This window comes from Mixophyes fleayi, chromosome 12, assembly GCF_038048845.1.
Source record: "Mixophyes fleayi isolate aMixFle1 chromosome 12, aMixFle1.hap1, whole genome shotgun sequence".
NCBI classification, from domain to species: Eukaryota; Metazoa; Chordata; class Amphibia; order Anura; family Limnodynastidae; genus Mixophyes; species Mixophyes fleayi.
The window spans coordinates 12,499,558-12,571,646 of record NC_134413.1 but is presented as its reverse complement, the minus strand read 5'-3'; the positions used below and the strand labels follow the sequence as shown (position 1 = coordinate 12,571,646).

Here is a 72,089-nt window from a genome sequence, read left to right as displayed (position 1 = left end):
TAATATTCGCAAATCGCACATTATGCGTTTTTTTATTCTTATTTTTCACCGGATCCCGGCACTGATTTACCCCACTCTCAAATGCATGACCTCATTCATCTTCCCAAGAAGTGGCTATAACCCGAGACTTTGATAGGACGGTAGATCGCGGAAAGGGTCGTTATAGATCATCAGATATTGTGACATCCAAACGGGTAAAAATCTCAGCTTTTAGTTTATCGTAGTCCTTGGCATCAGCAAGGCTTAAATCAAAATATGCCTTTCGCGATTCCCCAGACAGGAAGAAGGGCAATAGGCTTGCCCATTGATATTTTGTAGAGATACTCAGGCTCAGTTCCCCTGAGAACCGAACATACCTGAACTTAGCAGATCTGAGTACCGAGCCGAGCCGGCTCGGTAGTTTCGAGCTTTTTCGGATTTGAAAACGAGGCAAAACGTCATCTTTACGTCGTCAGATCTCGGATCTTGCGATTTTTGGATTCCTTTTTAAGATCCAACATAACGGTGGGCGGGAAGGAGGGCCCAAGGACAATTCTATCTTGCCCCATTTTTTCTTTTCTGCCACTGCTGTGTGCCAATGTGTCCTAGATCATCATCACCATTTATTTATATAGCGCCACTAATTCCGCAGCGCTGTACAGAGAACTCACTCACATCAGTCCCTAACCCATTGGGGCTTACAGTCTAAATTCCCTAACACACACACACACACACACACACACACAGACTAGGGTCAATTTGTTAGCCGCCAATTAACCTACCAGTATGTTTTCGGAGTGTGGGAGGAAACCGGAGCATCCGGAGGAAACCCACGCAAACACGGGGAGAACATAGAAATTCTTCACAGATAAGGCCAATTGAATTCATGATCCCAGTGCTGTAAGGCAGAAGTGCTAACCACTGAGCCACCGTGCTACCCAATACTGTATTTTGCCCTCATAAAGCAAGGGAAACCTCAATTGCCACTTCTACCAGATTAAAATCTTATATCCTCGCAGTCACCACAATCTTGCTGGATTTAAAGAACGCCCTTCCCTGGACAAAAGGAAGCAATAGCTCAAACTCTGACTCATGACATCATAAAAGGCGAAGTAACGTAATCTGTTCCTCTGTATTTTTCCCTCTTCTTATAGGACCTATCCAGGCTCCTGGGCACTGGTTGACCTACTTCTGATGTGCTTTGTCAGCCAGTTATGCGTCATAGCTCATAAAATCCTTTTTACATATTATAAATTTCTTTGTTAGCTTTCTTTGCATTTGCTAAAAACCCTAATAACCTACAAGCAATAGAAATTAATAGTTTCTAGTTGAGCTTCTGTATTTTTTGCTCATTATTGTTTTGTTGTTTCAGAACGTAAACAAGGTGAGAATTAAAGCATCAGAATTTCGGTATCCAAGGAGATTCTACGGAAAAAAAAATCTCTGCAGTGCAGATTGTATGTTGTACATGTAGAGACAGAGAAAATAAAAAGGTATGTTTCATCCTCCTCTGAAATCTAGGGAAGAGTTCAGTTCTACCCGGGGGGGGGGGGGGGGGGGGGGGAAGCAGCCCGGGGGCTTCTAGCATGAGGCCCAAGCACCATTATTTATTGAACACTTGCAAAGTTTGCTTTGAACTCGTAGGGTTTTCTCCCCGAACGTCAGCTCCACAGACCATTGCCTGTGTTGTCTTAAGATCCTCACCTGCAAAATCTGTAGAAATTGGGGCCGTCCGCTGACCCACAATTGCTCCTTTCTCTTAAGGGGAAGATAAGCATTTTCTTTCCGTGCCCGATAGGGAATTCAGTCCCATGCTGACTGGCCTAGGGCTGGTTGGTACTATAATAGGGGGACCCCACACTGCAGGTTTTACTCCTATATTAACACCGTGTCTGGCAGCACAGTGGACTAGTGGTTAGCACTTCTGCCTCACAGCACTGGGGTCATGAGTTCGATTTCCGACCATGGCCTTATCTGTGTGGAGTTTGTATGTTCTCCCCGTGTTTGTGTGGGTTTCCTCCGGGTGCTCTGGTTTCCTCCCACACTTCAAAAACATACTGGTAGGTTAATTGGCTGCTATCAAAAGTGACCCTAGTCTCTCTGTCTGTCTGTCTGTCTGTGTGTGTATATTAGGGAATTTAGACTGAAAGCTCCAATGGGGCAGGGACTGATGTGAGTGAGTTCTCTGTACAGCCCTACGGAATTAGTGGTGTTATATAAATAAATAATGATGATGATAACCTAGTGCCGGCATCTGCATTTTCGGAGGTACCTCATGCTTTTTGTCATCCCAATTTTGATGATACCAGCCTAGACTGACGGTGCTAGAGCTGGGGTGACCTTTTTTGTTTTTTGCCAGCGCATTTTTGTTTTTATAAAATACTGTTTATTGGTGACATAGCAAGAGAAATAATAAGAAAGACAAACCAAAGACAAGAGATGGTGTTGTGGGACTTTTTATAATATATTTTGCTTAAAACATATGATATATCACACACTTTAAGCATGTCGGACTGAAATGCACACAAATTGTGTATGCGTACTGCACAAATACCTTTGTCTCTGCATACTACACAAATTGCATACTTCTCGCTGACATAATTTACGCCTAAACTTTTCTACATAATTTGTGTTCAAGTCTGAATGAGACCTTGGGGTAAATGTATCAAGCTGTGAGTTTCTGGCGGGTTTGAATAGTGAAGATGTTGCCTATAGCAACCAATCAGATTCTAGCTATCACTCCCACCGGTCGGCTACCTCTCTTTCTCATCCCTTCTTCCCTTCTCCCCCTTCCTCGACTCCGTCTCCGTTTCTCCTGTCTCTCCGTCTCATCCATGTGTCTGTCTGTCTTCCCCTCCCTTTAGATTGTTCGCTCCTTTGAGCAGGGCTCTCCTACCTCCTGTTTCCATCACTTTTAACTGCGCTCTCCAGCTACTCAGCTCACCTCCTCTCAGTCCCTCTGCCCTCTGTCTCCTCTCGCTTCTCTCCGCTCCCCTCAGTGACTCTCAACCTGTCATCCGTGCCCACCCTCTTGGGCCATAGTTACCTGCCTGTACTCACTTCTCCCCTCCCTCCCTCTCTTTCATGCTGTGCCTGAGCCCCCAGAGTTATAGTGCTTACTGTTACTTGTACTGTGCTGTTTCACCTTGTACTGTGCCATTGTTTGTCCTTGTACGGCGCTACGGATACTTTGTGGCGCCCTATAAATAAAAATTAATAATAATAATAATAATAATAATGCACTAAATAAATGATAACTAGGATCTGATTGGTTATTATAGGCAATATCTCTACTTTCAAACCCAGCTGAAACTCCCAGCTTCATACATTTATCCCCTTGTGTGTTTCTACGTTTTCACCAGTCAATTTCAGGCAGAAGTCCTATTTCACATATAAGGAGCTATTCCAGCAAATTGTATAATAATTGTCATTAGGCAAAGTCATTCTTACGTGGCTTTACCCTGGAATTCTCAAACCAGTTTTGACATGATTGGAAAAACCAGCAACAACCTGTAAGCATCTACAACATCAGACTGCTTATAGAGACGTACTGATGAGAGGCTGCTGTCAATCTGGTGTAGAACGAACGTGATGGACCTTTATATGGGAAACCAGTTTGTGGCAGCATTTCTGTCTATTTCTCCTTGGGAAAAAAAAAAAATCTGCATGAAATTTTCACAAAACTAAAATGATCAACTCTAAATGAGACACATGATTTTTTGATGAACAAGTATTGCATTTTTCATGAATGAAAAAATGCATTAAAAAACAGAAGATTGAGCAAGCCCCAGGGGACATGTTATGTAATCACAGAGCTGAATGGCTCCTACACTGACACATAGACATGAATGGCGTTCCATAACTCGCCTTATTACACCCAAAGTAGACTAGTTCCAAGATTCCATTTATATGTATAGAACCAACAACAGTTCTAAGGAGTTCCAAACTATCAGGCACAATACAAAGCCCAATACACTCAATTAAATCACTCATAATAATTAGTGTGTCCTATTTATATGAATGCGTCACCTATAATATAATCCATTAACCAGGAAACATTGACTGTTCTTCCAACTAATTTCCATATAGAGGGTTCTCATGGATAGTTGGATGGAAGTCTATTTGGGCAGAGTAAAAAATGAATTTCATTCCTTGCACAGACCCACAGAAAAAAGGAAAATCTAACATCTGTCTGGCTGTACCCTAACATGGATTATTTAGCTGGGAAGTTGGTGGGAAGACCAGAGTAGAGCAGCGTGCTCTGGAAGATACAGGTATAGTGTCAGTGCTGGAGAGATAAGGGAACAGAGATGAAGCTATTCAGCTTGCATTATAATCATCATCATCACCATTTATTTATATAGCGCCACTAATTCCGCAGCGCTGTACAGAGAACTCACTCACATCAGTCCCTGCCCCATTGGAGCTTACAGTCTAAATTTCCTAACATACACACTCAGACAGAGACAGAGAGACTAAGGACAATTTTGATAGCAGCCAATAAACCTACCAGTATGTTTTTGGAGTGTGAGAGGAAACCGGAGCACTCGGAGGAAACCCACGCAAACACGGAGAGAACATACAAACTCCACACAGATAAGGCCATGGTCGGGAATTGAACTCATGACCCCAGTGCTGTGAGGCAGAAGTGCTAACCACTTCGCCAACCGTGCTAAGAAGTTGCACCAGTTGCAAAATAGTAGAAATAGTTGTATTTTCAATGATAAATATGTCTAAATTATTTTACTTATTTTCTGCCTTTGCTAAATGTCCCGAACTCAGCATTGTGATTAAATTGGTAGAAATTCTGTGTTTTGTGGAGAAGGCACTATGCCTCTCCATTGGTCACTCAGGAACTGCCAAACAAAGTGAGCGAGTGCTGGATAAGAAAGAGGTTTGTTTTATATTCATTTGTGACCTGTTTTGCTTAAACCCCACAATCTAGTTGCACCATAAGAGGCAAGCCATGCCGATCTGGTCCCGTGCAAACTTCCAGACAAAGAGATGGATGCTGAAGGCTTCATGCACTGTGTAGCCTGCCAGGGCTTGTTTGCAAGGAAATATCTGTGGCGACACATGAAGAGATGTAAGCTAAACCGAAGGGGTAACAAGCTCACACCTGGCAAGATCAGAGTCCAGTCACTGTGCGCCTTTGCTCAGCCTGTTCCACCTGACATTAGTGATGGCTTTTGGAAGCTCTTGAGTGACATGACCCAGGATGAAGTCTTACTCGCAGTCAAAAATGACTGATGCATCATGCAGATGGGACAGCATCTGTTCAACCGGGTCGTATCAGATGTTGGCAGGCACGAGTACATCCGTCAGAAGCTTAGAGAAATGGGCAGGATACTGCTACAGACAAGAAGGCCTACCCCTTTGAAGAGGATGGAAGACTTTCCCGCCCCATTGAACTTTCTGCACGTAGTAGACGCTGTGAAGCTGGTAGCTGGCTATAACGAGGAGACAGGTACATTTAAGGTGCTCTCGCTGGTACTCATGATCGGACGCGGCCTGCAGCGAGCATTGTGGAGTGCTGAGCCACTATGGAGGGCTGCACTGCTGCGTTTGAAAACACACGGAATTTCAGGAAGCTATATGAGGTGAGATGGAACGAGTTGATCTCATCGGCTGCCTTGAAAACTCTTAAGGAGTCCAAGTGGAACATGTCTCAGCTCTTACCTTTCACGGAAGATGTGAAAAAGATGCACTTGTACCTCGATGAGAAGCAGCAAGCCTACCGAATGGGGCTATCTACTTGCAAAAGTCTCCCTGGCACAGGTGATCTTGTTCAGTCGAAGAAGGGAAGGTGACGTTTCAAAAATGTTGCTGACGACCTTCTCCTCAAGAGATACCTCGGATCTCCACCAAGATGTGTCCCTAGCGCTTTCCGAGGCTGAGAGGAAGCTCTGATGGCACTTCAATCGCATTAAAATCTGAGGAAAACGAGGAAGAAAAGTGTCTGTCCTGCTGACACCAGCCATGCGAGCTGCAATGGAACTTCTTGCAGAAAAGCGTGACAAATGTGGAGTGGATAGATGCACTTTGACCCGGACAATGTGGTAAATGTGGAAAACGTGGTGTCTGATGTATGCTTTTGATTTTTACCTCGGTCATTTACATATCTGTTTCTTTTCAGAAGCGGTCCAGCTACAGAGCGACATGTCGGATGATGAGCAATCCCCCGTGACAGAGGGAGAAGTGACAAAGCCTTTAGTCGACAGTTCCACATCAGAAGAGAGGCGGTGTATGGACCTGGCAACACGGGACCAGTGCCCAGCCATGGCCTCCACAGGTAGGTGTAGCACACAGTTCTGCTAGGCAGAAAATATTTGCCTTCTCTGAGCCATAATGGACCACTCCACTTCCATTCAGGGTGCAAAGAAGTGCGGAGGAAATCCTGGGCCAGAGAGGAGGTCCAGGCTGTGGAGGAACACCTGATGAGGTTTATACAGACAGGCCGGGTGCCTGGTAAGAGAGACTGTGTGGCCTCATGGCTGAACCATCCATACTGAAAGATCGGAACCGGTCGGGGGTGAAATTCTACATAAAGAACCTCATAACAGCTTTAAAGTGGGATCAAACTTGTTGAAATGATGTGTAGTGGTTGAACAGGGCAGTAGCCTCCATGTCTAGATGTCGGTGTAAGCGGACATGCGGATGTCCTCAGACGGCCAAAATACACAAAACTTTCCCTACCATTGTTATTATTTATGAAGAAATGTATTCTGGAATGTGGATGTCCTCAGACAGTCAAAATACAGAACACTTTTCCCATCTTGCAGTCGGTGTCAGGACTTTATCCAAAGTCAAAGTGTAAATCTCATGTGGTAACTCTGATGACAAACCGCTCCTACTAAAAACATGTGTGTGTGTGTATGCGTGTGTGTGTGTATGCGTGTGTGTGTGTATGCATGCGTGTGTGCATGCATGTGTGTGTGCGTATGCGTGTGTGTTTGTATGCATGTGTGTGTATGCATGCATGCGTGTGTGCATGTGCGTGTGTGTGTGTGTATGCATGCAGGGCCGTCTTTCCCATTGGACACAATGGGCAGGTGCCCGGGGGCCCTGCAGCCCTGGGGGGCCCTTCGGAGGCAGCAAAAAAAAAAAAACCTGGAAAAAAAAAAGACAATACTTACCTTGCGGTCAGCTGGCGATCCGGCTCCCTCCATGGTCTACTCCTCCGTACGGCACTCGCAGTGCATGTCGGGTGTGACGTCATCACGCCCGCCCGACATCCATTGCGGAGCGCGACGGAGGAGGAGACCATGGAGGGAGCCGGATCGCCAGCTGACCGCAAGGTAAGTATTGATTTATTTTTTTTGCCAGGCTTTTTTTTTTTTTTTTGCTGCCTCCAACAGGCCCCCCTGGGCTGCAGGACCCATATATATATAATCATTTTTTTATATATATATATATATATATATATATATATATATGTATATATAGGGGCCCCGGAGCACTGCTGTGCCCGGGAGCCCAAGATGTTGTTAAGAGGGCCCTGTATGCATGCGTATGTGTATGCATGCGTGTGTGTGTGTGCATGCATGTGTGTGTATGCGTGTGTGTGTGCATGCATGTGTGTGTCTGCGTGTGTGTGTGTGTGTGTGTGTGTGTGTGTGTGTGAATGACTTTAGCAGTTTGTGTTCCCAGAACAAATGGCTTTGATGGTATAATTCTAAATGTGGCCTCCTAGAGTTAGAATAATATTTTTTACATAATTGATCAGTACAACCCGCGGGATTTTATCTGTTCAGCAGAATGAATCATTTTCCTACCCACGTTTTACATCCATTATTGTTGAGGCTGAAAGATCAGCCACCTACAGCAGAATAGGATATGAATCCCGCAGGATGGATGGCTCCATTGCAATTAATTCACATGTGTTGTTCATGCTTGTATTGTATCAACCTCAGGCATGCAGCCTACAGCCAAACTAATATCAATGCAAGCCCGTGTCAACTTCTAAACGACCCTACTGGAGACCCCAATTATAATGTGCTGCTTTATTGATTCATTTGCAATATAAATATATCCACATATTGCAGACAGCCCAGTGGCTATATTATTATGAAACCATAAAACACTTGTTTGACATTAGCAAACATCTCTCTCTGTTTTACTTACCTAGAAGAGATGAAAATATAGAAGACATTTCTTTAAATAATATATCTTATATCTCAATAAGAAAGGGTCTACGTTATAAAATGCACCGAAAATGTACGTTGCTTTAGAAAATATAAAGACTGTCTTGAAAGCTTTAAAACGTGTTTTCTTTAAAACCTCTTAGCTCTGGTGTCTCATCCTATAGAACAGATTGTCAGCCTGTAATATACCAGATACCCTGACACAACAAGTCTCATGAAAGGCTGGCAGTGACTGCTGATGCTTGTAGTGCCTCACCTGCTAGAAAGCTTTCGGTTGACTATCTCTGTTGCAGTCTTTTGTTGTAAAACACAGCAGCCCTCTCTGTATGGTGCTGTCCACAAGGCTGGTACTGAAATTTTAGACAGATCATTGTATCTAAAGCTGGGTGCACACTACAGAAAATTACCGCAGATGCGATTTCTGTAATGATTTTACCAACAACTGAAAGTCCTGCTGGTCGTCAGTGCGTACACACTTCCACATTTGCCAGACATCGTTCCATCGTTGAGATTTTTAGTCCATTTATAAAATCAAATCAAACGATACGATGCGCTTTGGTAGGACAAATCATGATCATTGGAGCGTACACACTAATGCAATATCAGACCTGACAGTCGTTTATCGTGTGATTGACACGATACTTAGTTGAAAAACATGTAGTGTGTACCTAGCATTACCGACAGTCACCGGGTTCAAACCATCAGGTCTCAGACCTGTTATCGGTGCATGTTTGTGGGTATAGGTCAGGGAACACAAGGGTCTTAATATTAGGTCAGTCAATGTGATATATCTCCCTATACTGTAATAATTCCACCTATATTTATACCACAAAATCCACTTACTATAGAATGTGTTTTTTCCTGCAGCCTGAAGAAAGGTTTGTTTAAATGTAATATCAAAATTGATCCCTTTTGAATTAATTATTTAAAGTATTTTTATGCATTCACACACACACACACACACACACACACACACACACACACATACACACACACACACACACACACACATATATATATATAGTAGCAAATATGGCTCATTGCCACGGTTCCCCTATAAGGGATCTGATAAAAGCACGGGACCACGCAGGTTAAGTGTTTAAACATTTAACCCGACATTGCCGCTTTAAATTAAAAAGTGATACAGGACGCGATGACGGGAAAATCTACTGATGGACACCTGACTATTCGGAATAACTTTGAGTCACCATCCTGCTGAGATCGGAGATCTACAGCGTCGGTTTGGAGGTAAGTCTGCTTATATTACAATCGTTTTTTTCCCATATTCGGAATTTAAGTGTAGTACTCCTCGGTGTCGGAATGGTGGTAATCGTGAAAACGATTACCACCGTATAGAGTGATCCTCTTTCCTGATGACAATTTTAGGACATGCATTCCAATAAATCGTACAATAATCTACCATAGAACGCAGTCCGTGATATTAGAAGCCAATCAGTAGATGGGGAATGATTTTAGCACATACCAACCATCAGGGGAGGGCTGGCAAGCGTTAGCGCAGGGGACAAGACTCGACTCAGCAGCCTATAAGGAACATTTTAAAGGAAAAAAAAGGCATGTGACCCAATGAACGAGCCCAAGGTAGCCCACTATGGGACTGTCCTGGTGGGGGGATGCACCCCTGCCCCACCAGCCCAGCCTGCCTCTGCCAACCATAATTAGACTGCATGAGGCCCAACAATTGAGCCTCTTATGTACGTCTAGTTGCTATCCAATAGTGATTGTCCACTTCCAGTGATGTGGTTCCAAAGCACAATGTGATTTAATAGCAAAAAGTAACAGAGTAACAAGTCTAAATAAAATAAGTACAGCCGTTACTCAGTCGTTACTTAGCAGGCGCCCTGGATCCAGCATACTGTCATTCAATCCTGAAGTCTGGGTCAAAGTGACTGAATACTGGTCCCAAAGCTTCTGCTTATATACAGTTAGTGATACAGTGAAAACAATACAGATGATGTGGCTTGCTTCCATAGGTTCAGGCTTAAGGAAGGTCCAGTGTAATGCAGGTCATTGGCCAGTTCAAACGATGCCCTCCAAAGATGGGGGTCAGCTCTCCAGAAGATGAATACTAATCTTCCCGCCAAGAACTAGTTCAACCTGGCCTATTAGCATTACACAGACAATATCATTCTAATAATTTATTCCCTATAATCCATATCTAGCATTTGCAAGGTGCAATCCTTTCGGCGATTGAACCGGACGTCTGCGGATAAATAGGGGATTAAAATGATACCAAACATAATATGTTTCCTGTGACCTGATCTTCAGATCTCACTAACGTGTATATAACATTATATTTCACCATAAACTCTGCTACATTTCCTTACAAGTAACTATGTGTTGCAACTACTTTTAATATGAACTAATTACAAGTGTATGTGTTCGTGTAAATGTGTGTATGTGTTTGCACGTGTTGCGGTTAATTACGCTCCTCCACGTCGTAGCGTGCTATTCGCATAATTTCAGACACAGACAATTGGATTGTTAGATATTAATTTGAAATGACCATATCCAAATTAACTGATTTCGACAAGCCACAGGGAGCTTTGGTGCCCAGTTTAATTTTGGGGACAATAGATTTCTATCATATTTCTGAAACAGTAAAACAACATGACAAATATTATGTTTTGTTTATCGCTCTAGATATTATACCTGATTAATTATAAGTTTTGTATGATACCTGCATCTTGTGAAATAGAAACTAAACTCTGATTACCGAACACAGATTGGATTTTTTTCTTCCTAGTAAACAGTATTGCCTGTTGCAAATTAACTCAGATGGGAAAATTAAATGATCTAGCGAGAGAATGTACATGGGAATAATTTGTTCATTGAAATGCAGTAAATGTACCCATTAGTGCCTTCAGAAAGCTATCAATACTAGGAATCCTGGTAGTAGGCATGGTGTTTTCTTAGTAAAACCAGATTTTAGCTAATGACTTGATTGTGGGGGAGTGAAGAAGTGAACATCGTATTGGTTTTTATATTACAGTCACTTTGCAGCTGGCATAGGCAAACCGAGGGGGAGTTTCCTAGTGCTTGGAAACCCCCCTCCAAGCCTGGGGCACTGTATAATTGAGATGGCTGGACCCTGCTCCCACTTCACACAACTCTGCTTTGAAAAGGGAGAGCTGCGTGCACCTAACAGTAGTGCACACAGCATTGCCCATGTATATTATGTGGATAGGAATTGCCTGTGTATATGATGGGGATAGGAAGAGTTGGAGAGCAGCCCAGCACTGTGTGAATTTATAGCCACGCCCCCATGCATGCTGGTCACGCCCACTGGTGGCGTGGTGTGGAAACCCCCCTCTACAAATCCTGCGTTTGCCCCTGGCTGGATAGTGAATTCTGGTGAGTTTATGGGGATGAAACAGCTGATGGTGGCCTATCAGATTCAAGCGGTGACGTACAGTATGGATTTCGTTCCCCAATTTATCAAAAGTTTGTTTATTGTAAATAAGTACCCAAATATTACATATAGAACTTTATGCAAAGGATTAAAGGAGATATCCATTTATTTTTCTTCAGGTAATGATAATAAAATGAATTATTAGCACTGTTATTCATTTCAGTGTTGATTTATGCCTGAAAAAAATAACGTAAACTGATTTGCGTCTCTGTAGCGCTAAGTTTCATAACCACTGACGTTAAAATACTGGTCAGAGGTTGGGACCCATTGTTCTCAGTGTCAGGATACACACTTGTGTTTTTATCTGTGTTTGGACTCAATGTGTTCCGTCACGTTGCAGTTTCCAAATCTTCCTTGTTCCATCCTCTTCGTTTAAATTAAATGCATTGAGGTCCATTTAGTCATCTGCGATAGTCTCCTACATGCAAGTAACAAATGTATGTCAGATGCATTTGCAATTGACTTACAGTTTCACTGACATCACAACCTGCATTTATAAATGCAAATAAAATGGTATTGGTTATAAGTAGAGATGCTCAGGTTCGGTTCCCAGAGAATCAAACACACTCGAACTTAGCAGATCCGAGTACCTAGCCGAGCAGGCTCGTTACTTTCATGCGCCCTCGGAATTGCAAAACGAGGCAAAACATCATTGTTACGTCGTCAGATCTCGGGAGCTTTGGATTCTATAAGCACCGCCCTCCACGGCGATCCAGCGCTATTTTCACAGAAGGACACAGAAGGGGTAGCACAGTTCTTGGCAGTCTCTAGTGCAGTTGGGCAGCGTCATAGGTAGAATAGAAAGAGGAGGGGTAGCAGTGTCCTTCAAAGTCTACAGTGACATTCGGAGAGCTCCATTGCTCCATTGCTAAATGTCATTGCTGAAATAAAAATAATAGGTCTGGCAGGCTTGGTCTTCTAAATCTGCAGTCTTTGTTTGAAAGTGTATGGAAATAATATTGTGACCGGTGAGGTGGTCAAAATTGACTGCAAATTACTTGAAATTAGTATGATTGAGGTTAATAATAATTAGGATGTGCACCGGCTACTTTTGGTGTCTCGTGTTTTGTGTTTTGGATTCGGATTTGCTTGAGGTTTTGGGTTCGGATTTGTTTCGCAAAACACCTGACGAAAGGTTTTGGTTCGGATTTAAGGTTTTGGATTCGGATTTATTTTGAAAAAAACATAAAAAGTGTTAAAAACAAGTCTTTTGGTTTATTTTCACTCCTACGCTATTATTTACCTCAATAACATTCAATAACAATCATTTCCACTAATTCCCAGTCTATTCTGCAGAATCAGTGAACTTTGTAATATTGCAGTACCAATGGACTTATACTGCAGGATTGTTTTTGGATTTTTTTTTTTTTATTTCTTTTTTTTATAACTTTTTTTAAAATTTTTCGTGCTGTGCTGTGCTGTGCTGTGCTCTTCTATGGGCATTGTTATTTCCCCAGCACAGCACAGCACAGAACTGAACAGCACAGCACAGCACGAGATATAGCAGGACAGAGGACCACCTAACACACCCTCCCTCTACCCTGATCAATGCCCGAGTGAAGATGGTGGCGACTAGCGGGGAATTTATAGGATCCGAGTATCGCGAGATCCGACAGCGGGATTATGACTCAGAGCCTCGGTTTCAATTTTGCAATTGGCGGGAATACCCGGATCTGTCTCGGATCCGGCTCGGATCGGCAACGTTCGGGTGGGCTCGGATTTCAGATATCCGAGCCTGCTCATCTCTAATAATAATGTGGGGGGAAAAAAAGCAAAAATATGTGATTTTAGAAAAAAAAAATGGATTTTAGAAAAAATCGGGATCCAAAACCAAAACCAAAACATCCAAGGGCGGTTATGCCAAAACCAAAACCAAATCATGAAGTTAATCCAAAACCAAAACCAGAACACGGGGGTCAGTGAACATCTCTATTTATAAGGCCTAAGGGATAAGTGTTTAGCAGAGAGCTAGAACGTTTCTGCAACTAACTGCAGTCCTGGCAGTTTCCCATGGAAGGAGGTTTAAGAGCCCAGAACAATATCTTTGCAAATACACCTGATGCACGCCTGCAGACATCTCCAGGACACACATAGGTAGGCTTAAATCGACTTTAGTATATGCCTATTTTTTCCAGCAGAAGTCAACAGATAAGCCTTAAAATTATTTGCAAGCCTTCTTATTATCATTTTGGGAGTTTGTTTTTTTTCTGTAAAAATGTGTTGAATTCTCCTTTTAGTTTTAGAATACAATATTAGCATGTCAATACATTTATTTTTATGAAAGCTATGGTCACGTTCCATACAGCACCCTACGGTCTTGTCTTCTTACAATATGCAATGTACAGAACGAATCGCTCATTGTCTCAAAAAGAATTCAGGTTAACTTGAGCCATTTTACTCTAATATCGAGCAGGACTGCAGCTTAGCAAATGGTTTTCAGAACAAAACTCTTTGGGATAACTGTGGCTACATCTAGATTTCGATTTTTTTTGGCTGAGATGTGCAAATGAATTACACACCCCTTAGCTTAATTATAGTGTTGTCTGCCCTGGGGCACCTTCAGTGGCTGGCTTTCAAATGTTAGCTCTTGGGGGGCGATACACAACTCAGCAGCCTATTCAGAGCATTTTAAAGGAAAATAAATGCAGATAGTCCAGTAACTATTTGTGTTGGTTCCTTACAATATTATTTACATCCGGGAGCCGAAGCAGACAGGGGCACCCACTATTCGGGTTTGTGGGGCAATTATTTAAAAGAAAAATACTACTATAATGCAGTACAGTTCTGGGCACCCTATAAAAAAGATAATTTGGAACTAGAAAGGGTTCAGAGAAGGGCGGGCGAAAAAATTGATAAAGGGTATGGAGTGATTAAGTTATGAGGAAAGGTTAGCCAGTTTAGGCATGTTTACTTTAGAAAAGAGGCGTCTAAGAGGAGATATGATTACTATGTACAAATACATTAAAGGGTCAATACAGAGAACTTTCATGGGAACTTTTTACCCCAAGGACTTTACACAGGACATGTGGTCACCCCCTAAGGTTAGAGGATAGGAAGATTCACAACCAGCAAAGGAAGGGGTTCTTTACAGTAAGGGCAGTCAAGATATGGAATTCACTACCAGGGAAGGTTGTGATGGCAGATTCAATAGATATGTTTAAGATAGGGTTAGACAAATTTTTTGCAGAAAAGTGTATCCAGGGATACGACCGTTAATTAAAATAAAGGATAGTAGTGGATATAGGGTAAAAAATAGGACTGCAATATTGAGTCTGGGGGGATTTTCACAATTGAAACAGATTGGCGGTTGCTTACTCTGGATCAATTTCAAATATAAGTGCAGGATCGCAGGAGATCCAAAATAGGTTGAACTTGATGGACTGGTGTCTTTTTCAAACTCGTCAACTATGTTACTATGTTACTATGTATTTATGAAGTGAAACTGGATCTAGCTGTACTGATAAACCCACAGGCATATTTTTTATGAACCATTTCCCAGTGTGTCCGTCCTGTTTTAGTCCACCTGACATGAAGCCTTTTTAAGGTATAGAATCATTTGTCTAGTGGCCCTTGGTATATGTCCAATCTGACCCTGATTGAGCTTATTACAGTAACATTACTAAAAAGCCTAGACTAGGTCAGCTGACTCTGAGTATATGTGTGATAACTCATGTTGACACTTTCTGCGCATTGTAATTTCATGAATCATTTTTATTTTGAAGTCACCGACCACTACAAAGCTGTAGGTGCGTTGTACGCAATGTCTTTTTCGTTCATTCTAAAAATAGCTAAAACAACACCAAAAAAATGAAAACTGTCATTTTAAAAGTCATTTTAAAAGTAAAGCTAAAACATGTACTACCATCACTCAGTATCCCATGCGCTGAATTTCTGGAGACTTGTCATTTTAAAACTCAGTGTGAGATGCATTTCTTCATGAAGATTGTGAATATATTATATTAAATGATACCAGTTCTACAATCTGTCTTAACGTGTTTCTATTGGCTAGTGGAAATAGCCATTTGTGGGACGAGGCAATAATCAGCCAATCAATTTGCTAGGAGCTGATGTCACAATGACACTTAGTGAATTGATAGGCTAAATTCTTCGAACTGTGAATGGGCAACAAGTACACTTTAAAATGAGTGGTACTGAATGATACTATGCACCACAAGTTGCCAAAAAAGGCTTCACAGTATTATTAGCTGACCTTGGCCGGGCACATTCCCCTACTGCTGACCTCCTGGACAATTTATTTAAATAATACAAATAAACTGGGGGTATCCAGTCCCTTTAAAGTCTGTATAGTGTACTGCTAAAAAATCCAGATTAGCTCTTGGGCCAAGACAGTTGACTAGGGAGATTGGAAGACTTCATAGTTATATGGCAGCCTGCAGTGAGCAACTGAATTATTTAAATCAAAGGAAAGACAGCACAGTCCACCCTCCTCTACATCCTATGTAATTCATGTTTTCATTCCTTTTAGATCACCAAACCACAAATGGCACGTTTATAAATATTTCAATCCCCTTTTGCTGTGAGTAAAATTTGTTGGCAGTCAAATGGTTTATTCATCTCAGTGCAGAAAGAATGTGACAACAAGTGTATATTTCACCTGCAGTTAACTGATTGTTAACTCGGTTGCCGCGGCAACAGAGTTGCAGGGTTGGAGCCGTTTATAAACAATGTGGTAAAATAACGATGTGTTACATAACTGATTTACCTGTTAAAGCCCACACACTTTCCTTTAAGCAGTGTGCACCTTGCAAATTATTCTCCTTGGTCTAAGCTTTCATTTTATTCTGCACACTATTCACATGGTATTATTATTATTATTATTATTATTAATAATAATCTTTATTTATAGGGCGACACATGAGGTCCGCAGCGCTGTACAGAGGGCAAACAACAAGACAGTACATGGTATAAAAGTACAATACAGTAAACAAATAACACTACAACTCTCAACACAGCCTGGGGAAAAAATATAGGTAATAAGAGCAGGAGGGAAGAGGGACCTGCTCACTAGAGCTTACTATTTTGTAGAGAGGGGTTTCCATGCCACACCGCCAGTGGGCGTGACCAAAATGCTTTGGGGCGTGGCCGCTCTCCAACTCTTCCTATCACCATATTATACATGGGCAATGCTGCCTGCACTACTGTTAGGAGCACGCAGCTCTCCCTTTTCGAGCAGAGCCGTGTGAAGCGGGACATACCTCCCAACTGTCCCTACAGTCAGGACACAGTCCTGACTGAGTGTGTCAGAACAGATGACAGACAGTCCTGCTCTCTCTCCTACCTGTTCTTGTTGTTTTCAATACTTGTTGGGGAGAGATGGCTGTGAACAGTACAGGCAGAAACGATCTGCACACAATCTGCAATCTGGTCCCGGGGCAGGGTCTACCTGGTGATACTGCATTCTGCCCCTGCTTTGATATGAAGAAATGCAGATACGGGGACATTTTCGTGCACCTGCGCAGTGGGGAAATGAGTATATTCACGCCACTAAATTTGACAGACGCCTAACTCAAAAATGAGGCCCAATCTATACATGGGTCCATCAACATACAATTACCCAATTTTACATCAACCTACAAAAAAAAGATAATTGATTTGTCCTAAGTAGAACTATCAGCCCACCACAGGAAACCATACAGTAAAAGAAACTGCAGGGAATTCACTTAATTTCAAATTTGCAAAATGACTCATCTGAGTATGGGAATGCAGGTGTAAGAAGCTTGATCAAAGGACTGCTTATTTGCACGGCTAGGGGTATATATACTAAAGCTTCTATAAAGGAAAAGTGGAGGTGTTGCCAATAGCAACCAATCAGATGCTAGCTATCATTTATCTAGTACACTCTACATAAATGACAGCTAGAATGTGATTGGTTGCTATGGGCAACACCTCCACTTTTCCTTTTAGAAGTTTTAGTAAATCTACAGCTTAGTGGTAGATTTACTAAAGCTTCTAAAAAAGAAAAGTGGAGGTGTTGCCCATAGCAACCCATCAGTTTTATCTACTACATTCTAGAACATGATAGCTAGAATCTGATTGGTTGCTATGGGCAACACCATCACCGTTACTTTTTAGAAGCTGTAGTCAATCTACTCCTTGGACTTAATAAAGGTTTCATTACTGTACAAAAAGATTGTATTTTAGCACTACCTGAGGTAAGAATTTCACCAATACTGTAAGGGCGCTTTTTGCAGCAGAAACTGGTCTATTCATTCAGAACAAGTTGTCAAGTTGTAACTGACCTCGGTTTTATTCTTAACACAGTACTTTGGAGACTAAGGGGTATATTTACTAAACTGCGGGTTTGAAAAAGTGGAGATGTTGCCTATAGCAGCCAATCGGATTCCAGTTGTCATTTATTTAGTACATTCTACAAAATGACAGCTAGAATCTGATTGGTTGCTATAGGCAACATCTCCACTTTTTCAAACCCGTAGCTTAGTAAATATACCCCTAATCGTAATTTGGAGACTAAATTTTACCCAGCAACAAGATATACTAAGATAAAAACACTCTAAAACCACGCTGATCAATAAAGACATCTAACTGACATTATTATAACATGAAAGGAATTGTTTTTTTTTTTACTATTTCTAGGAATGATGATGGTATATTGTTTGTTTTTTCATGGCAAATACAGAAAGAGTTTCTAAGTCGACTATAATTTAGCACATGTTGCAATCAGTCGGCACATCATGGGTCTGATTCATTAAGGAAAGGAAAGCAAAAAAAAGGAGTAACTTTGCACCTGGGCAAAACCATGTTGCATTGGAGGGGGAGGTAAATTTAAAATGCGGGGACAGATTTATAGTTGGGATAGGGCATGTCCTAGATCAACTTTAAATTTCAGTGTAAAAATAATATTTGTGTGCTACATGAAAAAATAGCTTATCTTATGTGCAAAATAATAAACTGATTAGCACCCCTTGCATTGTAACATGGTTTGTCTAGGAGCAAATGTACTCCTTTTTTTCTTTCTTACTTGCCTTAATGAATCAGGCCCTTTGTATTTATTTTCTCAACATTTCCTGTACTTAATAACCGTACAACTGGAATCGTGAGCATTCAGCGAAGTCCAAAACCAACATCCGCCACCAACTTCCAAACGCAGGCTGCGTCCACTTGAAACTTCCCTGTCAGTAGCAATGCTAATTCATTCCGTCCCTAAGGAGCTTTTGTTGCCATAGAAACACAGTTAACCATCACATCACTTTTGAAATGAAACTCAATTCAAACGCAGGCTGCATAATATTCTGTCACAGACCACGAATCTGTGCCAGGGCTCTGGCAACTGGAAAAGCTTTCTACAGGGAAGACTTAAAACAATGCATCTGTTTCCTCCCACAGGCTAGGGAGCTTGACTGTGGATTATTGCAAATGTGATTGCACGGAGACGAAGTTGGCGAGGGAAGGGTTAATCATGGATGGTACGGCTGCCACTTAACCAAGAGGTTTAGCCTACCCAACCAACGTAAGCAAAACACAGTGTGCTTGGTCAGTGGTGGACCGTAGGCTTGTGTGGATGGTACAAGAGAAATAGCTTTGGATGAAACTGGTCCTCACACCAACCACTTGTACCCTCCCATCCAACGCAGCGAAGATACTGGGAGAATGAGCTCCGTTGAGATCTCTCTGGATAAGACTCTGTAGACGGATCTTACTCAACACCAAAAAAAAAATTAAAAACATGGACCTCACTTTCATGGCAGCCCAGGTAAGATGTCTTTAATTAAATGTCAAGTATATTTGGTATTTCCAGTTAATCTCCTTATCAAGTGTTTTTCATTGTTGTTGTATATTATATATCTTGCAACAAATTGATTTGGCTAAGGTGTGCAATAGGTGAACAAAAACTGCTTTAAGATATGTTGAATGTGCTTCATGATGTCATCCTTTATAATTGTTACTTGGCGATCTCATCACTTCTTAAGGAACACTTGTGCATCATAAGTGCTTATAGGCGATAGTGTTATCTGTAGACCCTCCTCAATCCCATTTTAGTTTCATGCTTTAGATTTCGAACATTAAATCTAAGAAATAACTACTTCTTCCCTCCATCTTTACCAAAAACGTCAGATTAGAGGCTGCTCCCAGCTTCCTGTGTGTTCTTTTATAATAGAGTTGCAGTTTTGAATGGACTGGCTAAAAACTTGAACACCGTCATTATAAAACGACTAGATTTAGTGTCTGTGTTTATAAATACAGAATCCTTTGTGCCCTGAAGGCTCTATAGCAGGGGCAGGCAGACTGTGGCTATCCAGCTGTTGTGGAACTACAAATCTCATCATGTCCGGCTCTCCACACCACATGCAAATTCAGCTGTATTGTACTAGCACATGATGTATGGCTGAAACAATTTGTATGTCATGCATCTCTTCTCGCGGAATAAAATGAGGTCAGTTTAATATCCGAGACATATTTTATTCAAAAGTTATTGATCAGTCATTTCAAAACTTGTATTCTAGCATTTTTCATGAAGTCGCCCTTCCATTGTAGTTTACAAATGAGCAGTGAATTGTATTTTAAACATCCGCGCCCTTTTGGCCGTCTTGCGCGGAGCAACGTGTACGCCCACGTTGTGCTTTTGGGAAGTGCCTCTGTGGGCGCCCATTAGCGGGTTTGTGGGCCCAGTTGCAATTATATATGCTGGAAAATGTATAAACATCACTCCAGAGTCCTGTCTACTATCAATTTATGGCTTAAATAAGTTGTAAGAGTAAGATGACATCTGCGCTGTCTGAATTTCATGTCGTATTTATAATTTTTTAATGTTTTTATACCATTGATAATTTTGCTCCTATGAAAGCGCTTGCACAGATAATTTGCACATGAACGGTAGAACGGGCGACGCCCAATTCTAAGCACATCCAGAACTGGTAAAGATCAGGCGGTATATTTACTAAACTGCGGGTTTGAAAAGTGGAGATGTTGCCTATAGCAACCAATCAGATTCTAGCTGTCACTTATTTAGTACATTCAACAAATTGTGACCACACACGAAACCAGGGATCTTTTGCACCTTGCGCAGTTTCCTGGCATCCCGAATCGCTAAGTCATGCTCTTCCGGTGTAATGGATACACCCACACACGAGTAGGCGAGTGACTTCACAAAACAGCGTTTGGACTGGGTGACTTCATAAATGACTCTTTATGGCTAATATTTCATTTCAGCTTCACTGAGCATGGAATAGAGTTGTTTACATTGCCTTGGGAGTACAACATACATTACAACATACATTAAGTCTGCCTACTGGATTCACTTAAATCCACGGTGCCGTTATGTGTCATGCTAATTGAAAATCAATTCTGTTAAAAGCCAAAGCGGAAAAAACCACAGGAAATTAGGCAGTAAAATCAAATCTGCATAATTAATCATCACCACACAGGCGTAAAAAAGTTTTACTGACAAAATTTGGAGCACATCAATTACATTTTTTTATAAATAAATAAAACACCTCGCCCCGCATATATTGATGAAATGCCTTGTCCTCCTTACGGACTAAGGGCCTGATTTTCAGTTAGGAGCAAAGCAAGGAAAAGGAGTAACTTTGCACCTTGGCAAAGCCATGTTGCATTAGAGGGGAGAAGTAAATATAAAATGTAGGGACAGATTTATAGTTGGGATAGGGCATGTCATAGATTAATGTCAGTGTAAATATAATGCTATCAAGTATTTGTGTGCTACATGAAGAAACAGCCAGTATTTCCCTTGCATGCAAAAAAATAAATTCAATTTCTATCCCTTGTATTGTAACATGGTTTGTCCAGGTGCAAAGTTGCTCCTTTTCTTTGCTTTGCTCCTTACTCAAAATCGGGCACTAAGGCCTAGATTTACTAAACTGCGGGTTTGAAAAAGTGGGGATGTTGCCTATAGCAACCAATCAGATTCTAGCTATCATTTTGTAGAAGGTACTAAATAAATGAAAGCTAGAATCTGATTGGTTGCTATAGGCAACATCCCCACTTTTTCAAACCCGCAGCTTAGTAAATCTAGCCCCTGGTCACAGAGACACGTAGAGTGTTGGATACAAGTAAAAATGTGAATAATTTGTTGCACTGAGCACGCACACAACTTGGTCCGTATTTTGAGTTGCATGCATCTTGTAGCAACTTCTGTGGAGAGGCTTGTGACGTATATGCTCACATACAGTACGGGCGTGTGATTTTGACTTTCCCGTGTCCTGGAGATATGCCTTTTAGGAGGGTGTATCTTTGCACGCCCCATAGGCATGGTGCATTCTTCCAGGTTGATGATGACAGCAGAACCTTTCCATCAGCCACATCTATACGTTAGATTTAAAGCATACTTGCCAGCTCTCCCTGAATGTCAGGGAGACTCCCTGAAATAGGGGTGATCTCCCTCACTCCCTGAAGAGTCTGGCATTCTCCCTGATGCTGAGCCAGTACAAGACGTGGTTGGCTTCGCCATCTGTGGCATAATGACACAGTTCAGAAATTGTGTCCTATGTCCATGTATTGATGCCTAAGGAGGTGGCCATTTTCATGGAGACAAGATTTAATCAAAGACTGACAGGTAAGACAACATGACTTCAGTAATCGAGACAGAAATGTAAAAGACACTTCAGTCTCTAGAGACTCATTAGCTGCTTTTCTTTAATGCACAGTTGCCTACTTTCCTGGAATGTCCGGGAGACTCCCTCATTTCTGGGAGACCTCCCGGTTCTCGCCCTCGCAATAGATAAGTGGTCGGGGCGGGGATTAATGACGCAAATGTCGCGTCATCTTAGCCCCACCCCCTGCTGTAACTGCCATTCTTCTCATTTAAGTAAACCATTTATATTCAAATAGAGGAAGAAATTACTATATACAATATATTCATATTCACATATTTTCAGTAATATATCACATTACATGAGAGATGAGGGTTTTATACCTGTATTATTGATGATCTTACGGAAGGTGTCACAATTGTTTGTTTGATAATATAATTGATGATGTCATCGGGGACGTTGTGTGATGTCAGTGGCCATTGATGTTACAATATTTGAAGTGTACTATGCAATGACATCATCAGAAAATCTTTGTTGGGGCCAGATTGTTGTGGGCAAATATTTCTGTGTTAATTTGGTCAGAACTTTAACTGCGCTTTAAACGAAATTATTTTTTTAATTTGTAATTTTCTTAAGTTTTTATTTCTCAAATGAAAGGATGGAGAAAAAAATATAACAGTATCCAATTTTTCACATTCAAACCACATAAAATATAAATTTAAATATAAGTCATGTGGCTCTGGAGTAGAATGCCGGTTAATGACACCCACTGTCCCTGTGTAATCTTAAAAGGTGTCAAAAAAGATATGTTCCCTGTACACCTCAGGCAAACAATTTTACCCCTCTCTTATGTGTTAAAGTAAAGTCTGGGCTGACTATCACGGTTCATTGGACAGAGAGTCTGTGGCTTCCGATTGGTCCACTGGGTCACAGCTCTAACAAACCAGTCATGTTTAGTTGGCTAACAGTATTACTCTGCTCAATACGCCGGGACCAGTTGCACTGGTCCTACCCAGGGATGCCAAGAGGAGGTTTGGGCTCTGGTACAGTCATTTCTGGAGGTCGCTTCCACAGCTGCCGAAGGGGGTGTGGCCACACCAGGTTGGTAGCTCCTCCCACTACACAGACAGACACGGGCCCAGGTACTGCGTACCTGCCCTTCCTTCATCTCGGTGTCCCTTGCCCTTCCAGGACAAAAATACAAAGAAACAGCAGAATCAAACAATTGAATGAAAATTGAAATTGTTTTTTGCAAAAAATAGAAAAAAAATAAAAAAAATAAAAAACCAAAAAATAGATATCATCTACAAATTACTTTTAGTTATGCTTAACTATAAATTTACATTACACACAATTCTGATTATAATGCTATTTTTTATAAGTCCTGTTTTTAAGCAGAACATTTAAAATAATATATATATATATATATATATATATATATTCAAAGTCATATTCATCTGGAAACCCAGCCGGCCTTGAGCTATCTTCTGTGGTTTTCCTGGTCTCTTTTATGAACGTACAGGTCTTAGTGTTTGCCTTCGAGCATGAATTAATGCTTTGAGTGTCTCCAGTAAGGTCTTGCTGAAAAGCATAAACATGGCATTGATCTAATAGTAATGCCACCACTGTTTTCATGAATAGAAACGTATTGATATTGTGGCTCTAGGGCTGCAAATCATAAATAAGCAGAAACATGAAAATTCCAACCTTCTGCTCTATAACCAACATAGAGAACAAGTCAACGGACGAGCGTGTCAAGGACTTGTAAAAAACAACAAAAAGAAACCATTGCTCATAATAAGGACATGCCCAGTTTAATAAACATGGTAGGAAAATAATGATAATCTTGCTTAAATAATTAGCTTATTACGATAAGAGTAATGAGCTGGGCCAGGTATAAGTACAAGGTCAGATCATATTAAAAAGATGACGTTATAACAACATAGGCTATCGCTTCTCAGCCTTTGATGAAGCATAGTACCGGGATGGGGGAGGGGGGATAGGCAACTTCTCTGATGCTCGATGGTCTACCACGGCCTCTGACCTAAAGACGGCCAGCAGGGCTTTGAATCATGTGCTCCCAGATCGGTGACTCTGGGGTGCCTAAAAAACACATGGGAGTGGCGACCAAACGTGGCTTAGTAAGACACGTTATACTTTACCTTACTTCTTGTCCTTGCTTCATTTACTGAATTATTATTTTATTATTATTATTAATTTTTATTTATAGGGCGCCACAAGGTGTCCGTGGTGCCGTACAGGGACAAAACGAATTACAATACAAGGTGAGACAGCACAGTACAGTAAACAGTAAGCACAGTAGCTCAGTAAGCTCAATGCACAGCTAGAGAGGGCGGGGAAAGGGGGAGGGAGGATCGGCAAACAACTGAGCCCAAGAAGGAGGGCGCGGAAGACAGGGAGACCCCCAGAGGGGACAGGGGGAGGAGGGTCCTCGAGGAGGAGGGCAAAGTAGCTGGAGAGCAGAGTTAGAAGTGGTGGAAACAGGAGGAGAGATGGCCCTGCTCAGAGGAGCGTACAATCTAAGGGAAGGGGTGGACAGACAGAGAGACGCAGGGGAGAGAGGGAGAATAGGGGGACAGGGGCGGGGAAGGGGAAGGGGAAAGAAGGAGGAGAGGCAGCAGAAAAGGTAGAAAGTTAAGTGGGAGACTGGAAGGCTTTAAGAAAAAGGTGGGTTTTTAAAGCCCGTTTAAAACTGGACAGATTAGGGGAAGTTCTGATGGAGGGAGGGAGCTTGTTCCAGTGGAGGGGGGCAGCGCGGGCGAAGTCTTGGATACGCGCGTGGAAGGAGGTAATAAGGGGGGAAGAGAGGTGACGATCAGAGGCAGAACGGAGAGGGCGGGATGGAGTGTGAATAGAGAGGAGGGTGGAGATGTAGGGCGCAGTGGAGTTGGCGAGGGCCTTGTATGTGAGTGTGAGGAGTTTAAAGAGGATTCTGAAGGGGAATGGGAGCCAGTAAAGGGCTAGGTAGAGGGGGGAGTCAGAAGAGGAGCGGCGAGAAAGGAAAATAAGTCTAGCACCAGCGTTAAGAACAGATCGAAGGGGAGCAAGATGAGAGTGGGGAGGCCAGTGAGGAGGAGGTTGCAGTAGTCCAGGCGGGAGATGATCATTGGATGAATTGGATGGATGTGGTTGACACTTCATCTCCATCTCCCAGAACAATGGAAGGTGGTGTTGCTTTCAGGCTCCAGCTCCCTATCCTCTCATAGGAACTAAATATTGTTGTGCCCCTGGGTGAAGCTTTTGCAATCCCCAGGGTAAAGGGACCCTACTAGCCGTGCAGTGAAGGGGGACTAAAGATATTTGCCCCAATTTACTGGCCCCAGGGTCCTTTCTCTTTAGAGGAGGGCCTGACGGCTGTACCCTAGTTGTGTTATGTTTGACAATTGTCTATGCACTTGTGTGTAGAGACCTTGGGACTTGGGCTCTCTAAACACAGAAAACAAACAAACACTATAGAGTTTGAGAAATCATTTTGAAGGTCATACATTGCAAATCTCTGTACAAGAGACGTCTGTTCATAATAGAAACAAATAGATACTTTGTACCCACCTTCCTCAGTTCTACAATCTCAGCTTTAGGACTCAGTGCTTCCATGATGAAGTCTGTCTGTAAGTCGTCAGTACATTTCTGCATATATATAGGCAGAATATTCCTGCCATGAGATGAGGTGAGCACCTAGCTTTGGGCGGCAGAAACCAGGGGGCGGAAGGGGGAGAAATCTCAAAAAATATACTTATTTTGGCCACTACCATTAACCATCCTGTTGCTCACCTTGGCACCTTTGTGTAACACATTCACCAGCTGTCAGCCAGCGAGTAATCCAATCACCATTCACTTTCGCCTGTCATTGTGTTGCTTCTCAGTCACTGACAGGGGAAAGTGAATGGCGATTGGTTCACCTACTGACCAATCACCTCTCGCTTCCTCTTGTCAGTGTTGGCGATGGTCCGACATAAGCAGACTCAGAGATTGAGCTAGGAAGGAACATCTCTGTATATAGGTCTCCCATAATTTTAAACAGAAATGGAACACCCTATTTGGTAAAGTTTGCTGGTCCATAACATCCTTTCCATGATTCCTTTTGGGTGCCACGTTTATTATAAAAACAATATTCGGTTTACACAAGTGCTTCACATGTCTGAAAAAGTATCACAAGTAAAATAATTGGCAAAATCTAATACTATTATTAGGAACAAATAGGAAACTTAGGGAGAGTAAATATCATAGCTTTTAGTAGCAAGATTTGGGGGTAAATGTATCAAGCTGCAAGTTTCTGGTGGGTTTGAAAAGTGGAGTTGTTGCCTATAGCAACCAATCAGATTATAGCGATCATTTATTTAGTACATTCTACAAAATGATAGATAGAATCTGACTGGTTGCTATAGGCAACATCTCCACTTTTCAAACCCACCGGAAACTCGCAGCTTGGTACATTTACCCCTAGATCACATTTTGAGCAAAGATTTATAAGGAATTTAAACAAGTCAAATAAAAGAACAATAAAACTGACTGCACATAAGTGAAGATATGCTATTTTTCGCTGTGTGAGAAGGAAAAATATTTCCTAATTCTCTCTGGTTTGTCAATCACATCCTGCCTTCCAGGCTTCTGTTGGCCATTTGTGTTAGCGGAGTGTCCGCTGGTGGTCAAAGCCTTTGTAGTATGTCTCACACAGCAAAACATGGGAATATGGCTACTTTCAATCCAGCATTACAATCTAACTATATTGCACATTGTTATCGATTTATTATATAAGTGCATTATGTTAAAGTCTACATTGAGACATTGTAACTGTTTTGTTGCCTACTGAGGTGCTTCCAGCGTTTTGAGAAGTGTGAGCTTAATTTGTCTTCAAGAGTATTTTAGTGGATTATGAGGAAGAGGAATAATTAAACACCACAGTTGTTCAGTAGCCTCCAGGTTTGGAAATTTAACTGGTACTTGAGGAATGGAAAAATACAAATGGGCAAGAGTGCCATCGAAATTTATTTGTCACGTACATTTCTAAATCTCTGCATTGGCGGTATTTAATCCGTCCGCGCCTCTGCGTAGTTTACACTGTCACAAATCGAGGCGCATCTTGTGACGTCCGGGTCATGTACGTGCACACGCATGCCAATGCCATGTAATTATTGCTATTTTAGATGGTCAACCCATTATACGTGTGTCAGAGCAACACGTGTCCTGAATTAGTCAGTCTTTTGCACCTTTTTAAGTGCGTTTATAGCTGTGATCAGGGGTTAATGACCTGGATGGTTTTGATACTTTGGGGGTAACAGATGTCTTGCTAGGACAAAGCAGACATCATTGCTCCCAAATATAATATCTCTGTAGAGGCATTGTTGGTATAATAAACCCCAACATAGCAAGCTGACCACCGGAGAGCCAAAAGTTGCATAAATCTAGCTACATCGGGGGCTCCTCTCATGAGATGAAGCCCCAATTCTCCAAGGTGATGATCTGTCCCCATCATTCTCCAACTTCCTTGGCCATACCCCCGATCATTTAGGCCATAACCCTGCAATTCCACTTTAGAAAAGAGTGATGTAGGTTGACAAGTGCGAAAATGATGATATTATGGTGCTCATAAAATATTTCTATCATGTTGCTGGGCACTAAATCAGTCATAACATATTTATTGTCCTGACAGAGCACAGACATGGATGGTGTCAAGCATTGCATCAATATTTCATAAGGAAATGTCTTTCTTGGAGAAAACATCTTCTGGTCTATCCTGACCACAAACTATACAAACGCAATTTTCTTATGTGAATAATCACGTTTGTCCACCTAGCAAATACATGGGTGCATGGCTGATGTCTGCTTTTGTGATCTGTACTGTACTTTTGCAGAACGGGGGTTCCAAATGTAAACTTGTTTGCTAAATACAGCAAAAACATCACTGGGACCACATTAATTAACTAAAACTGTACAACTTTCTCATACAGAAAACTAATTTAAATATCTTTGGTATTTTAAATTAATCATGAGACTGATAAGTATTTATAACCGCTAGTGGAGTTTGTATGTTCTCCCCATGTTTGCGTGGGTTTCTTCCGGGTGCTCCAGTTTCGTCCCACACTCCAAAAACATACTAGTAGGTTAATTGGCTGCTATCAAATTAACCGTAGTCTCTCTCGGTCTGTATGTGTGTATATTAGGGGATTTAGACTCTAAGCTCCAATGGGGCAGGGACTGATGTGAGTGAGTTCTCTGTACAGCGCTGTGGATTCAGTGGCGCTATATAAATAGCTGATGATGATGAGGTTAGGTCCACTGCATTCCTTGAATCTCATCTAAATATCTTTCTCCAAAATCTTGTTTTTGCATTTGGGTACAATTATGGTGCACCTATCCTACATACAGCACGGTACTATCGGTCCACCTTGGTCTTTCTATCAGAAGATGCCGAACGTTCCACCCTCTGCAGTGCCCACCCTCTAGCTTCCCAAAGCTTTGCCATGACGTCACAAAACCGGTGATAGTCATTTTATGACTATCACAAAATGACCACAAAACTGTATTAGCAGGGTCACACTGTTGTAAATGATCCTCAGGATCTGGATAATTTATTTCTTTATTATAGCTGTTAAGCATCCCAAGTTCTCTTTACCCATTTTTTTTTTAAAAAAATTCAATTATAAATAAACTCCAAGAATGTCTTAAAAGCAGTAACGCAGTTTTTGGGTGTGTGGATATACCTGGGTTCACTTCGAGATTTTGACTTGTACCGTTCTCCTTATTTATAAAGCTAGCTCAAAACAAAGAAAAACAAAGTGTTATAGAGATGATGGCGTTATAAAGAGGGTGACATATAACGGTATTCTTCACTTTAATGCACTGATGTGTGGAGAATACATCTGGTGGTAAGCGACGGTGGCGCTATAAACGGGCGATATAAAGAAGGGGCGCAGTAAAACATTAGACACAACAAAACACTTAAAGCCGTGTTACACATGGCATATTCATATATATACGCTTTAATGAAAACATATAGCTCAGTATTTAGAAGGCGTTTATGACTTACAGAAAAACAGCTAACTAATCATAACAATATCTCGTAGATCCAGCTTAATATATTTTCCTTTTAAGATTAATTTACGACCCCTCCTGACATTGAGTCTATCGGCGTCTTGTCCAACGTACATCACAATGCAGGACGCAGGGGAAGATGTCAGCGTGAACGGAAAGAGCTACAGTGATGGGAATTCAGACTGTCAGCTCTTTATCACACAAGTAAATGAACTGTTAGTGCACTAAGTGCCCAGAGAAATGAAACAGACTGTAGTGTATCAATATGGAGACTTGCACAACCGTCTCGCTGCAATAGTTGAATCGTTTATTTTGGTTCTCTATTTAGGAAACACTAAAAAACAGTTTCCTCACTAGCAGGGGCTGGCTGGCAAATGTTCGCTCGGCTCAGCAGCCTATTAGAAACATTTTAAAGGAATAAAAATGTCAGGTACCCCGGTGACCCAATCCAAGGTAGCCCATTAAGGGATCGGACCCTGCCGACGAACCTGAACTTATCAGCTAATTATTTTCAGGGGATTTCGCAGTTTAAATACATTCCTTTTCACGTTAACCATAATCTTATTCATTTAGTAGGGCAGGGGGGGGGGGGAAGTCCCTCTGTGCCTTTCAACTCTGGGGGCAATTACTGGCACTGTAGGAAATGTGACCTCTACAAGGGCCGGCAATGATGACCCATCCTCCAATTTGGGGCTTCAATTCACCCAACGCAATTTGTAGAACAGCAGGGGAGGGTCTTCTTCGGAGCATGGGTGGGGTCAACTTCACAGAAGAGCAGAGAGCACGGCTGTCCCCTAAATTTTGCTATAGGGCCCGGCTTTTCCATTTTCCTTCCCTGCTGGGTAGTAAGTAATTGAGACCACAAAGTTCCTAGCATAATGGAGAAGGGGTTCTATGTAGAGATGCTCAGGCTCGGTTCCCAGAGAACCGCACACACCCGAACTTAGCAGATCCGAGTCGGCTCAGTACATTCAAGCGCCCTGGGAATTGAAAATGAGGCAAAACGTCATTGTTACGTCGTCAGATCTTGGAAGCTTTGGATTTTATAAGTACCGCCCTCCACGGCGGTCCAGCGACATTTCACAGAGGGACACAGAAGGGGTAGCACAGTTCTTGGCAGTCTCTAATGCAGTTGGCCATCGTCATAGGTAGAATAGAAAGAGGAGGGGGTAGCAGTGTTCTTCAAAGTCTCCAGTGACATTCAGAAGAGCTCCATTGCTCCATTGCTAAAATTGTCATTGCTGAAATAGAATTAATAGGTCTGGCAGACTTAGTCTTCTAAATCTGCAGTCACATTGTACTGTGTTATATAGGTAACATACAAAGAGGAGAGCTCCATTGCTCCATTGTTAATTGCACCACTTTTCTTTACTGACACTGCTGTGTGACAATGTGTCCTAGATGTGCTAGGAACTGCCGTGTGTTTGAGTCATTGCTCTGTCACTTAGCATCCAGCCAGGTCTTTGAATGATGGGAAGATTTATTTTATACTTGCTTAAAAACATCCTTTAAATTCAATTTTAATACACACACTCACAAATCACCACTGTTATTAAATATAAGTCGAATGACTGACTGGCTCATCTCAGCAGCAATCCTTTACCTTCATCTGCGTCTTCCTTGCTGGAGATTACAATTAGAGGTTTGTACATTAGACCCAAAATAGGGACAGTTTGGCAGAAAGAAGGGCAGGAGGATTTGCCTCCAGGAGTAGGAGGTATTGGAGCACATTCTGGCTGCCCAATGAGAGTCTTTGCAGATTTGTTAAGTGAAAGGCGTGATCTCTGCCTCTTTAACAAAGCTAGACAGCCTGGGAGCTTAGTGCATTTATTTTTTTGCTTTGCAAATATTTTACGTGTTAATGTAAAATAATGTTTATAATGTTTTTGGTTGGTTTACTAAAAAATAGGTTTGTCCTGTATATCATACTTACCAACTTTTGAAAGTTGGCTTCCGGGAGCCTGCCAGGGGGGAGGTGGGCGTGATGGGGGGCGGGGCTCCAACATTTGCATCATTTTGGACCCGCCCCCGTGGCGTAATGACGCAAACGCGTCATTTTACAGCAGGGGGTGGGGCCAAACTGCGATTAACCGGGAATCGCAGCATTTTGGACCTAATTCTGCCCACTTCACTAGGAAGTAGGCAGATCCGGGAGATTGCCACACTCTCCCGGGAGTCCGTGAGACTGTTGCGAAATGCGGGGGGAGTCTCCCGGACATTACGGGAGAGTTGGCAAGTATGCTGTATATATGTCTACTGTAAACATTGTAATAGATACTGAGAACTGCATCCAGCATAGAAATGAAGACCTCTGATAGTGTACAGTGGTTCAATATTAAAAACAACAGGGAGCTTGTCACTGACACGCATTTCCAGACATTAATTCTAAAACATTTTTAATTGTCCCTGGAAACCAAGCACAGTCAATTAATTAGAACAATGTTATCAGCGCTTGTCCTCATTAGTGTTAATAGCTCTGTCTGGCACAATAACAATACAGTCCATGTTTCGGATAAAGCATGAAAGCTCCTGACCCATCCTCATCTACGCACCCTATGACAAGAACATGCACTCCTGTACAACTCTCCTTCAAAGCTCACAGGTATTAAACCTGTCATTAAGGTTGGTTTTTACACCCACATCCAAATAACCTTTTCAACACTGGCTAGAAAGCAGCAACAACATTAGGCCACAATTGCAAACAAATGAGGGAAGAATTATGCTGGCATATATCCTGCATTTTTAGGATGCCAGCTGCACAGTAATATATGTGCATTATGTGGATACAAACTAGAGATAAAGGACTTCATTTAGTATTGGACGTAACTGCAGGGTGCAAAAATCCACTTTGTGTTACTGCACAATTTAAATTAAACGGAAATTGCGTTTGCAAATACTACTCTGCCTGTAGCTGCCAGAGCAGCTGGAGATTGCAGAACTCCAAATGCAGATATGTTCCTGCTGTCACATGCGGTCCACAGCGGTTAAGGGCTGCTAGGGGTGGCTGGAACTTATAGTTCCACAGACTAAGGGCTAGATTTACTAAGCTGTAGGTTTGAAAAAGTGGGGATGATGCCTATGGCAACCAATCAGATTCTAGCTTTTATTTATTTAGTATCTTCTACAAAATGACAGCTAGAATCTGATTGGTTGCTATATGCAACATCCCCACTTTTTCAAACCTGCAGCTTAGTAAATCTAGCCCTAAATGTTTTTAACACATTACCCTGGCACCCACCTTCCATGAGGGCCAGGAGGTGGCCTGGGGCTAATCATAGTGGGGCTGGTTATTATTATTATCATTTATTTATGGGTCACCACAAAGAGTCCGCAGCGCCGTACATAGAGCTTGGGATAACAGTACAGGGTGACAATACATGGCATACAATACATGGCATACAATACATGGCATACAATACATGGCATACAATACATGGCATACAATACATGACATAAAAGATAGTACAAAACAAAGTGCAGCAAAAGGAATGCAAAAAATAAAGACAAAGTGCAATGTGTATAAACAAGTACCAATTCAGCAAAAAGAAGTACATAGGGCAAAGAGGTAAAAGTGAATTCCAATGTACAGATAGGAAAGGAAGGAGAGAGTTGGGGGTGTATAAAGGGGTGCGCCTGTGCCCTGTGCCCAATAGAGTGGGCAACAATTACAGGATCAGGGTGGAGATGGAGAAGATGAGGCACGGGAGAGGAGGAAAGGTGGGGGCAGGAGTCAAGAGACGAAATGGAGAGAAGAGACGGAGGGCTGAGGGCAAAGGAAAATAAGAGGAGGACACGAGGACACGAGGAAAGAGGGCCCTGCTCAAGGGAGCTTACAATCTAAAGGTGAGGGGGAGACTGACAGGAGACATAGAGTGGGAAGAGTCGGTGAGGGAAAAGAACACTGAAAGAGGGGCGAGGTATAGAAAGGTTAGAGTGAGAGAGAGGAGGGCTGGGGAAGGGCAGGGTTAGGTGGAGGAGGGGTAGGCTAACCTGAACATGTGGGGTTTAAGGGAGCGTTTGAAGTCTGACAGGCTAGGTGATAGCCTGATAGAACAGGGGAGATCGTTCCAGAGAAAGGGGGCAGCACGGGAGAAGTCTTACATGTGTGGGATGAGAGGGTATTGATCAGATGGGAGGTAAGGCGACGGTCCTTGGATGACCGCAGTACAAACTGTATTTTGAGTTGGACATATCTTAATATATGAGCAACACAAATTAGACATGATAGGCCGCAAGTTTACGCTCAAATTTTTGCCACGACCCTGTAACTTTTGGCCATTAGGGGTTATTGGTGCAGAGACCTTTTCTGCTGGGCTGCGATGTAGATGCAAAACTATCAAATATTCATAAAAATGAGGTAGATACAAGTACAATTACAGAGGAGAAGGTCCTAACAGAACTCTCAAAACTGAAAGTGGATAAATCAATGGGGCCAGATGAGATACATCCGAGGTTACTAGAAGAGCTTAAAGAGGTGCTGGTAACACCATTAACAGAATTATTCACCCAGTCACTAGCTACAGGAGTAATTCCAGAGGACTGGAAAAGAGCGAATATAGTCCCTCTGCACAAAGTGGAAGCAAGGAAGAGGTGACTACAGACCAGTGAGCCTTACATCACTAGCAGGGAAATTGATGGAAACACTCTTAAATGAAAGAGTTGTAGAATATCTCAAATCCAGTAATTTACAGGATCCCAAACAGTATGGATGTACTGGGGACAGATCGCGTTAAACCAACTTTTTTTTCTAACTTTTATGACCAGGCGACTAAAGTAATAGATCAAGGAGGGGCTGTAGATGTAGCTTGTCTAGACTTTAGTAAGGCTTTTGACACTGTCCCACATTGCAGACTGTTAAATAAACTCAAAAGCCTGGGATTGGATTCTAAGATGGTTGAATGGATAAAATGTTGGTTGCAGGATAGAAAACAGAGAGTTATAGTAAATGGAGTGCATTCACAGGAGGGAAAGGTTACCAGTGGAGTACCCAGGGATCTGTACTTGGACCAGTGCTTTTAAATATCTTTATTGGTGACACTGCAAATGGCATTGAAGGGAACGTATGACTTTTTGCAGAAAACACAAAATATACAACAGGGTAGACACACCAGGAGGGGTAAAACAAATGATTGATGATCTAGATCAGGGGTGTCCAACCTTTTAGCTTCCCTGGGCCACATTGGAAGACGACGAGTTGGTTTGGGCCGCACATAAAATACACTAACACTAACGATTGCTGATCATCCAAAACACCATAGAAAACATAGTTAACATATTAAATTTACTTGGAAATGAAGTTAGTAAGAGTTAGGAAACCTGTTGCAGAATCATGATTAAAGCAGTAGTCCCATTACCAGCTGCAATTTAACTTACCTGCATCTGCCCCTTAGTGGGGTTCCGGGAATTAAAAGCCCAAAACTTTTTTTTCCCTCTCTTTCTGCACCCATGAATCATTGTTTTTATTGACCAGTTTGAAATGGTCACCGATATAGGTAGCATCAGGAGGACTAATAGAAATCTACAGAGATTTAAAGATAGGGAGGCGGGAAAAATGGCTCATGGAGCAGCCTGCGATGAGGGTAACAGTGGGTGATATTTTCACCCTACTCAGCACTGCACATTTAAAATGGTTTAAAATATTAAAAATACAATCATCTCTTAATATTTATATTAGATACATACAGAGAACACAGCTAGTTCATAATTGCATGGTGCAGAAAGTCCAAATTCAGAGTAACAACAATAAGATACTGGATAATCTTTCACTGCTGCTGATAGTTCGCGCGGGTGACTCCTCTGTGCTGCGCTACGCAATGGACGTCGAGTGTGATGACGTCACCCCTGACATTCACGGTGAGCGCCGCACGGAGGAGGAGACCAGGGAGAGAGCCGGAGCGCCAGCTGACGTGACCACAAGGTAAGTATTTTCTTTTTTTTTCAGGATTTTTTTTTCATTAACAGCGCTGCCCCCTTGCCACAACCAAAACTCCTGCTGGGCCACATTTACAGGCGTTGGACAACCCTGATTTAGATAGACTAGAGGAATGGTCACGAGAGTGGCTACTGCAATTCAATGTAAAATAATGCACTTGGGTCTCAAAAACCCAAAGACTGAATATAGTATTAACAGCACTAAAATGGAAACTACTGAGGAGGAAAAGGATCTAGGAGTCACTATTTCAGGTGACATAAAGGCATGTAAGTAATGTAACAAAGCTATGAGGAAGGCAAGTCAGATGCTTGGTTGTATAGGGTGAGAAATCAGTAGCAGAAAGAAAGATGAATTAATAATACCACTGTATAGGTCATTGGTACGGCCTCATCTAGAAAACTGTGTTCAGTTCTGGAGGCCGTATCTCCAGAAGGATATAAATACATTAGAGACTGTACAAAGAAGGGCAACTAAAATGGTGCATGGCCTACAGCACAGAACTTACCCGGAAAAACGAAAAGATCTTAATATGTATAGTTTGGAGTAGAGAAGGGAAAGGGGGACATAATAGAAACTTTCACATATATTAAGGGTTATAACAAGGTACAGGAAGGAAACATTCTACAAAGGAAGAGAAGTATTAGAACACGAGGACATACACTGACACTGGGGGAAGAGAAGTATTAGAACACAAGGACATGTACTGACACTGGGGGGAAGAGGAGTATTAGAACACGAGGACATGCACTGACACTGGGGAAAGAGAAGTAGTAGAACATGAGGACATGTACTGACACTGGGGGGGAAGAGAAGTATTAGAACACGAGGACATGTACTGACACTGGAGGGAAGAGAAGTATTAGAACACGAGGACATGCACTGACACTGGAGGGAAGAGAAGTATTAGAACACGAGGACATGCATTGACAATGGGGGGAAGAGTAGTATTAGAACACGAGGACATGTACTGACACTGGGGGGAAGAGAAGTATTAGAACACAAGGACATGCACTGACACTGGGGGGAAGAGTAGTATTAGAACACGAGGACATGCACTGACACTGGGGGGGAAGAGAAGTATTAGAACACGAGGACATTCACTGACACTGGAGGGAAGAGAAGTATTAGAACACGAGAACATGTACTGACACTGGGGGGAAGAGAAGTATTAGAACACGAGGACGTGTACTGACACTGGGGGGAAGAGAAGAATTAGAACACGAGGACATGTACTGACACTGTGGGGAACAGAAGTATTAAAACACGAGGACATGCACTGACACTGGGAGGAAGAGAAGTATTAGAACACGAGGACATGTACTGACACTGGGGGGAAGAGAAGTATTAGAACACGAGGACATGTACTGACACTGGGAGGGAAGAGAAGAATTAGAACACGAGGACATGTACTGACACTGTGGAGAAGAGAAGTATTAGAACACGAGGACATGCACTGACACTGGGGGAAGAGAAGTATTAGAACACGAGGACATGTACTGACACTGGAGGGAAGAGAAGTACTAAAACACGAGGACATGCACTGACATTGGAGGGAAGAGAAGTACTAGAACACGAGGACATGCACTGACACTGGAGGGAAGAGAAGTACTAGAACACGAGGACATGCACTGACACTGGGGGGAAGAGAAGTATTAGAACACGAGGACATGTACTGACACTGGAGGGAAGAGAAGTATTAGAACACGAGGACATGCACTGTCACTGGAGGGAAGAGAAGTATTAGAACACGAGGACATGCACTGTCACTGGAGGGAAGAGAAGTATTAGAACACGAGGACATGTACTGACACTGGGGGGAGAGAAGTATTAGAACACGAGGACATGTACTGACACTGGGGGGAGTGAAGTATTAGAACATGAGGACATGCACTGACACTGGAGGGAAGAGAAGTATTAGAACACAAGGACATGTACTGACACTGGGGGGAAGAGAAGTATTAGAACACGAGGACATGCACTGTCACTAGAGGGAAGAGAAGTATTAGAACACGAGGACATGTACTGACACTGGGGGCAGAGAAGTATTAGAACATAAGGACATGTACTGACACTGGGGGGAAGAGAAGTATTAGAACACGAGGACATGTACTGACACTGGGGGGAAGAGAAGTATTAGAACACGAGGACATGTACTGACACTGGTGGGAAGAGAAGTATTAGAACACGAGGACATGTACTGACACTGGGGGGGAAGAGAAGTATTAGAACACGAGGACATGCACTGACACTGGAGGGAAGAGAAGTATTAGAACACGAGGACATGCACTGACACTGGAGGGAAGAGAAGTATTAGAACACGAGGACATGCATTGACAATGGGGGGAAGAGTAGTATTAGAACACGAGGACATGTACTGACACTGGGGGGAAGAGAAGTATTAGAACACAAGGACATGCACTGACACTGGGGGGAAGAGTAGTATTAGAACACGAGGACATGCACTGACACTGGGGGGGAAGAGAAGTATTAGAACACGAGGACATTCACTGACACTGGAGGGAAGAGAAGTATTAGAACACGAGGACATGTACTGACACTGGGGGGAAGAGAAGTATTAGAACACGAGGACGTGTACTGACACTGGGGGGAAGAGAAGAATTAGAACACGAGGACATGTACTGACACTGTGGGGAACAGAAGTATTAAAACACGAGGACATGCACTGACACTGGGAGGAAGAGAAGTATTAGAACACGAGGACATGTACTGACACTGGGGGGAAGAGAAGTATTAGAACACGAGGACATGTACTGACACTGGGAGGGAAGAGAAGAATTAGAACACGAGGACATGTACTGACACTGTGGAGAAGAGAAGTATTAGAACACGAGGACATGCACTGACACTGGGGGGAGAGAAGTATTAGAACACGAGGACATGTACTGACACTGGAGGGAAGAGAAGTATTAGAACACGAGGACATGTACTGACACTGGGGGGAGAGAAGTATTAGAACATGAGGATATGCACTGACACTGGAGGGAAGAGAAGTACTAGAACACGAGGACAGGCACTGACACTGGAGGGAAGAGAAGTACTAGAACACGAGGACATGCACTGACACTGGAGGGAAGAGAAGTACTAGAACAAGAGGACATGCACTGACACTGGGGGGAAGAGAAGTATTAGAACACGAGGACATGCACTGACACTGTGGAGAAGAGAAGTATTAGAACACGAGGACATGCACTGACACTGGGGGGAGAGAAGTATTAGAACATGAGGACATGTACTGACACTGGGGGGAAGAGAAGTATTAGAACACGAGGACATGTACTGACACTGGAGGGAAGAGAAGTATTAGAACACGAGGATATGCACTGACATTGGAGGGAAGAGAAGTACTAGAACACGAGGACATGCACTGACATTGGAGGGAAGAGAAGTACTAGAACACGAGGACATGCACTGACACTGGAGGGAAGAGAAGTACTAGAACACGAGGACATGCACTGACACTGGGGGGAAGAGAAGTATTAGAACACGAGGACATGTACTGACACTGGAGGGAAGAGAAGTATTAGAACACGAGGACATGCACTGTCACTGGAGGGAAGAGAAGTATTAGAACACGAGGACATGCACTGTCACTGGAGGGAAGAGAAGTATTAGAACACGAGGACATGTACTGACACTGGGGGGAGTGAAGTATTAGAACATGAGGACATGCACTGACACTGGAGGGAAGAGAAGTATTAGAACACAAGGACATGTACTGACACTGGGGGGAAGAGAAGTATTAGAACACGAGGACATGCACTGTCACTGGAGGGAAGAGAAGTATTAGAACACGAGGACATGTACTGACACTGGGGGCAGAGAAGTATTAGAACATGAGGACATGCACTGACACTGGAGGGAAGAGAAGTATTAGAACATAAGGACATGTACTGACACTGGGGGGAAGAGAAGTATTAGAACACGAGGACATGTACTGACACTGGGGGGAAGAGAAGTATTAGAACACGAGGACATGTACTGACACTGGTGGGAAGAGAAGTATTAGAACACGAGGACATGTACTGACACTGGAGGGAAGAGAAGTATTAGAACACGAGGACATGTACTGACACTGGTGGGAAGAGAAGTATTAGAACACGAGGACATGTACTGACACTGGTGGGAAGAGAAGTATTAGAACACGAGGACATGTACTGACACTGGGGGGAAGAGAAGTATTAGAACACGAGGACATGTACTTACACTGGGGGGAAGTAGGTTCAGAGGAAATGTGATTAAAAACTACTTCACAGAAAGGGTAGTGCTAGTGGATAAGTGGAATAGCCTCCCATCAGAGGTGGTAGAGCAATTTAAACATGCTTGGGATAGACATAAGGATAAGCTTAAAAAGAAATAAGGATTAGATAGGGTTGGAGGCTAACATAGTTTAATAAATGGGCAGACTAGATGGAGCAAGTGGTTCTTATTTGCCGTCAAATTCTACGGAAAAAAACACATTTATTTGAGGTCATTGTTATAACCAATGAGATTGTTTAATTTGGCTTCAAATGCAGAACCAGCCATCTGTTTTATTAAATTAAATTCAAGTTACTACCCTTCGCTAAACTATCAGAGCTTTACCAACGCTGATCTAATGTAATGTGAACAGATCCTCTGAGCATTTATACATTATTCAGAAGGTTTTACACCAACACCATCTCCCGTTTTAAATCATATTCTGTTATCTGATATTCTCCAGATACACAATAATTATTGAACGCTGTGTTTGTAAGGAAAATAAGGACATTGATACTGAGCAAGCGATGTATATCGTAATGAAAGCAATTTGGGTTTTTCAGCACGATAAACCCAATCATCAATTTATCTATGTTGCAGAAAGTCCCCTGTTGATCTTTTCCTAAAGGGTTCCTCACTTAAGAACAAAAATAAGCTAAATCTGTTTAAAACTGACCGTGCAATTGCAAAGGTTTATAAATGAATAATCATAAATACAAAAGTAAATGTTATGATTTATAATCTGGCTCCTGGTTTGGTCCTTAATGTAAGAGAAAATCAGAATGATCCAATCATACAACCCTTGACATCAGAAACACAATATCAATGCACATCGTCATCACACCCCAGGGTGATCGGTATGCGAGATTGCAGCCGAAGTGCTCCAGTTACGTGTGAAATAGGCTCGGGTAATGATGGAGGATGTAGCAAAATGTGAAGTTATTATCATACTCTAGTTATGGAAATGATTTATGAGCTCAGTATCAGTCAAAGCAAGAGACCTGCACTTTGTATTCTACTGTGCAGGAAAGAACTGTGAGGAGAATGTTCAGAGAAGAAGAGATGAATGGGGGAAGTAAAGGAGGGGAGGGGGGGGGGTGTTAATATTCCCCCAACTGTGTTTCAGTGGAGAGAAATGAATAACAATAAGCAGGGCCATCTCTTCCATTGGGCACAATGGGCAGGTGCCCGGGGGCCCTGCGGGCAAGGGGGCCCGTCCGAGGCAGCGCTGGAAAAAAAAAATCCTGGAAAAAAAATATGAAAATAAATACTTACCTTGCGGTCACGTCAGCGGCGATCCGGCTCCCTCCCTGGTCCCCTCTTCCGTGCTGTGCTCGCAGTCAGGATTAACGGAATGGAGGCCCCTGGGCTAAGGGGGCCCCCATTCCCCCGTGAGGCCCCCCCCTCATTAGCAGACTGGCCCCCCTGTTAGCTGACCGCCCCCCCCAAGCGCTTACCTTCTCCTGTCACTGCAGTCCTCCTTCCGCGGCGCGCTGTAAGCTGCTTACTGAGGAGATCTCGTGACACTCTCGCGAGATTTCTTCAGTAAGGAGATTACTGAGCGCCGGAGAAGGAGGAATGCAGTGACAGAGCTCGGGTTAATCCGGCCCTGCTCGCAGTGATTGTTGGGTGTGATGTCATGCCCAACATTCACTGCGAGCACAGCACGGAGGAGCGCAGAAAGACTCAGTGGCGTGGAAAAAAGAAGAGAAGAGGATCGGACTTAAGGTAAGTTAAGGGAGCCCCTATATATATATATATATGTAAAAAAAAGTGATTATATATATATATATATATAATCACTTTTTTTTTACATACATATATATATTTTTTTACACACACACACTATTTATATATATATTATTTTTTTTTAGGGGCCCCGGCGCACTGCATTGCCCGGGGGCCCATAATGTAGTTAAGGTGGCCCTGACAATAAGCTTTCTCTGCAGGCTGTAAGCTCCCCATATACCTAATAAGCTCATTTATAGCTCAAAGATGTTCAATCTTGGATTGGTAGAAAGGCTTGGTAATGGTTAAAGGGCCAGTTCTTACTTTCTATACCACTGTTTCCCTTTTTCTATTTTTACATTATTTATTAACAGAAGATTATTTCAATTTTAATTACATTTAGCTATAGGTTAATAGGAGTTAAATCTTTTTCCACGATATTTAGAACTATAGATAGAATATGGCAGGTTTTAGGACCCTGGGGAAGCATAAAGGGTGGTGCTTCGTTGCCTGTCACCTGTTATATGCCAGCCCAGTCCTGGCCAACCAGTGGCTCTCCAGGTGTTTGTGAAACTACAAGTCCCAGCATGCTTTGCTTTGCCAGCTATCCACTGTCTATCTGCTGATAGAGCATGCTGGGGTTTGTAGTTTTACAACGCCTGAAGAGCATCTAACCTCTTCTACTATGGGTGGGGGAGGGGGAGGTGAGGGGAGAGATTCAAGTCTCTGCTTTTGTAGGGAGAGAGTTTGGGGGGTTACATTACACAATACTCTCCAAGGGACTATTTTGCTATTGCATACTTGCCAACTCTCACGAAATGTCCAGGGCCGGTCTCACGGACTCCCGGGAGAGCTGGCAAATCTCCCGCATCCCTCTACTGGCACCCCAAAATGAGGCGGTTCGCTGTGAATTGCCTCATTTTGGTCCCGCCCCCCGTGACAAAACAGCATTTCGACGCGGGGGGCATGCCCAAAATGATGTATTTGGTTGCGCCTCGCCCTCCAGTCATGACCCTCTCCCGGAAAGAGCTATGAGAAAGTAGGTAAGTATGTGCTATTGTTCTGCCCCTGTCCTTAACTATTTAACCCATAGTTGCCAAGGTTGGCCTCTGGGAGTCTCCGGGGGTGGTGGGCATGAGAGGCCAGGGATTTGCGATTTGCGTCATTTTGGCCCCGCCTCCTGTGATGTCATTACGCAAATGTGTCTTTTTACCATGGGGGGGAAGGGGGTGCAAAAGTGATACGATTCCTAGAGAATCGCATAGTGGAGGTTCAAAATCTGCCCACTTCCTAATCAAGAGAATTGCCAGTTCTCCCGGGAGTCGGGAGACCTACCCAGAATTCGTGAGTCTCCCGAACATTCCGTGAGAGTTGGCAAGTATAATTAAACCATTACTTACATTGAACTCTGCCTAGCAATTCAATAGTCTGTGTGGAGTGAATGTTTTATCATTAATGCACCTGCTTTTCATAAACAATCCCAAATGCCCCAATATCAGATTGTCACCTATATGCTGGTTAATCTCCTTTTATTTTATTTTATCAATGATTTATGGTAATAAATTGCTTACCAGTAAAGTGTGTTATTCAAGGCATTCTCTGTCATTTTCCCATGATTTATTTGTACTGTAGAAGGTGTTAGCAGAGCGATGAAATCTTAATAGCATCTAGCAGGGACACGCTTCACATTTCATGTGGTGAGAAGCTCTACATCAGAAGGAGAGATACATTTTAGTCTGTTCTTCAAAAACTGTCACTCCACAAATACAGTAACCTATTAAACGCATGAAACGCAGCCAGCATTTCTTGATATACATTTTCAGCTAACTCTCCTGATGCTATACTGCAATTTATACTTTTTGTTGCAATTCTTATACATTGACAAAGGGCCTTGCGTTTGGTCTAAAACATTAACTCATACTTGCCAACTTTTCCTCGTTGGCTTCAGGGAGATCCCGGGGAAGTGGACGTGCGGGGGTGGGGCTTGACAAATTGCATCATTTTGGCCCCACCCCCTAAATGATCGGCACAATTTTGGCCAATTACAGCAGTGGGCGGAGCTAAGATGACTCGATGTTTGTGTCATTAAGCCCTGCCCCTGCCACTTATCTATTGCGGGGGCGAGAACCAGGAGGTTGCCCTGCTCTCCCGGGAAATGCGGGAGTCTCCTGGACACTCTAGGAGAGTAGGCAACTATGCGTTAAAGAAAAGCAGCTAATGAATCTCTAGAGACTGAAGTGTCTTTTACATTTCTGTCTCCATTACTGAAGTCATGTTGTCTTACCTGTCAGTCTTTGATTAAATCTTGGTCTCCATGAAAATGGCCATATCCATAGGCATCAATACATGGACATAGGACACAATTTCTGAACTGTGTCATCCTGCCACAGATGGTGAAGCCAACCACGTCTTGTACTGGCTCAGCATCAGGGAGAATGCCAGATTCTTCAGGGAGTGAGGGAGATCACCCCTATTTCAGGGAGTCTCCCTGACATTCAGGGAGAGTTGGCAAGTATGCATTAACTTTGATACACATCTTAATAAAGACAAGATACATTTATTTGATGTTTCTGTTTGCGCATTGTTTGGTGTGCTTGCACCCTGGCAGCTTTCATCATATACCTTATATCTTATACCTCAAATTTTAATTTGGATATAATTGGTGACAAAAAGACAACCTTAATATGCAAACATACTAAGGTTACCCCCATCCCCACACACACACACACACGCAGGAAAACAACTTTCTTGCCTCAACAAACACTACACCCCAGCTCTCTGAATCAGGAGAATAAGGAGGAAGCACAGTGTCACTCAGTCACTGGAGATTCCTCCTGCCATCAGCAGGAGAAATGTTGGGTGAATGATGTCACATTGCAATCCCTTCTTTAGTTGGTAAGCATGGGGACAAGGAAGGAGGAGTAGGCTGGGGATGGAAGTGGAGGTGAAAACAATTTCCCTAATGCCTCTTTAATGGTGCAGTCTGAGACATGATTATGGTGCAAATACTATTAATTTGCTGGCGTGCATCTTACCCGGGATTCCTATTATTTAAATTGGAAAAAAATAAAGTGTCTTTATATTGAAAAGCATTTTGTAAGGTGCACTGCAGTAAAACACATGTGAATAAGCCCCAGATACACTTAATGGCTTGTTTACACTGTCTATGCGTTTCAATACAGTACATTCAGTTGTACATGTGGCTTGTTGTGGTACACTTCATGTGGCCACTGAAGTGATACAGGTTGCCCGTCGCAGATATAGAGCATACCACACTTTGAGGGAGCGAGGACGATAAAATGGGCAGGGGCTGACTATTCCGCTTACATACACAGACAGGGGCAAACACAGGATTTGTAGAGGGGAGTTTCCACACCACGCCACCAGTGGGCGTGACCAGCATCCATGGGGGCATGGCTATAATATTAGACAGTTCTTGGATGCTCTACAATGCTTCCTATCCCTATAATATACATGGGCAATGCTGCGTGCACTACTGTTAGGTGCACGCAGCTCTCCCTTTTCAGTGGGGGCAGGGTCCAGCCACCTCAATTATACAGTGCCCCAGGCATGGAGGGGGATTTCCAGGCACTAGGACCCCCCCCCTCGGTTTGCCTATGACAGACAAACAGGAGTAGAATCTTTCCTAAGATACAAATTCTCACTTGTTCTCTTCAATGTCTTGCCACTATATTTTCTTTTTGTGTTGGGGGGGGGGGGACGACTTACAAATGTTCCTCTGTTTTTTTTCAACTCAAGTTAAACTAGACAATCACCTGTTATTCTTTTTTTAAATGGTTCCTCGCCCAGCAACAAAAAAAAACTAAGTATAGTCTGTCGATAAAGAGGTGCTCATGCCATAGTAAAGAGTAGCACTCTCCACCTCTGCAATCAGATGACATTGCAGTGCTGGCTAAGCAGACTTCCTGCTCCTTATAGACCTGTATTGTATTACTCGGTGGGACATCTGCTTAGCATCTACTGCGTTTCACCTTTACACCACCAATAGGAGCATAAAAAGCATCCAACTTTTTGCTGGGTTGCAGGGTGCCAGGTTCTACATAGTAAACGTGTGTAGTATTATTTGGACAGTCCCATGAAAGATCACCATGTGGTTTTCTTTGTGGGTGACTTTTTGCCGTGTAGAATGAGGCGGCAGATGTACCAAGTCTGATATATTCCATCTTCTCGTTTTTTTCTCCCCCCAGCAGCTCCCCATCATGGGAGGGGCCTTCATGGATTCGCCCAATGACGAATTTGGAACGGAGTATTCGTTATTCAACTCCTCAGCCAACGTACACGCAGCTTCTTACCTCCAAAGCCCACCCGAAGAGCCGGCGCATTCCTCCAACGACGCCATATTGTTATGGATTGCCATTATCGCCACCATTGGAAATATCGTGGTCGTTGGCGTGGTCTATGCCTTCACTTTCTAAGAAGAATGAGACTGCAGATTGTGGCGCTTCAAGACACAAACAGTATTTTTTATTGATGTACATAGGGTGTTCATTATTTAAGCCCTGTCAGACCTAAAATGAAAAAGGCCATGAAACATTTAACAAAAGGAATGATATTTCATTGTGGGAAGCAAGCAAGCTTAAGTGCTCTGTGGTCGTCTGGTTGTATAGCCTGAGGATGTGTATCTCTACTCTGCTTGCAGAAATGGAAGCCTCCTACGCTTAATTAGATTAATATGTGTGGGTAATCGCTAATAATAATAATAATACTACTAATACTGTTGTTGTTTCATATATTACCGTATAGCCAGAGTTTTTTCAATGTTTGTGGACCAATGTTTTCAAAACAAACATTAAGAAAAAGTTCTATTTTTTTTTAATTGATATTCTCTAAGGAATTTTAACGTCTCTGGGTCTCCAGCTGTACGCTATAGGAAACACAAATCAAAACATGTGTTATGGTCTAATTAGCTAATTATCTGGCTCTCAGAAATACAGTCTGACCTAGTAAAACAAGGGCGAGTGGAACAGAATAACGCAATCCCTGAATTAAACCAAATTCATTTATTCTTAAAAGATATGTATAATTTACCAAGGGCTTTATAAAACGGTGTTAGTGTTTTTTTCTGGTTGTTTTAATATTTCTATAAACATAAAAAAAAATACATTTCCACAAAACGTCATGAACGGTCAGGTTGTTTTAATAACTAAAAACACAACAACTTTGAGGCGATTTTTAAAGTAATCATTTTCCTACTTTAATAGACATTTTAGACAAGCTTAATGTTACTAAAATTATATAGTGGAATTATTTATCTAGTTATTTGTTTTTTTATGAGGTAAAACTAAGATCCCGTTCCGAAAACAAAATAATATTGTGAAGAAAAGAACCCAAAAGAGATGGGCTGTGTTTTTCTTGCCGTGAATAACAAAACACTCTATTTACTTAAAAAAATAATTCCAAAGTTGCTCTCTATTTGCTGCCATATTTATGCAAGTGTCCATCCCAAAATGCAAAAGCACAGTGTAAATGCTGTTTTATTAACCTTACAAAGTAAATAATGTTGCTGGCCAAGACAGCGGTGTCTTTAGATGTGCAATCTGATGGGAGGGGTCGGGTGAATCGGGGGCCTTTGTGGCTGAGTGCGGGCTAAGAGCAGGAATGCAGCTAATTCTGCACCCACAACAAGATATCATTTTGCGGAATAAGATTATGTAACTGAGGTAAAGGGGTGGAAAAGAAAATTTAGGGGCATTCCCTCTTTTCTGGGAGTCAGCACCTTTTATTGCCACACAAAAAGACTTTTTCTGAAATTATAGATTGGGTGTCATTCTAGACTTCAATAGTACGCATTTTGCACCTATCTCATACTTGCCAACTCTCCCTGAATGTCAGGGAGACTCCCTGAAATAGGGGTGATCTCCCTCACTCCCTGAAGAGTCTGGCATTCTCCCTGATGCTGAGCCAGTACAAGACGTGGTTGGCTTTGCCATCTGTGGCATGATGACACTGTTCAGAAATTGTGTCCTATGTCCATGTATTGATGCCTATGGAGGTGACCATTTTCATGGAGACCAAGATTTAATCAAAGACTGACAGGTAAGACAACATGACTTCAGTAAAGGAGACAGAAATGTAAAAGACACTTCAGTCTCTAGAGATTCATTAGCTGCTTTTCTTTAACGCATAATTGCCTTCTCTCCCGCAATGTCCAGGAGACTCACGCATTTCTGGGAGACCTCCCAGGCTCCCAGAAGAGCTTGGCAACCTCCCAGTTCTCGCCCCTACAACAGATAAGTGGTGGAGCGTCATTTTAGCATCTTAAAATGATGCGATTCGTCAAGCCCCTCCCCCACACCCCCACCTCCCCCCAGGATCTCCCTGAAGCCAACAACAAAAAGTTGGCAAGTATGACCTATCTATAACAGTCATGTCCTTTTGCAGTAAGAAAAATGCTGTGTGGGCCCTAAACAGAGCAGGGAATAGACACTTAAATTTAGCCTTTTCACTGGGTCTTATTCAAATTCTCTCATCCTGCAAAAGGAAAACTTGATTTTGCAAGTCAAATTAATATTAGGTGCATTCATACACCAAGTCATCACTCATCTAGGAAGGCATTTGATTCACTCAGATGCCCTGATCAGAAGATCCCAAACATTGCATCTTGACAGAAGCCCCATCTTTACCCCTAAATTCCCGGTAAAAATTGGTGAACGTCTGCAAAAGGTGTAACATGATATCACAAAACAGTATTTGCACTCTCTTATTGCACTTCTACACGTTTATAAGTTATCTGTAGCGCATTTCCTATAGGGATCGACCCTCTTAATTCTAAACGGAACTTATGTGGAATTCACGTTACGGCTGAATGTAGCTCACGTGGAACTGACCACAAGCACGTGACCGGTGCTTTAGAAATGGGAAAATCGTTTTGGGTTTCAAATATGGCTTATTCAAAGGGACCAAATAATTTCAAATAAACTGAAGCCGTTTAGACGGCTGGCAAGTCACATGCTCCTTTCTAGAGCGCGAAACAGGAAAGGCGTTGGGAGAGGAAATGACAGCAGCACATACAAATCATCCATAAGGGAAGGAAAATGTTGTGCCGTTTAAACTATTGAACTAAATTTAAGGACCAAAGTGCAAATCAGTTTGTGAGGATTTGCTTATCTCTATTTCAAAGGTTTGATTCAAATGTTTTTTATTGAAGGAGATAGTTTCCTTTTTTAATATGTAGGCAAAAATTTTAAACTCTAGTAGGTGGACTCAATATTTTGACGCAAAATTATTTTTATTATCGAATTTAATAGATGATGAACTTTTTCTACCTGATCCTGAACGATCTGACTGCTAAAGAGTCCACCAGCCGTGGAGAAATAGTAAATAAGCAACAAAAATATAAAAGCACCAATACTAAATGAAACAATGGTGGTCGAGGGGCAGTCTCCAATTACTTAATTAGCAGAGTGTTTGTGACATAATTGCATATTCTATGAGCGCATCATCATAATTGCCATTTGACAAATGATAAATGACATTTCACTTTCCCACTTCAAAAAGAACTTTCCCAGCAGTTATGGGGTTAAACTATTTCCAGGTCATGTGATTTTTTTATGTGCTGTTTATTGATTCTGAAACTTTTTACTGTATTTTTGGTGCATACGGATATAACCTAATAAAAAGTGAAACGATTTATTGATTTTTGGTTACCATTTCCTATTTTACAAGCTAAAAGGTAAAAAAAAGTTGTCACACATTTGTACACTAGGCATTAAATGATCTGGTAAATAAAAAGTCATTGAGGAAGTCCGTGGTGAAACACAATGCTAAATAGAGACATACTGCTTCAACCCCTTCATGGCTCCTCAGTGTAGGGTACAGGCTTTCTGCTGAGCATGTGATACGACCACTGTGAGACAGTGAACAAAATTAGGGAGAATCTTAAGGCTAGCACTTAGAGCCTGTTTAGAGGTGAACGCATGTACAAATGTAAAAATGCAGTTGGCCTAGGATGTGTCGCAAGCCACAAACGCACAACTTACGTTCGGATTTTGAGCTGAGTGTGTTTTACCCTTGCATGCACTGGCATTTGGAGAATCGGGTAGGGGACGTTAATGCGTAAGTTCAGTGCAGTAAAAGTGTTGCTACACAAGTCAACCACAATACACCTATCTTTAAGATACGCCGTTGACGCATTTCTTTGTGTTTGCCATAAGTCTGGTGCAAGCTGACGATGCATCTGTGCACCGGATGCATATATATGCTAGATTTAAAGCTGCACATCTCTTAAGATAAATAATATAGAAAAATAAGTGTATTTTGCGTGTGTGCAACAGTTGCATTCTTACATTCATCTCTAAATCAGGCCAATAATAAAAATAAAAAAGATATATATATATATATATATATATATATATCTATATCTATATCTATAGTACCTTAACATCATATTTTCACAATGTTTTTGCTTTAAAGAGAAGACACAACAGTCAGCCGGGCTTCTATTAATACATGTATGATTGAGGAAACTCTGTGACGAACTATCTTCTTTATATATGTACATAAGTCTTGGCGGGTAGGCCCACATAACTTTAATTAAGCTGTCTGTTGCGTTTCCTCTGTAATGTTTTATTGATCACTCATATCTTTGATGTACTATCTCAAAGGACAATCAATATTTCATGTCAAGTCTTTCATGAAAGGTAGACCCTGGTATCTTAATTAGTTGTTTCCAAACCGTTCCAAAAAAGGAACCCTAATTAAACGTAGGTAAAAGGGGGGGGGGGGGGAGTGATTCTCAGATGGATACGTCCATTGATGAAATATTCATTTGGAATATAAAATCAGTGTCTAGCCCCTGCCAGGCAGTTTGTCAGCAGTACACAGAATCTCATTGATGTGAAGGGTCTTTAAGGGCTCATCCACATAAGTGATTTCTCGAATAGCATTCCAAATGGAACGTAACTCCGGAACACTGCCAGTGATATAGAAAGGCAGAGAGACCCATCTACCACAATGGTTTATGTGAGTCAGAGACGGGAGTAAATGGTGTGAACGTTAATTTATTGTACCGTGCAGTTGTTAAGGGAGACTCCCTGAAATAGGGGTGATCTCCCTCACTCCCCGAAGAGTCTGGCATTCTCCCTGATGCTGAGCCAGTACAAGATGTGGTTGGCTTCGCCATCTGTGGCATGATGACACAGTTCAGAAATTGTGTCCTATGTCCATGTATTGATGCCTATGGATGTGGCTATTTTCATGGAAACCAAGATTTAATTAAGTGACAGGTAAGACAAAATGACTTCAGTAATGGAGACAGAAATGTAAAAGACACTTTAGTCTCTAGAGATTCATTAGCTGCTTTTCTTTAACGCATAGTTGCCTTCTCTCCCGGAATGTCCAGGAGACTCCCGCATTTCTGGGAAACCTCCAGGTTCAGCAAAAAACAGCAAATCGAATTAGTAGGAGGCAGGACAGGAGAATATAGGGACATCTGGTCCAGAATGAGTCTATTCCTTTGATTAGGGAAAACAGGAAAATGTGTCTACTACAGATTCACCATACAATGAGCCTGATTCATCAGGGAATACAAAACTAATGTAATTTGCATGTAAAAAAAGAAACATACGCAGTTTGAACGCCTGTACTCCTGTATTCAACTACACGCAGATCTGCAGAAATGTCTCCTGATTATGGTGTAAGTACGGTCTGCCTATACGGCACTTACAGGATATGAACAATACATGTGAGACATCTAGTCCCAGCAGAACGCACAGGGAAAATATTCAATTATTGTCACCTGTTAATAATACAATCATTAAGAAAACGACATTGAAGAAAACAAAATTTTTTACTTTTCTTTTTTTTGTCAAATCGAATACATTTCATCATCATCTATTTATATAGCGCCACTAATTCCGCAGTGCTGTACAGAGAATTCACTCACATCAGTCCCTGCCGTAGTGGAGCTTACAGTCTAAATCCCTTAACATACACACACACAGAGACCGAGAGAGACTAAGGGCAATTTAATAGCAACCAATTAACCTAGCAGCATGTTTTTGGAGTGTGTGAGGAAAACGGAGCCCCCGGAGTAAACCCACGCAAACACGGGGAGAACATACAAACTCTACACAGATAAGGCCATGGTCGGGAATCAAACCCATGACCCCAGTGCTGTGAGGCAGAAGTGCTAACCACTAAGCCACAATTTATGAGGATATTCTCAATGCGTACTGTATAGAATGAATTTCTACAGTTGCTCCTGACTGCAAGCACACGTTCAAGCATGCGTAAAAGTCCATCATCACTATCAATCGGCACTTACCCCTGCCATGTAGCTGGTACAAGTGATACAGATTTGCGCAGAGGGAAAATACGCCAAGTAAACGGACTTACGGTCCGTAATGAATCAGACCCGCCGTGTTTCTCTACAAACAAGATTCACACAACAGAACCTAAACCCCACTGTGCCTAATATAATCCAGCTGGACATCACCAGCATAGGAATATTACAGAGGTGGCTCTTGACAGTCTTAGAAGTAAATAGGAAAAGTGGCATTACACTAATGTAATAATATAATGAAGTGTGATATACACAAGACAGAAGAGTGTATTAATAAATGTGAAAGTTGCATTTACCATATAAAATGTAATTAAATACAAACACAAATACAAAAAAATATTCAATTCAATTAAATACAAACAGCTGTCTTCTTTCCTGCCGCAGTCCAAATAGAAATCTCAATTAAGTGACGCATGTTGACGTGCGCGACTTCATCTAATACCATAGCCGCACTAATGATCTAAGTACTATCAGCTACAAAGGTCAACCCGGAATCAGCCAATTAGAAAGGCCCAACTAGTCCCGCTAATCATTATCATCATCATTTCTCATTGCACCAGCCCTCCAGCCCCCCGAAGGTACAGGCAGGTGTATCTCCATCTGCGTTCAGACCTTGGGCCTGATTCATTAAGGATCTTAACTTGAGAAACTTCTTATTTCAGTCTCCTGGACAAAACCATGGTACAATGCAAGGGGTGCAAATTAGTTTTCTGTTTTGCACGTAAGTTAAATACTGACTGTTTTTTCATGTAGCACACAAATATCAACTTTAAATTTCAGTGTACAAATAAGCTATCAAGTGTTTGTGTGCTACATGAAAAAACAGTCAGTATTTAACTTATGTGCAAAACAGAACACTAATTTGCACCCCTTGCATTGTAACATGGTTTTGTCCAGGAGACTGAAATAAGAAGTTTCTCAAGTTAAGATCCTTAATGAATCAGGCTCCTACTCCCTAATTACGTCAACGCGCTCTTACTGTGTTCGGCCTACGCCTTCCCGCCCCTTCACTTTTTGGAAACTTGCACAGTAAAAAAATGCAGATTTTATGTAAATAAAACAGACGCGCATCTAACTGCATGAGCCTCACTATATCTAAGGATACTTTGTTGCTTTGTTGAAGCGAAGACGAGGGAATCCATTTATCCTGGATCACATTTTGCCCAGTGAAACGTATGACCCCAAAGCTCGGGAAGTTTTTATTGACAGTGGACTATGATAATTGAATTGCTAGAAAATAGTTTGCAATAAAACTTTTGGAGCACTCATTTCTAAACATATAATAGCAAAACTAATTTTTAACCCACAAAACTCCTAAACAACTTTTTTCGCATCTTGTACAGGAGATTCCCTCTCGACTTTACCAACATAATATGATCATATTAGAAATCAAATGTATTACCCACCTTTTACTAATAACAACGGAAAATAACTAATACTGACAACTATATCTAGCCTATGAGAAGTTCTACTGAGCAGTTGTCTAATACATGTAAAATAATAGCAGAAAAACTTCCAGCAAACTGACATGAAGAAGTGGTACTGTGCACTTTCCATACCTAGAGAATAAATACACATCCTGAGAATTGCATCCAGCATACATACCAATAGAGGTGACACTGCGCACATTCCATACCTACACAGATTATTGTATACACAGGAAGCTGTGCTTAAAGGGAACTAGAGAAGATAAAGTACGGCTGACTACACAGTTTGGTGATACATTCAGCCTCACCAGAGTACTAGCCGGAGGAAAGGAGGGTTGAAAGTGTTAAAGAATTGATCTGAGGTTGAAATCTGCTTTAAACTTCCCTTTCTGAACCAATGTGCAGCCTACTGAGTCATTAGGGACAAGGCACAAAGCATCAATGTTAGCAGTCCCTAGTGAATCAGTAGGCTGATATTTCATGAACATCGGTCCAGTCCACTGATGAAGAATACATAAATAATCTATTATTTATGTTTCACTTTATAACATATATCAGAATTTAGCCACAATTGAATTAGCACACTGGCTTTAAACAAAGTCCTTCCTTTCCCCCACTGGGAAACATGAGGCTTGTAAATACTTGATAAACAGGTTTGGAGAAATTGGTCAGTAATTAACACATGAAAGACTGTAGCCTGGTTCCTGTGGAAGGTAGTCTCTACCCACAAGAGGGGTTTTTTACTTTACACAGAGGAAGAAATGGTCTTTTTTGGGAGCTGCTGGCAGACTGATGAGAAATGCGGCCATGCAGATAAGTAAGTTTCTTAAAGGCCTTGGGCCCTGACTAGTTGGATAGATGTTAGAATGGAGTTTTTGAATGGAATGAATGAATGAAAGGGGAGTGTGAGACTGGAAACATAAATGTTATAATTGTTGAATGGAAGATGGACTTCGAATCTGGACGTGACTCCTGTAGTTCTGTACAATCCTTGGAATTCCTGTTGTGTTTTGGATTGATTGTTGGTATAAATGAAAGCATTCATGTCATATATAGTCCCGTGTGGTTCTGTGTTGGTTTAATGCTGTAATGGAGTTTTGTATAGTAATGGTATGGAAATGGTTGTGCATAGTTTGTTTGTTAAATAGAATGGTGGTATCGGAAAAGCATATTTGAAGGTTGAACGGAATTGCCTGAGTTTAGCGCAAGAGTTATTTGGAGCCTGTGTTGGTTTCATGCCTTGTAATAATGTTGCAATGCTGTGTAGATATAACATAGGTATGGTGTTAGTCTGATTTTTATGTGATTGTGTAGTCTAATAAGACTGCATTGGCAGTAAACTAGGCCATTGCGAGCACATGTATTAAGTTGGCTGACACTGTGCTTGACTCCTGTAGTGCTGTAGAATTCTTGGAATTCCTGTTGTGTTTGGGATAGATTGTTGATATAAATGGAGGCGTTTGTGTTACACATGGTTCTGTGTTGGTTAAGTTTTGGTCATGTATGCATGGAGTGTGATTGGATGGCTCAGGAAGTGGTCAGATTGTTAAATATAACGTTTATTTGGACAGTTGGTTTAAAGGGTAGTTTGTAGCTCTGAATCTCTGAAATAGTGTGGTTTATGGCTGGAAATGTTGGTGTGGTTGATATTACAGCGAAGTGAAGTGCCATGTGTTCAGAGCAGTGGATAAAATGAATCTAGTTTCTGGCAAGCCTATAATATGACTGCCATCTAGTAACTCATGTGAAGGGAATGTGGATAATAGACAATGGGGTTGAAATACCATATGTTAAAATGTGAGATGAATGGAGTGTGTCTGTGTGGTCTTCCCCCCCTCCTCCTGCACATACACAATGCATTTAGCCTAGCAAAATAGGTATAGCTTAAAACATACACACACACAAACACCTATAGACAATAGTTAGTGAAAACACACACACAATTACTTATATATTTAGATAACAAGCAATTAATGATATATGGCATCAAAATCTATATTTTATGTAAAATATTGTTACGCTGTTTACTGCTTCATAATATATACACACGTTTCATAAATAGAATGTGAATAATACAACACGTTTTAAATGAAACTATATTTTATTTTCTTGAAGATATGAGCATAAGCTAGTATATTAATATTGGTCCTGTGGATTTATGGGAATATAAGAATGATGTTTCTTAGGTTAATTTAGAAGTACCTTTGCGAGGAGTTGGTTGACGGTAATAGTCATATATATAGCGGTATTAAATGGTCATACATACATTTACCAGAATATTAAGGAGATTACCACCCATCAACGGAGGAAATCATTTTACATCCACAAAAGGGTTTCCTCCATTGCATGAAGTTGACGATTCCACTGTAATTAGTCAGATGATTTTTTAAATATATTTTATATTGTTTACTTCTCTAACAATTCTCTGTGTTTTGATCCCGTACTGTGGACCGATCACGTCTCTGATGAAAGAAGGAAAAACGCGTCAGTCTTCACAGCCTACCTATATTGGAGTGTCTTATCCAGTAGAGTCAATCCAACCGATTATTGGAAGCTTTTGGCAGGTAACCTGAGCATGATTGATGTGGTATTATATCATGTTGTTGGCTTTGGATTGGAGTCTCCTCTCAATAGCAGAGCTATACTGCTTCATATAACTGGGAACTATTTGAGCCCGACTAGCTTGTCACCCATCAATGCTGTTACCTGCTATAATAATATTTTAGTATCCAGTATTGTTTTTATTTTCATTGTCTAGATTGAGCAGACACTATGGGGTCGATTCAGCTCTCGGCGAAGTTCCTCTCAGTGCCTGTGATGTAACATTACATATCTTTCCTCACACCCTATAGAGATGCGCAGGAACATCCATGATGTTCCGGTACCCGGCGGACTTGAAAAGTGTGGAGATGTTGCCTATAGCAACCAATCAGATTCTAGTTGTCATTTTGTAGAATGTACTAAATAAATGATAACTAGAATCTGATTGGTTGCTATAGGCAACATCTCCACTTTTCAAACCTGTCGCAACTCGCAGCTTGATACATTTACCCCCAGGTTTTATATATACATTAATATTGCAGTGATTTTACACTCAATAAATTATCTTTGAAAATATCTTTGTTATTTCTCTTGGCTCACGTTGTCTCCCGCTGTCCTATATCGATTACGAGAATCACATATTCATGCAGCATATTGTGTTGATCCTGCACTAATTCCGCACTATCGGTTCCGTGTGCTGCGTTCTGTTCCACACCGCGGGACCTCTAACTCTTTCAGACACTTGCTGCTCCTTTGAACTTATGATGTCAGAAAACAGCTAAAAGGTTTATTTACCAGCTTTATTCAACCATAATGTAAATCACCTGGGAGAGCATTTCTATTTTAAACTCCGACACAGAGGGATGTGAGTCAGACAGAATGCATTACCACTGGGTAAAACATCAATTATTCACTATTCTGTCATTTTCTGCTTAAATGTGAGATAAAGATTTCTTTCCTCGAAGGTTCATAAGATGGTTTTTCAACCTCTGTGCATCAGAATACTATGGAGGCACAGTACATGGGGGTACATGGGGGTACATGCGGGTACATGGGGGTAAATGGGGGTACATGGGGGGGTGTCTAATCATAAACATCTGTATATGAATATTGTGAGCTAGCATTGTAAAATTAATCAGAGGTATAACTAGAGATGCTCACTGACCCACATGAACTGGTTTTGGTTTTGGATCTGGATTAGCTTCGTATTTTGGTTTTGGTTTTGGATTTTTTAGGAAATAAACTAAAATATGCTAAAATCCCATATTTTTTCTCTTTTTTTGTTCCTACATTATTATTAACCTCAATAACATTTATTATTTCACGTCATTTGCAGTCAATTTTGACCACCTCACAGATCACAATATTATTTTCATACACTTTCGGACAAAGACTGCAGCGACCTGGCTGGATGGTAAGCAACAGAGCAATGACACAAACACACAGCAGTTCCTACCCCATCTAGGACACACTGGCACACAGCAGTGGCAGAAAAGAAAAATGGTACAAGATGAAATTGTCCTTGGCCCCGACCCTCCCTCCCATCCACCGTTATTTTGAATCTTAAAAAGGAATCCAAAACTCGCCAGATCCGAGATCCAACGACATAACGATGACGTTTTGCCTCAATTTAGATTCCGAGGGCGTGCGGAAGTACCGAGCCGGCTCAGCTCGGTACTCGGATCCCCTAAGTTCGGGTGTGTTCGGTTCTCGAGGAACTGAGCCTGAGCTTCTCTAGGTATAACTAGAGGTGGGCAGAAGGAGCAGGAGTTTGGGGTGCAGACAAGTTCTAGCGAGGGTGCCACACTGGGAAGAGACATCGGGTGGTGGAGAGGGGCAGAATTTTAATATGATTATACAATGTATTTGTTTTTTTCTTTTTATTTTACCGAACTGGGTCTATTTCCCAAATGGAATCACAGATTTTTAGCATTTTCGTCCCTAGGAATATCCCTAGTTTTCATATTGCCCAACTGCATTGTAAAATACCTCTATTTTGTATACAGAATGCAATTATTGTGCTCTAATTAGTATTTATTGAAGAAGAGTATATACAATTCTAAAGATGGAATTATAATCAAGTTCAGTAAACAAATGGACGTAGCATCCATCGCTGGGTCCCATAGGAACATGTCATTTTTTGGGGGGGTGGGGGGAGTTATAAGCGATCCAATTGGCAACAGGAAGGTCTAGGGCCACACGTGGCTCTCCGAGCCCTCACCGTTGTGCTTTATTGACAGTTTGTTATAGCTTGTACCATCTGTTTTATCTGTCGGGTGATATGTTATTACAGATAGGTGTCTCTTTCTGTGATTAAATGTATTGTTTGATCTTATTACTGAGATTAAGTGTGATGTGTGGCCCATTTGAAGTTTAGAGGGCCCTCCATGTGACCCTGAAGTGTCTCAAGTTGCCCATCACTGGCTTAGATTGTTCTGGGCTCAAACAGAGCTATGAGCATCGCCCTGGTCATAAAGGTAAGCACAGCGCTATGAGTGTCTGTGGTTAGAGAGACGCTCATAATGCAATCAGTGTATCTGTGGAAAAGAGGGATTAACCCGCAAAAAAGCAGGGATAGCTCTGCAAATAAAACAAAGACAGGGGGCGCTTCATTGGTGTAAACCCTTTCACTGTTTCATGAAATAAGCCTTTAACAGCATACCTCCCACCTGTCCTGATTTTATCAGGACAAGCATGATTTTAGGGCTCTGTCAGTCTAGTGCTTTAAAGCGCTAGGCAGCCCTCTGGGGGCGTGACCAACCCCTGCTGCACCGCAGACACTCCCCTGAAGAGCCCTGGCCACACCCAGAAATGAATATCTTATGGAAATAAACAGACATACAACCACCTTTAAATGGGCCCCTTTGTTGTTGTGACCCATCTACTTATTGGCCATTGTGATAAACATTGTGTGAAACACCATTATTAAATAATTGCCTATGTTAATTCTTTTGAAATGTAACAATTCTGCCTTTATGCAAAAACAGGGGTCTTACTGTTAAACAAAAGGGGGCCAGGTCAAGGACTGATAAATTGTACAACATGCACCACAGACAGAAATCCAACCTATTATGGTTCCAGCACAAAAATGTGAATTACAGAAATTCTCAGCAATAGGTTTCAGCCTGTAATGTTTGCTGCCCGTCAGTCCAGACACAGCTAGCAATCTCTCAGTGAAGGCGGAATTAAAATCTGTGTTTTCTTTCTAAGCACCAGATGTTTTATAACTGGGATTGTGTTCTCTCTGTGCACAGATTTCGGAGCAGATGCAGCCTGATTGTGCATGAACTCCTCTGAACCAAGTGCCGAGCAGAGATCATGGATGCGGAATTCTACCAGGAGATGTCCTGATGCAAACAAATCTATTACCCTGTGAATCAGGATTCGCTCTCCTAAATGGCAGAATTCACCTGGTTTTATAAATGGGTTTAATCTGCTCTGCGATCATATGTTGTAAAGGAGTGATCTGATGACCATGAATCTCATTGACCCATGAGGATCCGAAACTGCCAGAGGCGCTCTTCTCGCCCGCATCTGTTAGTCTAGGATGCCATTGAATATTACATGTTCTCAATGTAACTGTGCCAAGATAAAAATTCTGACGTGTTGCAGAATTCCAATGAATTGAGTCGCTCTTCCTGGCTCCCCTTCTATTTCTCTCTCTTTCCCTTCATGATATATCCTCAATACTTTGTATATTGTATCCTGGTTGTCCAAGGGAAAACTGAGTCGTGGAGTAGACAGGCAAAGAGCAACAGATGAACTGGGTGCAAAATATACTGCAACTGACCACATCCAGGTGAATGCACAGGTTGCAGTTCTATAACATAATGTTGTAAAATTAGTTACCGTAGTAACCACAGGCGATAAAACTCTTACAATTTTCATTATCTATATTGTAAGATTAAACCATGCTTTAAAAAAGTGTATGACATAAATCCTGGTTCCTCCTTCCACCAATTTGCATTAAAGGCTCAGTTAAAGCTCATTAAGGTAGCAAACGCCCCCAATGATGACATCATTCGCAAAATCACCTGACAAATGACATCATTCATGATGCCATTGATGAACATTTCAAAGATTACAGCACTGGCATCGTGCGAAATCCTTTATGACAACAAAGCAGCAATAATGACATCAGCAATCACATGTAAGATCATTATTAATAAGTCTACAAAACCTTCAGATTTAAAGTGGTGTATTGAAGGTGTATTTCATACTATAAAAATCAGGATGCAGGGACTTTATGTAGAGAGAGATGAAACATTATGCAGATTTATACAGATTTAGGTGAAGTATGGCAAAAAAATAAAAACATATTTCCCTCTTAAAATATAGATAATGAAAATTGTAAGAGTTTTATCGCCTGTGGTTGCTAGGGTAACTCATTTTACAATATCCATAGCACCCGTGGGTAACATTGGGCCTACCCAGTAGTAGTATTATAGATAGATAGATAGATAGATAGATAGATAGATAGATAGATAGATAGATAGATAGATACATAAACTTTTCTGCAGCTTCCCATATGTAGATAGATATTTTATTCGCCTACAAGATTATATCCATTTATTATCTACATTTCTCATGGAGAACCCAGGATCGTGGATTGCGGTCATGAAGCTTTATACATAATGTATATCTAAGTTTCCGCTGGAACAGGCTGTGTCATTGTACAGATACCTTTATAGATTTCATACTGGGAGTCCAGAATATATTATTAATGTGCGTTCTGCTTATAAATTAATGACACTTTGCAATGTAAAGCAATAAGAAGGTGATTGCTAAATTCTCCGGTGATGTTCACGATGTGGCTGTGTGGGTTAAATGTCGAGATGTATAAGTTCTCAGCTGGCGCGGTGAACTCAGGTGACCGCAGCTGGTCTATGGTAGACTAGAATCTACAACCTGAATTCACTGGGATAATCTGCACAGTCAGACTAATAGTAATTCCCACTGTCTGTCACCAAGATGTGTGTTTCCAGATGCTTAGTGGAAGATGATGCTGTTAGACATTACTTTACATCAGTTTAGAGAATACTCCATATACTGACGGGGAAGTTGGTAATTAGTAAACAAAGGATAGAACGTTGAATCAGTTATATTGGGAGACAGAGAATGTGGCAGGGGGTGAACATTTAGTTGATGATGTAAATAAAATTCATGTGGACAGGGAGAGAAGGGTAAACCCAGATATTAGAGAGTTGCATTTACCATGATGTGATATAATAAAGGGAATTCAAATTTAGGTGGTATCCTGTGTAAGAAAAGAGTAAATGTTAGAGATATTGCATCGTTGAATGAACGAGGTGTCAAAGTGTTCCAAACTGTCACGGACAGGGGCCTCCATTCCCTTAATCCGGCCCTGTTTGTACGTGTGGAGCCACCTATAGATATGCAGGTGCATGTATACATGAGTTTACATACATTTCAAAATTACTGCATAAAGGTGAGTAAATGATTTGTATAAAATAAAGTGCATTATGAACAGAGCTTCTATGATAAACACGAAAGAGGATTCTATTGACACATGAAGAAACAGACAGATACATTTAACATAACGATTTTTCATCAAGGATGTAGACATTTCTCTAACGCTGCTCATTCCATCTCCACTCATGCGGCTATAATATGTTTTTAGCCCGAGACAGCACAGCCGTTGTTTACTTCTTATTTGTGATGACAACAGACACACAGCTCGAATGATGAGACTGAAGACAACACATTGTCACTTTAAGTGTCAGGGAAGGTCAGTGACAAGCACAGCCTAGCGGGTTGTTGGAAGAAGTGTCAGCAAAACTCCGAGGTCCAGAAACTCACGTTAGCAGGAATAAAACCTTCCCTTTTCCTCTGTTGTATTGCTGATGTGTGTGTGCGTACAATGCATGTTCTATGTAGAGGTTAATTGTTCATTTATTGACTGTAACTGTAATTTGGTTTTCACTCTGGGTGCCAGCAAAGCTAAAGGGCTCCATCAAAGTTCTACTAATTAGAACTTCTGAACCAGCGCATTAATTACAAACGATCTTTATTCCTTATAAAGGTACTTTATCTTTTAACAGTAAATGGACATAAGAACTGCCTTTGTTTCCTATCTCAAATGCATACATTTTAATGTTGCTATGACCCTGGTACAATTTTTAAAACTGTTCCACAAAATACTGTATTTACTTCAGTGGCTGTGGATATTCACACCTAAGTAGAAATTCTTAGGTAGAGATGCTCAGACTCGGTTCCTCAAGAACTGAACACACCCGAACTTAGGGGATCCGAGTACCGAGCTGAGCCGGCTCAGTGCTGTCGCGCGCCCTTGGAATTGAAAACGAGGCAAAGCGTCATTGTGACGTCGTCGGATCTCGCGAGTTTTGAATTCCTTTTAAAGATCCAACATCACGGAGGGTGGGAGGGAGGGCGGACCCCCATTTATCTTTCCTGCCACTGCTGTGTGCCAATGTGTCCTAGATGTGCTAGGAACTGCCGTGTGTTTGTGTCATTGCTCTGTCGCTTACCATCCAGCCAGATCGCTGCAGTCTTTGTCCGAAAGTGTATGAAAATAATATTGTGACCTGTGAGGTGGTCAAAATTGACTGAAAATGACTTTAAATTAGTGTTATTGAGGTTAATAATAATGTAGGAACAAAAAAAAGAGCAAAGTTATGTGATTTTAGCATATTTTAGGATTTTTTCTAAAAAAATCCAAAACCAAAACACGAAGCTAATCCAGATCCAAAACCAAAACCAGTTCACGGGGGTCAGTGAGCATCTCTACCCTTAAGTGCTCGGAATTCCTTTTTATTTGTAGACTATAATTCTCCGCGGACAAATACAGCGCAGAATGTTTTCAGAGGCGAATCCAAACCGGAATTGTATCGCTGGAATTTCGCGCTTCTGCAAAACATTTTGCTCTGCCCTGAGATTTCATTTGTGTGGCATTTTGTGATGTCACTTTAAAAGTGTTTTTTAAGGGAGCATTAATATTACAATTATTAAGTTTTATTTATAAAGCACCAACATATTATGAAATGCTGTACATTTAAGAGATTATGACGCAAACGTGTTACATACAATAACAAGAAAAAAAAGGTAGAGTGGGCTCTAGCCAAATGAGCTTACAATCTAAGAGGTATAGGGTACAATCAATACAGATAGAAACTGGGGGTGGGGAAAGTGGGTGTGGCTACTGAAAAGCAAAACCATTATCACCCTCCAATAATAGAGCAGCATCGGTGCTTAGAATTTGGTGTCAAATGGTGATTGAGTGTGCTGTTTGTCCACCAGCTTGTCCGTGGCCATCCTGAGCTTGTTGATACATCCTTCTGTCCTCAACTTGTTTTCTTTCAACCAGCTCGGAGTAGCTATCTGACCAAGTGTTTCCACTGCTGGACTTAGCATACCTGTTTATAGGACATTACTTTCATCTCATTACGCCACAGCTTAAATCTGGACTGTCTTTTGTACTTTATTTCCTCTTTTCTTTATCACGATATTTCCCACCTGGAGACTCCAATGGTCTAGTTTGTTTTCAAAACCTGTTGTATGAACTGTTGCTCCACGCACAGAAACAAATGTGACCGGAGCAGTGTAGTTGATCTAAAGCACAGATGTCAGGAATCCAGATATACACTCACCTACTGCAGAATATATTCATATAGCCTGATACAAGTGAAGAAATGTGGAACTGCTTTTACCATCTACAGAAACACGAAGAAAGCAGTTTACATGAAGTCAAGCGAGTTCTAAGACCTAGATTATGTGAACAAATTGATTCATAAAATCACATTAAAATACATGTGGTTTGTTACACACAATTTTTCTAGTGTACAGTGATGTTTTGCACCGTTATGTTTCTGATATATGACTGGGGGGGTCAACGGGGGAGGGTAAGAACAAGCATGTCACGACTTAGTATAGCGTACCTGCTATTGTTGGCACTACTCGAAGGAAGGTGCGGAATCTAACGTGCCCCTGGTATTCACCAGGGACCCCCACAAGGAGGTATGGACTCAGCTGCAGGAGACACGCAGGTCGCGGTCCTTCCACGAGTCAGATAGCGAAGCACGAGAAAGAATTGTCAGACGAGCCGGTTTGGTAACGGTGCGGGCAATGAACACAAGGAGAATCCGAAGGGAAGGTGAGTCAAGCCGGGTCACTAGCGTTCTGGAAGCGCGGTACAAAGGGAGATCCAAAAGGGGTAGTCAAAGGCAATCCAGGTCACAAGGGTCACAGGCAGGCAGGCACATATCAGGAGACAAGCAATGAACTGGAACACTGTGGAAAATGCTGGAGGCAGGTAGGGACCTGAAACTCTGGCACTGGTAGGAGGACCAGGAGGGGTTTATATAGTGCTGTGGGCCAATGGGAGGTCAGCGCCGCAGCGCTGTCATAATAAGCGCCATCGCGCTCAGAGCATAGCGTCCTGTTGCCTAGCGACGGAAACGCTCTAATGTAGCGGTAGCCGGGAGTGGCGCTTCTGGTTGCTAGGCAACCAGACGTGCTGGAGAGGAAGTACAGGCGGCCGTCCAGGGAGATCGCGGACGGCGCCTGACAAAGTGTCAGGCGTAGGTCGATTATAGTAAAGGCATATTCATGTAGCTGCGACTGAGGTAGATCTGGGTGCACTTGCACATACACGCAGTATATGTAAGAAGACATATCTCTTCTAAATGCTGAGAGCTGGTTCAAGGAGATGCCATGATGACGATCAGCAGCACTAGCTAGCAGCTTCTGATTGGCTTGGGAGATGCCATGATGACGAATAGCAGCACTAGCTGGCAGCTTCTGATTGGCTGGGGAGATGCCATGATGACGATCAGCAGCACTAGCTAGCAGATTCTGATTGGCTGGGGAGATGCCATGATGACGAATAGCAGCACTAGCTGGCAGCTTCTGATTGGCAGGGGAGATGCCATGATGACGATCAGCAACACTAGCTGGCAGCTTCTGATTGGCTGGGGAGATGCCTTGATGACGATCAGCAGCACTAGCTAGCAGATTCTGATTGGCTGGGGAGATGCCTTGTCCTCCGACATCTGGCTGAACTGATAAAGGCAAGCACACCTTAAGCTCACCTGAAGCGAGGTAACAGCAGCTTTAATCAATTTTAAACTGGCTTTTACTAAACCAACGCAAGTCCAATGCAGTCTGGATAATAGATCCAATACTTGTATAAAAGAGGATTTGTAAACTCTCACTTCTGCTAAAAGTAGGAATCAACAGGATTCTTTGAGAAGAAGAGGGGCATTCAGGACAAGGTCTGCATGGATCATGTGCTGCCCACTATGTCACTGAACACCTACGTCACTTTAAAATATTCTGCTGTCAAAAGGAGGAATTGTAGTTCCAGAAGAGACGGTCTACAACCTCTGTACATATTGTGGCTGGTGATTTACTGAAAGAATCTTAAAATCCAATTAATTTTTATATTGACATCATGGTGACACTTAGGGCTAGATTTACTAAGCTGCAGGTTTGAAAAAGTGGGGATGTTGCCTATAGCAACCGATCAGATTCTAGCTGTCATTTATTTAGTACATTCTACAAAATGAAAGCTAGAATCTGATTGGTTGCTATAGGCAACATCCCTACTTTTTCAAACCCGCAGCTTAGTAAATCTAGCCCTTAGATTTTCTTTCTCTTGCTACATAAAATTATCCACTAACTGATCCATAATTAATATGATTCCATTTGAATATAATCTTACCAACTTCAAAAGTCTGACAAATTGGTGATTAGGACCATTTGACGGCTTAATCAATGTCTTGCGCGGTGTCTCAGAAGTCTGTCAAGTATAATGTGTCAAATAAGTCTGCAAATCAATGGTTTCAAATGAAAGCGAAATGTGTACAATGGCTGGTATAAATAGCCATAAAATAAAGATATAAATAATATTATGTATTCGCTGCCGACAGGCAAAGAAACTACATATAAAGATAAGTTGACAAGGAAATGTTTTAATTTAAATTGCACTGATCTACTTGTTGCCATTCGCACTTAATTCCATTTGCGCGCCGTTACTTGCTTGAAATCGACCTTACGACTGCCTACAACTCGAGGGGCGGACAAACAAAGGCGAAGTAAGACAGACTTTAAAAATGCATTGTGTATGCAAAGTACATATTAAGAACAACCTGATTTATGTATATAATGTAAACAATAAAAGATAGAAAAATAAAAAAAAAGTAATACACTTTTGTATTAATGATTATAGTATTATTATTTGTTCATTTATGTTATTAATTTGTTTTGCTTGCTTTCTGGTGTGACTTTGTATTGCACATATACAGCACATAATTTGCACTGTGTTCTGCCGTAACGTTTAGACGGAGTATTTACACCTAGATTAAAATTGGGACAAATCTCGAGATTTAAATATGGGCGGAAATACGTTCAAGTTCCGTACTCTTCTTTTAAATGCAAGTTAGGTGCATATTGTCTTCGGATATGAATCGGTCCCTAGAAGTACTATTTTGTCAGCAGTAGATAATTGAGGACATATTGAAGTTACAGAAGATATTTGTTATTATGAAGCAGCAACATACATCTCATCAACTGTCAGTTTCTAGTGTCCTGTCTTGTATAATTAGTTAAAAAAAACCTTTAAAAAATACCTAGAGAACAGTAGCTGTTGCAATAAGGATATAAATAAGTATTAATCTATCACCCACAATTTCATGTGAGTCCCATTTCGATCCTGAGTACTTCTTTGATCTTGGAATCTTGGTGGTGGATTTGTCAAAGCATCATCTATCATCTTACCGCTAATAAAGGCTCTCACTAGGTCACATGGGTAGTGGTGTCTGACAACATTTTTTTAACGGTTTCATATTTGTGAGAAGATGATTATGTGGCAAATCTATCTGGATGCGAGGCTGCGAGAATGCAATTCCCATTGGCCACATATTATGCCAGTTGTTGCTGTTTTACAGTGGGTGGTATGTTATGTCAGGCTCAGCAGTGTGAATTCCTCTATTTCAGCCATAATGCGCTTGTATCATATTATGATGAGTGAATAACATCTATTGCTCTGGAATGTCAGCAACCTGCCTGAAATCACATTACCTAAACTATGTAGCAGATATCTTCAGTCATCAATTTACATCATGACATCCTGACATCTAAAATGGAAAAAGTAGGGACACCTCTGGCCTCTTGGAGAGCTTTAAGACTTTTTTGCTGTGGAAATCGGGACTATCCTCAAAATACGGGGGATAGTTTGTAGGTAAGCATTGGCTGTGTGATCGATGAATTCATTGCTTAAAGACCCCCCATTCTCCCCAACATTCACTCCAAATTTAGACACACACACACACACATATATACTGTATATAATCATTGCTATTAAAACATTATATCAAATTTCACTTTTAATGCTCCCATTATATAGCAATAGTAATAAATCGATTTAATCTGTTACATCGAACATGGTTTTTAACTTCCATTAAAACACATGCACCATATTACATTTTTTTTTTTTTAAATATATCCAGTATATATCACTCAGACTGTAGCATTTTATCCAATGAACAAAATAAATCTCAACAACACTATAAAATACATAAGCTGTCAGGAGGACCATAATTTACATATAATACAAAAATCGGTACATCACCTAACAAGCACATACATGTCCAATATCTTCAGGCATGAATTTCCGCACACATATACCAGGGAGAGTTTCTGTTGGGAATCACCCTCCTATGCTAGCAATGAAGCACAAATAATATGATCTTGATTTTTTAAAACATTATATAACTCCAGAGAATATATATACGGAAAATGACATTCAAAACAACATCTCCTTTGGGTAATTATCTGTAACCACATTAGTGGCATATCGCCAAATTATTATAAACAATCTAATGTAGTGGAATGAATATTCCGGTGCTTTATTTTTATAGTTCTCAGATAATATGAATGTAATATTTGTTCCAGTAGAAATATGAGGTAAAAGTACCATTCTTTGACCACGATATATAGGCTCACAAGCCGAGGTCAAAGAACGGGGAAGTTTATTTCTCAAGTATTGCTGCAGTACGAGGACTGCCGAAACCCTTACTCTATCTCCGACTCGTAATGTCGATAGCAGTAGACCTTCAATATTAAATATACTTTACTTATTTAAATTATATAAATAAAGCATTTTTTTCAAATCAGAACACTAGCCAAATAATTATTACGTTTTTAAATATTTTTTTATACATTTTTAAAATTGTATTTTTATTTATTATTTATTTTATTTTATTTTTATTTATTTATGTTTACATTTTTACTGGAAGTCTACCAGTATAAGCCGCCACCATGATATTTTATTGGCGATAGGAGGTTTGCTTTAACCACAATAAGTGCTTTTTATTTTTAATAAATAGACCCCTTTATATCTTTGGAACCTTTAAAATAAAATAAAAAAGCTCTTTTGCCGTTTCTAGCGTCTTCCTAAATAAATGCTAGTAATGCACAGAAGACGGGTCATTCAGCAGAAATGGCAACTGGTTCAATAATTCGGTACTGTTGCTGTCTGCTCTGTTTAATTAGTTATTATGGTTTGTAAACATCCTAAAATAAAGACATACAAAAATAAGCAATAGATGCAACATAATTAACCAGACAATTCTCCCCACTAAAACCAAAGTGATGCCCAATATTGATCCGATTGTAGTCGTTCAGATCATTTTTGGGCACGCCCGTAAGTCTAGTAGGAAAATCATCCAGTATGAGCAGTCATCTTTCAAACCCATGTACAGCCCCCTAAATATTCTGGAAGTGATCTGGAAGTGATCAGAACTCTCGACCAGAGTGCCAAATGATCAGGGGTGCCAATAGTGGAGGAAGCAGGTACTGAGTACTGGGGCGTTGGCCTAACTGTATAGTGGGAGGAGCCACTAAGCTGATGTGACCACGCCCTTTTCATGGGGCTATGGATGGGGAAGTGAGAAGTTGCTGTATTGGGGCCTGAAAATTCTCTTGGTGGCCCTGCAAACGGTCACTCAGCAGTAGAGATGAGCAGCAAGATAGCAACAATTAAGAAAAGGTTTGTTTGGCTATAACTCGGTAGTGGTTCTTGTTGGAAAGTTTTGAGCTATCCAGTATGCTGCAATCCATTAATCTGTGGCCTTTGCAACACAAAAGTCTTCACAACTTGCTAATTATAGTCAGTGAATTTGTCAGTCTTGCAAATACTTTATTTCTGTGCCCATCCCTAGTCAAACAGGAGTTGCACATGAAACACACTTCCTCTATAACATAGCCGTATCTAAAAAGCTATTTTATTTAAAGTGACTTGCACTTTATTCACACTTATCCCTTAATTATCCACAGCTACAGCTTCCTAGTCGCCACAAGACTTTCTTAGAGTGTACTTATCCCTTGCACACAGTGGAGGAAGCCATTTTGTATCCTGAACCAATATTCAGCAGGTTAGATAGGTACCAGTCACTTTGTTCCTTCTGCCTCTGTGATGGTTGTCCTAATTCTAATGAATATTGGTTTAGGTTACAAAATGGCTGCCTTCACTGTGTCGGCGACATGTAAATATGAATATACGTCAACTACTTTATATGATCTAATGTCATTATAAAGGATTACCGATGTTAACCATTTAAAAAAAAATTAAATTCTGTTCAATGGTATATATATTATATATATATGGCAGCAGACAATTGTCAGGGGACTTTGTGTACCAGAGTACAACGTTTACAGTAATTGTTTGTCAGTCAGATTCTCCCACCAGTGTCGGTCGCAGTGTAATGGAAGGACCTTAGTGTCAGTAATAGCATTTCACTGACTAGGGGATTGGATTCTGATGTGCAAAGTGTTTAAATTAACCTTTTACATCCATCAGTCCTCAATGACTCAAGAGAGTTAATTTCCAGTAAGTGATTTTTTATTTTAGCTGGGTCCAGTGGAAAAAAAACAACAGTGTAGCCGATGAAACTGACACATCTCATAAGCATGAACATCAGTCTGGCCTTCAAAGGGTTAAAACCCTAATCTAAAAAAACAGAATTTTTTTTTCCCATTGTGGTCTTGCAACTTATTCTGGACATATTGTACTACATATGACATATCTCACGTCCGGGGCTCAGAAAATATATTTTACTTCTAAGCCCAAATTCTCTCTTTTGTTGCACTGTGCAGGAATCTAATGGGTGCGCAGCCGGAACGCTGAGATTTTTTTCCGTACAATGGCAGACACAAGGTCAGAAAGGACGGAGTATATGAAATTAAGCAGGCAAACTGGCAACTGGCAAAGAGAATTACTCAGAGAGATGGAAGCACGAGACAACCAGAGCATGTAAATAACAAGCAATTCAAGATCACAGCTAGGGAGCACCACATCTTGGTGTCAATCATAAAATCTCCAAATGTTCAGTGAAATGAGAAAGAGATAAATAAAAGTAACAAAAATTGGAATTCTGAAGCAGTTTAAATGAGATTTATGTACCAACCTGAAATATGTACTTGGAGTCTGTTATATACAGATGTTTCGTATGATATTTTGCAGGCCTGCAGGCACAGGGGGGAATTGTAAACAGGGGGGTGAAATAAAAAAATATGCTAAAAGAAAGTACTGCATGTAGATATTATCAAATAGAAAGGTTGTGTAATGCAATCTAATGTATGCAAATATATGCAAATCCTTTTTTTGTTTATACATGACCGCGTTAAACCATCCCCTTCACTCCCCTAAAAATTCGCAAGCACCAATGATGAACGCGCAGGGGCAGCGTTACCTCTTTTTCAATTGAATTGCACGAGTTTTACACTGCGCTAACTAAAAACGGTCACTATAGCAGTTAAAAACCCGCAGGTGATTTTTTTTTTTTTTTTAATGCTGCAGGAAAAAAACAACTTGCAGCAATTGAAATCCCCACTAAGTGTGAATGGACCTAATGTAACAAATAGCAGTTGGTAAGTTTAGTTCACATACAAACAATTAGCTGTTTTCTCTCTTTATTGAGTATTCCAGTGTCTTTCCCCAGGTAATGAGAGACTCACTGGGAAAACGGACACCCTTTTAAACTACACATTGCAGGTGTAACTATTCATGGCCCGCTGTCTGACTGGCAGGACAGAAGACCTGAAATGGGCCTAATGAATGGAGGCCCTCCCTCTCTCTCCATTCACTCCAGGGAACCCTTGATCTGACTCTTACTTAAGCCCAAAGCTTTTGGGACTTGGACGTGGAGAGACACAGGTTGGCCAGGCCTCATACAGTCAATGAAAAATATTACAAATTGTTAATAGAAAGAGCTATAATCAAATACAACACCTATTGGTCCCATCTGACAGAGCAGAGACTGTTCTAAGGAATTCTATACAATACAGGGAGCATTCTAGTGACCAATATACAATAAAGAGAGCATTCTAGTGACCAGTATACAATACAGGGAGCATTTTAGTAATCAGTATACTATACAGGGAACATTCTAGTAACAGATATTCAATTCACAGAGTATTCATGTGGGCAATTTACAATCCAGAGAACATTCTTGTAGCCTTTATACAATACAGGGAGCATTCTAGTGACCAGTATACAATACAGGGAGCATTCTAGTGACCAGTATACAATACATGGAGCATTCTAGTGACCAGTACACAATATAGGGAGCATTCTAGTGACCAGTACACAATACAAGGATAATTCTAGTGACCAGTATACAATACAGGGAGCATTCTAGTGCCTGGTATACAATATAGGGAATATTCTATTGACAGACAGAGAATACACAGAGCATTCTAGTGTCCAATTTTACAATCTCAAAGACATTCTAGAGACCTTTATACAATACAGAGAGCTTTCTAGTAACATCTGTACAAACCAGGCAACATTCTAGTGACCTATACAATACACTGAGCACTCTATTGAACAATTTACAATACGCAGAGCATTCTAGTGCTCACACCCTCTCCATGTACTGCTGTGCTGACTCAGTGCTACATGAGATACAATCTGCTCAGCCAGCTTCCCCTCCTGTATCACCCATCTCTCTGCAGAGCCGTTAATTACTCGCTGAAGGAATGAGGTAACTGGGCCGCTGTTTCCACAAGGGCTGGGAATTTGGCACTGACCTCGCAGCTGATAAAATATAAGACAGCAAAAAATGTTCTTATTATAACATCCACCAAGGGCAAATCTTAACTCTATCATTGCTGTGGGGACTTGGAACATGTGCAGCTGATTCTCCAGCAGGGGGGTTAACAAGCACAGCAACAGACACAGGACAGACCCCACAGGTCAAGTGACTGTCTCTGATCACTGACCCATTATCTCCTCTGCAATGTCTTTAAATTAATTGCACTGAATGGAGGAGATGCTTCCAGCTCACAGACTCAGTCACGGCTACTGTCCAAGGTGCTGAAATGCTATCAGGTCTTTAGAGCTACAATTTTTTTACTAGAGTGTAATTTTTTGTTTGAAGTCATCTCTTATCTTCCAAGCCAATAAAGTGTTCACAGAATTTATCTAGGAGAGAATGTACAATAAGCATGCGGGGTGAAAGTCAACGAAACAAGTAGTCAAGCAGGAAGAGAACAGTTTTTGTTAGCAGCCAATTAACCTACCAGCATGTTTTTGGAGTGTGGGAGGAAACCCACACAAACACAGGGAGAACATACAAACTCCACAAAGATAAGGCCATGGTCGGGAATTAAACTCATGACCCCAGCGCTGTGAGGCAGAAGCGCTAACCACTAAACCACCGTGCTGTCCAACCTCGCAGGTAATTAAATCAGCCGCTTAGAAAGTCTACAGGGTTAAAGCCACTTGT

At 41.5% G+C, this 72,089-nt stretch overlaps 1 protein-coding gene across 2 annotated transcripts; it reads left to right on the top strand.

Annotated features, from left to right (window-relative positions):
• The first annotated feature begins 18,685 nt into the window (after positions 1–18,685).
• Positions 18,686–48,709, top strand: C12H14orf132 (chromosome 12 C14orf132 homolog). Of its 2 annotated transcripts, none has more exons than XM_075191836.1 (2): positions 18,686–19,285; positions 45,261–48,709. In XM_075191836.1, exons 1-2 carry the CDS (start codon positions 19,259–19,261, stop codon positions 45,486–45,488), a joined length of 255 nt encoding a protein of 84 aa, XP_075047937.1. In that variant the 5' UTR covers positions 18,686–19,258; the 3' UTR covers positions 45,489–48,709. The 2 variants fall into 2 exon arrangements, with proteins under 2 accessions (XP_075047937.1, XP_075047939.1); XM_075191838.1 differs by having other exon boundaries at positions 18,698–19,285; positions 45,264–48,709.
• The last annotated feature ends 23,380 nt before the right edge of the window (positions 48,710–72,089 follow it).

Excerpts from the sequence above, each read along its gene's own strand:
- C12H14orf132 (XM_075191836.1), top strand. The coding sequence starts at position 19,259 with ATGGACCTCACTTTCATGGCAGCCCAG. Across the intron at positions 19,286-45,260 it reads TCACTTTCATGGCAGCCCAG|CAGCTCCCCATCATGGGAGG; the intron begins GTAAGATGTCTT and ends TTCTCCCCCCAG.